This window comes from Medicago truncatula, chromosome 2 (assembly GCF_003473485.1).
Source record: "Medicago truncatula cultivar Jemalong A17 chromosome 2, MtrunA17r5.0-ANR, whole genome shotgun sequence".
Taxonomy (NCBI): Eukaryota; Viridiplantae; Streptophyta; class Magnoliopsida; order Fabales; family Fabaceae; genus Medicago; species Medicago truncatula.
In genome coordinates, this window is record NC_053043.1 from 3309638 (window position 1) to 3370585 (window position 60948).

Below are 60948 nucleotides of genomic sequence, written 5' to 3' on the forward strand. Positions count from 1 at the left end.
AAATTCATTAGAATGGTTTACATTTTCCTCTCCCCTTGGGGCAAGCTCCTCCTGTGCAAACTCTAAAGCTTCTTCTATTTTTCCATTCCGGATTAGTTCGATCAACCGCTGCTGTTGAAGATGGAAAAATAATTGGGGGTTTGTGTCTAGTATCTGTAGACAGTATTACACAATGAATGTTAATTTTATAGAACATGTGGATAAGACAAAGATCAATGAATGCTCTGATGAGTACAAAATGTTTTGTGACTTCTACATACATTAGGAATGGGGGGGGGGGGGGGGGGAGGGTGACAAGGACAAAAAGAGGGAGTTGTCACCAAAAAAACTAATGGAAAATGAGATCTCCACACAATTTTTCATTAAAAAAAACAAATCTTTTATGACACCAAATGGACCTATAAAAAAATTGAGAAAAAGTGAAAAAAATATAAGGGGTGGAAAACAACAACTTTGAAGCCCAGTGAAAAGAAAATAAATAGGACTAAAGAAGATAATCCAAATTTAATATCAGTACTTTTATGCAAGTTATATCCTCTTTTATCAAGATCCCACATCAACTGGAGTTATGGCCAGAGTACTTCATATGAAGCACAAGCAATCCTCGCCTTTTGAGTTAGCTTAAGATGCTAGGTTGAGTCTAACAAAGTCTAAGACAGCATCAAAGCCTACCCTAGTTGTTAATGAGCCATCCACATTTGTCCATACTCCAAAAGTCTAATATTGGGTTTGAAGGGGTGGGTTTAGTTCCCATATCCACTAGCTATATTACAAAAGCAGCTCTTGTGAGATAGCTGTTGGAATTGAGCTAGGTCTAGTCCAAATTCTAAGACCTCTATTGCTGATATTCTTATGATATCATCCTAATAAGCACACGATGTTAAGCAATTAAAGATAGTATAGTACGACAAACTTGAAAGGGTATGTTGAGATCCTGCATCAACTATAAATATGGCCAAATTAGTTCTCTTATCTTAAGCTACAACACTCGAGTCAGCTTTTGGGATTGAGTTATAGGTCTAACCCGAACTTTGAGACCTATGTTGTTGACATTTTTATGGTGCCCTCATAAGCATGTGAGTAAATCAAGCAAGGGTAGCAGGGCAGGAGAGAGCAAGGTAACTGTAAAAATTAGGAATCTTCAGATATTCCTTTAATTGTACAACTTCCTAGATTGATTGTTATTACTCCTAGAGCAAGGGAGTTGGTGCTTACAGTACTCATCAAGCATTCAATGCAATTATTGTAAAACCATATAAATACAAGGTGTGTGACCTCATTATAGACACAGAATTTACATATTTTGAGGAACTAAAATGCAATTATTGTAAAACCATATAAATATACAAGGTGTGTAATCTCATTATAGACACACATAGTTTACATATTTTTACAGTAACTAAATAAAAGAGGCGGTGTCATGTCCTATTTAAATTCTGCATCAATTTGACCATAGTCATGCATTATGTGCATTGCTCATTAAAAGTAAGAAAGAATAATATAGATAGAAAGTGGCACTTCGCAGTTATAATGAAATTGGGGGAAAAAGTGATATGAGAATGAATTCCTTGAAGCATCTGGAAGAATGAAATTCCTTCTCGTATAAAAAGGAATTGCAAGCTCACCTCGGGATTTAAGTCATTGACTTTCTCGATTGCATCTTCAACATTACCACTTTGTACTGCCTTCTTAACGGCCATCCGATCAGTTATTGTAGCAAGATCAATGTCAGCTGAAGATCATTAAGGGCAAGCATAGATTGATTTACAAAAAAGATTCCCCCCTCCCCCAAAAGAAGAATAATAATAATAATAAGAAAAAAGGATACGCTCAGTTCCAGACTCCTTGCGAAATTTCTCTGCAGCGTCAACAAAGCCCTCGGTAACAAGGAAATTCATTACCAATTTATTCATGTCTTCTTTCCTAATCTTGACATTGTTAAGCTTTTTTTCCCACTCTTCCCTTGTTATCACTTTCTTTGATGCCGCCTTTACACATGTATTTCAAAGATGAAAATCATTAGTTTACCATTACCATGAAACACATGGGAATCACTACATTTCCATCACCCATGATGCACAACATTGTCTACAACCAGTTCAAATATAGAAACACTTCTAAGAAAAAGACTATTTGACTCTTTATAAAACACACTTCCGTCTTATGCAAAATGACAGAAATTGATGCATCATTTTGTTTTGCTAAACGTTTACATGCAAGAAAACAATTCAATAACCTTCCATGTAAACTACAAATTCATATCTTCACTTTCCACAACATTTCTAAAAATCAAAACTCAAAATAAAACAAATCTGAACTCCTTTTCTAAACCTCTTTAAAATCACAACAAAACGGAATGTAAAAAGAAAACATCAGGACTCTTAACAACATCAATAACCAAGCCTTATCCCACAAAGTGGGATCCACTATATGGATCAAACGACGCCATAATGTTCTACCGTATATCATTTCTATATCCAACTCGTTAATCTCTAGATATTTCTTTATAGTTTCTCGTATAGTTTTTATGTCTTCCTCTATGATCTACTCTCTTTACTACATAATTTACAAGTCTTCTCTCTAAATGCCCAAACCACCTATAGTCAAGTTTCCACCATCTTTTCTGTGATAGGTGTTAGTTGCCCCGACACTCTCTAATATTGTCGCTGCTAATCCTATCTGGTCCACACATCCAACGCAACTTCCACCACCAGAATTCTTTAACAAGCACAAATTAAAGATCTTCGCAAAAACCCACATTAAAGATTTATACCTTACAACAATTAACAAAAAAAAAAATCGAAATCCACATATAAAATTCGGGGGAAATTAAGATAAACAGTAATGAGATAAAGTGAATATCAATCCACACATACCATTGCCTCAATTTGTGCTAGCTGACGAATAACAATCCAAAACAATGACATCAGTGAACACGCACAGACCTCATTGTAACCCTGAACGACGCACCAATCCTCAAGATTTGAATAATTCAATCAAAACTGCAAAAACAAAATCTCACATTCTTCGGATCAATAATTTGAAAATTGAAACCCTAATAATTAACGAAAGGGAAAAGTTCAGAAAGAAGAAGAGAGAATTCACCTCAAATTGGAGAATTCTAGAACTTCGATTTCAACTTCTTAAGTCGTAGTATGTACGGTTCTCTGAATTCCGAGAACTTGTTTGTTCGATCTTTTGCGATGATTGAGTTCGGATTCCGCTGTTTTTGTATGGGTCGGGTTTGTTTTTATAGGTTTTAACAGTAGAGCCTATTGCTATCCACACCCCCAGTATCACACATAATATCTCCCCTTCGATAAATTTAGCTCCAAAAAAAAAGTGCGAATATCTAAAACAGATGAACAACGTATAATATATAATTGTTTTGATGTATCAAGAGTAACATTAAAAAAAAATTAAAAATACAAAAAAGAAATTAAAATAAGTGACCTTCTAAACAAAATTTACCTTAGATCTTTATGTTTGTGGTGTCTCTCATGCAGTGTGAGAAGATGATGTAGATAACCTTTACAAAATCTATAATAAGGTTGACCTGGTAATTTTATGTGTTAATTAATTTCATTGACAATGTATGTGAATGTATATGACGTATTTGAATTGTTTTCTTTTAAAAAATGTGCATTAAACATGTTTGCTCTAAGAACAATGTGGTGCAAGCAGTTATTACATGATGCCTTGGAAAATAAAAATCTTGACATAACAACGATGAGTGAACTTTTACGACATTTTACTTTGTCAGGTCATTTTACATATATTAAGAAAAGTATATATAAATAAAATAGAGATAAAAAATATTTTTACTAGATACTATTATCAAAATATTTGTGTTTCGTCACCATAACAAATGAAAAGTAGAAAATACTAAATTAAGAGAGATGCAAGTGATATCAATTAAAGGGTATAACTTAAAAAAATAATTAATATTGTCTTGAAAATTTAAAAAGGTTCCTTATTTTGAAACAATTTATTTTTTATAAATAGATCACTTATTATGGAACGAAAACAATATGTGTGTGACATCAAAATACAACTTCAAGATTACATATTAAGGACCCATTTGTTATAGTTTTTAAAAATAATATTTATATTGTTTTATTTTTTCGCCTATAATTTTTTCAACAAATTGTTTTTTAAGGAAAGCTTTAAATGAGATTTTTTTCAGAAGCTTAAAATAAGAAGTTATTTTGAACAAGTGGTCATAAAAATTATTTTCGAGAGATATATTTTTTTTAAGAAAAATTTGTGACTTATAACAATTCAGCTCACCTCAATGAATTTGAGACATAATTTCTCAATGTAGGAACATCTTGATTACAAAGTCCGACTTTAGAGTGTTGTATATTACGAGGCAAACAAATGAAGTGACCCATAACATAGCTAGAACTTCTTTATCACAACCTAGCGCCCATAATTTTCATCATGTGCCAACTACTTTCTATTCCTTGATTATGAATGAAATGAACTAAGGTTATCCTTGTTAAAAAGAAAAATTCTAATAACGAATATTTAAGTCTGTGAATGTCAACATTACACCGCTTTTAATTTCTATTAAATGAGTTTGAAACAACTTATATTATTTTTTAGTAAGTTTTCTTAAAAATAATTTCTAGAAATACAAAAAAATAATCTTTTAAGAGTTAAATATGATATAGTGCCTAAAAAGGTTTTGTGAAAACCCTATGGAATAAAGGTATTAGGGAGACTTGTGTCAGAGCTATCAATGACATGTATGAGGTGGTCTCGACTAGTGTGAGGATACAAGGTAGAGACACCAAAGATTTTTTCATAATAATAGGATTGCACCAAGGTTCAACACCAGACCCTTATATTATCACCATAATTTTATATGTATGTGACAACAGGTTGAAGGAAGAACTAAAGAGAAGGTTGAAGACAACAGGTTAGAAATGAAAAGAGAATTAAGAATTATATTGTAATTTTACCAACGGGTTAGACCATGGTCGGTTTTAGGCAAGTGCAACAATGCCCTTAGCATAACTCAAACTTAGGCGACCTTAAATTATGGGTTAGTGCTCGTTTGTTATAAATTAAAAATATAGTCAAATATGTTTTCAACCCCTGTAAAATCACGAACATTTACATTTAGTCCTTGTTAAATTTTAATAGTAATTTCAATCATCTATAATATTGGAGTTAGTAAGAATATTTCTTATTTTAAAAACTCTTATTCCTCAAAACAAACTTGCCATTTTCTTTACCATCAAATTATCACCTTGTACAAATATCTGCTAATATAAATTTTAACATGTATAACCGACCCTAATTTTTTACTGAGAAAAACTTTGTCTTCCCTCTAAGTTTTTTTCCTCTTCCACTCGTCGAGGAGGGGTGATTTTAGGTCAATTTTTGACCTAGAATCACCCCTTTGCATCTTTTTTCCCCTTTATTTCAATCTAAATAAGTGATTTTCACATACATCAAGTTTTTCTTTCGTGTTTTTTCGTGATTTCGTCGTCTTAGTGCGACGTTGTGTTATTTGTCGTCTTGTGCGGCGTTGTTTGATTTAGCATCCTTTGTTGTGCGGTGTTCGTTTGGTTTGTATTGAAATATCAACTTCAGACAATCACAAATTCAATCAATGATTTGGGCGTTAACGTTGCAGATCCAGAAGCATGGGTATTCTGGTGATTTATATTTCATCATATTATTTGTAGTCATTTTGCCGTTGTATGCTATTAACTTGGGTGCTGTGAGTTTATTCGCAGATTCACCCTATACGTTTTTAGCGATATTGATCATGTTATTGTCTCTGATGTATTCTATCAATTTGAATGAATGAATATTCTTTATTTTTGTTATTTATTTTTTTTTAACATGTATACGAATTTTGTAACTCCCTTAAAAGAAGCGGTTACGTAACCGAAAGTTGGTTACTTTTTTTTTTTTAACAACAAATAATACTTGAATTTTTTTTAAGACATTGATATATACTCCCTCCATTTTTTTTATGTTCTTTTTAGAAAATTAACATCAAAACAACGATGTGTATTTTTGCACATTTTCTTCCTATTATACCCTCATTTTAATTCATCAATAAATTCCTACTTTTTGCACACATTTTATATTTTCAATCAATTTAATATGTTATCTTTCTCTCTTAACAAACAATTGTCAATTTTCTAAATATTGTGCACATCTTTTTGATTATTTTAAGTCAATATAAAAATTATTCCAACTTCACATTAATCAAAAGTTAAGAAAAAATTAACTTTCTTCCAACTCCTTTAATCAAAGTTAAGGCTTCAACTATGGCTTCAACCAATGCTAGAGTCACACTTGAAATTTTTAATAATTGTTACTTATCTTATTTTTAGAATTTAAACTCTTATTGGAACCATTGTTTGGAACAAAATTTGTTTAAATTTGAAGATAATGAGAAACAAACTTTAGTTTTTCAAATAGATAGCAATAATTAGTTTTATTGAAAAAATAAAAGTAATTGACAAATTCTATAATTGACAAATCTTACCCTGAAAATATCAAAAAGACAGTTAAATAGAAACGAAAAATTCACTATAAAGAGACGCTTAAAAAGGAACGAAAGGAGTATAAAACTGTGTTTAAACCGAAAATTCTATGTTTCTCGACATTTAAAATGTGCAAGATCATTTGCAAAATCTTCTTGAAAAAACAAAACATCACCGCAACTAATTAACATTTTTCCTATTTTTTCTCAGCAATTAGCAATTTTCTATTTTTTAAGGATGTAAGCTTCTGTCGACATTTATCATTAAAGTTGGTTGAGTGTGTTTACCATTCATCCAACCGATATCAGTTCTCATGATCTACAGTTTGGTGACATACATGTTTTCAAAAATGATATTCAATTTAACTTTCACGTGATTTGGTTGATTTGCATATGAGTCATTTGAAAAGAGTGCAACTCTAGATTTTTTTTTTTTCTTTTCGCAATAAGCAAACCTCTCAAGATCAACTTTTTGACCACATCAATCTCCATTATTGGCGGTGGTTAAAAACTTACAAATCTTGTTATTTTTACGATTTGCATTCTTGGTGGTCCGATCCGTCATTTTGGACGATTTATTATGTATACTGATACATTGTTTCCATACGTATTAGACACTTATTGTGCTTTATATGTTTTTATATTTTTATATTTTTTTCAAATAAAAATGTTTTTATATAATAATTATTGTGCTTTTGGCTTCTTAAAAAAATAAATTTCAATTAAATGATACCAACAAAATAGAAATTAAGTGAAAATCTAATAACAATTTCCTTAATTTAAACGTAATTTATTAATCACCAAATAAAAAATAATTCAAAATTCAATGTACAATAAAAGAGCACATCAATATAAAAAAAAAACCGTCAAATAAAATGTTAAAAAAAAAAAGAAGAAGAAAAAGATAGACTAGAAAATGAATGAGAAATGGAAAATTCGAAAATGACTCATGAGGAATCCAACTCCTAGTAACACACACAGTTATAGTAATAGCAGCCACTAAAACGACGTCGTATTGATTGATTTATTCATAACCGCGCGCTCACTATAACATGCGCACATCTCTTAACATGCGCACCCTCTTACGTATCCCAAACCCTATTTAAACCTAACTTGACACAATCCACGATTCAACTTTGTCTTCTTTTTTCCTTTCTCTCTCTAATAACTTTCTCTCTCTAAACAAAAAGTCGCAAATTCACATCACGAACCTTCTCAGAAACCTCCATTGATTCTTCACGAAATTGCCATAATCCATTTTCTTTCTCGCTTTGGTCTCTTCGGAGAATGCGATACAACGCGTTGTTACTTTTAGATTTCGTGAATCAGTTTCGTAGTTTTGGAAAAAGCGAATTAGGGTTTTGATTTCAATTCAACATGGCGGATGATGGATTTCAATTTTCGACACTGTTTGCTGATGATGATTCCGATGATGAAAAGCTTGCAATGGATATTGAATCGTTTCTCAGCGTTCTTGATGAAGATTGTGTTCCTTCAGAGGTAGGGTCACTGTGAATTACGATTGGGTTGTGGAATTCAACTATTCACGGTTTGATTGTACTTGCATGTATATTTTTTCTTTGATTCAGTAGGATTATTTGATTTGCAGTTTGTTTTTTGAAATTTTACTGTTAAATTGGTTTCCTTTTGCGTTTTGATTTGTAATTATTTTTCAAAGATTGGATTTTTACTATGATAAACAATGTTGTCAATTGCTGGTAGCGGGAAATAGTAGATTTTAAAAATTCGGCTATTCGCCGCTGTAGATGTCATAAACACCGATGATGAATGAAGGGAAAAGGGAAATTATTGGCCGATTCACGTAAATATCTATTTTATATTTTGTCTAAGGTTTTCATTATGAGTGTTACAACTTTGGAGATTTTAGGCACATTAATTTACGTATGTAGATACTGAATAAGTAGCTCTGAAGTGGTTTAAGCCCTGTTTGGATAAACAGCTTATAGCACAAACGCTTAGCGCTTATGTATAAACAAATTATTTTCAGCTTATAGCACAAGTGATTATCATGAAAAGTGCTTATGTATAAGCATACATAAGCTGTTTTTACAGCAAGGGATAAAATAAAGTTGAATTGGTTTTGTGTATGCTATAAGCTATTTTCAAGCTATATTGAAGATCTATAAGCTATTTTTAAGCTATCTTGAAGAACTTATGAAAACGAGCTGAAAAAGCTTATGAGAAATGTCATTAGCTGTTTTTTTTTTTTAAATTCTCCCCAACAGTCTCACAAAACTTACGTCAGTAGATAAGCTCAAATAAGCCAATCCAAACAAGCCCTTAGTTTAGTAGAAAAAATCCAGTGCAATTTTTTTACAAGGAAATTCAAGTCATGCTTTGTCCGAGATTCGAATCGTTGTTACTATAGTCAAACCAGTTTTGCTAAAATTGGAGGAACGTCCGGAGTTTTAGAATCCCTACCGTGAAAGCCAGCTTTGATATTTAAAAGATGAAAGATTCCTTGAATTGCTTCTGCTGGTTTGATATTTAAAAGATGAAAGATTCCTTGAATTGCTTCTGCTGGTTTGAATGTCTTCATCTTTACACTATATACATGAAGAAATTGTTACATTTTTCCTGTACCTTTGGTCTAGTTCCTTATTGTAACGTAGAAGGATAATTGATATTTATTTTACAATTTTATGTAGTGTCGTGTCACTCATTAATTTTGGTTAAATTTCGGATGTGCTGGGTAAGTAGTTAGTGTAGATTCTCATAGAGAAAAGAGCTCAATTTCTTGTATGGAGACCAGGAAGTCACTGCTTTATGTTACTTTATGCTCCTCTTTGAAAATATACCATTCCTGCTGTCTCTATTTAAATTTTTATTTGAACATCTCACCAATTTTAATAATTTTCTGGATATAATGCTGCAGAGTAGTCCCGAGGATTCTTCATTGAAAGACGTTTCACCTGGTGAATCTGGGATCCATGATGATTTTTTACTTCAAAATGGTATGTAAACTTCTGAGCCCTTTTTTGTGGTGTCATTGATTCTTGACCTTATAGGTTGTAACTGGTCCCTCTAAATTGAGGATTAGGAATTTCTTGAGTTTATTTTCTTTCTGAATTTTGTACGCGTAATACGTAGTTGTTAATATGTTAGAGCAGATTGTTATTGCCTAGGCTCTCAAGTGTGTTTGAATAAGCACTTTTTCCTAGACTAGACTTTAGTAGGTTCAGCCATAGGCTGTTAAAAATTATGGTAAGATGAATAATATTCTGAGACCCGGGGCTCAATTCATTTATCTGATTCTGCAGGGAATTCCTTGCTTGACTCCGAACATGAAAACCAGGGACCTTCATCACGGACCTGCTCTTCCCCAAATGTTTTTGCTGGTGGTTACAGGGACTCGTTCTCTGTTGCTGAAAGTGATGAAACTTGCTATGCAGAAAGGGCAGGAGTTTCTGAACATGAGATGCCTTCTTACAGTGTGGGCACAAGTTCGAACCCGAGTCTGTGGAAGGATGACGATTATAGCCAAATCAAGCATGTGGTAGATGATGTGGAATCTGAATGTATGCAAAATCTTTACTGGCTTATCATTAGATTTCCATCATTATTTCTTATCTTTGTCATATCTGAAGCTTGGGCAATAGTTTGATTAATTGTTCTGCTTGCAGATGCTTCACACAGCTCTATCATTGAGAATGTTGATGGAACTTTTGAAGATTATGGAACAGCTTTGAAAGACACAATTGGAGTTTCTAGGCAGCCAGAAAATGACTCCTGTACATCCTTTGAAATGCCATTTGTGGATGTTGACATACCTACACATTTTGGAAATTCAGCTGATTCTACTTTTTGTCAAGGTTCCAATGTTCCTAGTGATTTTAGTGGCTACTATTCATCTTTGAACTGTTACCAGGGTATAGATGTTAGACCTGTTGTTACCGGCAGTTCTGGTTATTTTCCTAATGGTGTTGGTTCTGAATTCTGGAAAAATGAAGAGCCGGTGAGGAATATGAAGGTTGAAAAAACGGAATTCTTAACTGATACTACTAATGTGATTGGTGGCATGGACTTGAGCACTATCGGTCGGATCCCATTTCACGACAGTCAATTTATGCCAGTAAATAATGAATATCCTTCATTTTTTCCTGGTAATGCTAAATTTGAAGACGGTGAATCAGTGCAACAATCATCTTGTGTTCCATATATTTCTAGTGAAGGCCAGTCATTTAATGTCAAAGCTGAAGGGGATGAAATGGTTATGCCTTACCAAAATACTTTTCACAATGACAATGCTGGTCTAGAGGTGAAACAATTACCTGGTATTTTCCCTACCACTGGATATCAGAATTACGATTTTTTCAAGGTGGAGGATAGTAATGCAATTGTAACAACGGAGGATGCCAATTATTACCAAGATCTTATTGGTGAAACTGCTAATAAATTTCCGGGAAACATGGGAAATTTGAATTTCAGATCCTTAGACAAATCTCTATCTATTGCCCGAGCATCAATTGCCAATGGGAATCAGTATAATTGTAGTATGAGTGAACTAGAGAGTAAACCAAGCGAATGTAAAAGTATTGATTCTCAACTTTCCAAAAGAAGTACCGAGGGATCCAATGATGAAGATGACTGTGATGTTTGCATTATTGAAGACATCAGTCACCCTGCACCTACAAGTCGATCTGCCGAATTCAATTCCCTTAATATGTCACAATCTTCTAGATTTGATTATACCCAACCTTATATGGCAGGAGGCACAAGACCAAAGGCACACGACGAGCAGTACATATTACGAGCTGCTTTGCAGGTTGGCACTTTTACTTCGGCAATTGCTAGAGTATTCTGTTTACATGCACACCTTATTCTGCTCCTATTTTTTTTAGTAATGATGTCAATTCATTTTTTGTTGTTATTGATAATTGTTATTGGACTGAGAGGAATATGAATTGATAGAATTTGGAGTATAATGCATGTATGATTTAAAATATTGTTATCTCATTTGCTTTGTGATATAAGTGTTTGTATGTCTTGTGTAGGATGTGCCTTTTTTGGGGTTGGGTGGGGTCGTAAAAAGAATTCGAATGTCTTGTTGTTTCCCCCCCTTTCTTGCCTAACTTAAAACTTATTAGTATGACTTAGCACAGTTTGTCTCACATGTTATAATATATTTTTTACCATGTTCTGTGTGTCTGAAACCTGAGAGAGAACTAACTTCTGTGGTTGATTGCAGGATATATCTCAGCCAAAGTCAGAAGTTACTCCACCCGATGGACTGCTGGCTGTTCCTCTTTTACGTCATCAGGTTACTTTACAAGCTCAATCTTTTAAATTTTTTCGTGTAGTCTTTTTTAAGAAGTTCTTACAATTTAATAGGTGCATTTAGTTTTCCCATACCCGTATAGCTGTTTTCAAATTAAAACAAACAGGAATGTGGATCTGATGGTCTGGATCTGGAATTTGCAAGTCAAACTGAAAATGGAACATTGTTTTATGATTTATTCATCTTGTTAATGATTGAATTGTATCAATGATTATTGCAGTGGCTTTTAAGGGTCTACTTCTTCCCTATCCTAACCTCAAAATCCTTATGGACAACTTTATAACTTCGCTCCCTCATTCTCTCTGCTTTTTATCATTTCCTGTAATCCAAGTAACCATATGAGCCTAGGAACCGATAGTTAGTGGTGTTCTGGTTTTTGTCTACAGTTCTACCTCTATAAAAAGTTTAGACGCCTTTGTTGATAAGAAAGTTGAAAGGTGGTGTTAGCTCAGATATCAATTCTAGTTTCATTAATTATTTGAGCTGTTAACAAATTGTTACTAAATTTTTTAAATTGATGTGTTTTTTCCTCAAGAAGGAATTGGATGTTGTTGCATCAAATATTTGCTTTCTTTTTCAAGTTATATATTGTTGGTTGATTGCAAAAAGACCCGTGTGAATCGGGTTTGGTGTGTTGCTGCGATCCTCCTAATTTTTCTTTTGATGTCGATGACTTGCTTACTCTGTATCTTTGGGTCGTCCTACTGATAGAAGTTATTGTGTCAGAAAATTGCCTTATCATGGATGGTTCAGAAGGAAACATCAAGTTTATACTGTTCCGGAGGAATTCTTGCAGATGATCAGGTCAGTGCTCTGTTGTCATTCCGCAGTGGTTATTGGTCGTCAACAACAAGTATGTGATTTCCTTGTGAATTACTTGATTGATTCAATAGCTTTTTTCTGCAGGGTCTTGGGAAAACAGTGTCAACTATTGCTTTAATACTCAAGGAAAGGCCTCCATTACTTAAGACGTGCAATAATGCACAAAAAAGTGTATTACAAACCATGGACTTGGATGATGACCCACTTCCTGAGAATGGTTTAGTGAAGAAGGAATCTACTGTGTGTCAAGATGCATCCGATAGAAATGCAACCACAAGTGCGAATTTGTCAGTGCATGCAAAGGGCAGGCCATCTGCGGGAACCCTTGTTGTTTGTCCAACTAGTGTTCTGCGACAGTGGGCTGACGAGCTGCATAATAAAGTAACCTGCAAAGCAAATCTCTCCGTGCTTGTGTACCATGGAAGCAGTCGAACCAAAGATCCTTATGAGCTTGCCAAGTATGATGTTGTTTTGACAACTTATTCAATTGTTAGCATGGAGGTACCTAAGCAGCCTCTGGTTGACAAAGATGATAAAGATGACAAAGAAAAAGGAATTTATGAAGATCATCCTGTGCCGAATAGGAAAAGAAAATGCCCTCCGAGTTCTAAAAGTGGCAAGAAGGCTTTGAACAGCATGATGCTTGAGGCTGCTGCACGTCCTCTTGCAAAAGTAGCCTGGTTTAGAGTTGTCTTGGATGAGGCCCAAAGTATAAAGAATCACAGAACTCAAGTTGCAAGGGCTTGTTGGGGTCTCCGAGCTAAGCGCAGATGGTGCTTGTCAGGGACTCCAATCCAGAATGCAATTGATGATCTCTACAGTTACTTTAGATTTCTAAGATATGATCCTTATGCCGTGTACACATCATTCTGTTCTACCATAAAGATTCCTATCAATAGAAATCCATCAAAAGGGTATAGAAAGCTACAAGCTGTCTTAAAGACGATCATGTTACGTCGGACAAAAGGTAAGACTTGCATGCAAGAATTTTAGATCACCGCATCAGTAAGTTAGTTATTATCTGTGTTTGTCCTCTCTCCGACAAAATAACCATTTTTATTGTGATATCTATTACTTCCTTAACTATACACATAGCCCCATCTATGTGATAGTTTAAATCCAGATCAGGTTTTGACGATATACATTTTTCTTTTCCTGCACCATTAGCAATTTATTATGCAAGAATTCATCCAATTGAATGACTGCCACTAGTATTAGATTGAAATTTGTTTGTGACCTTGCAAGTATGATCATTTGCTGTAGGTACACTTCTCGACGGGGAACCTATTATATCCTTGCCACCTAAATCTGTGGAGTTGAGAAAAGTGGAATTTTCACAGGAGGAACGTGATTTCTATTCCAAGCTGGAGGCTGATTCACGTGCACAGTTTCAGGTATGATCTAACCTTAGTTCTTTGAAAGGTTTGATACTCAAAATATTTGTTTATTTTCACAGCGAGAGGATGGCTGTTTGTAACTTATTTTCATTGAAACCCTTATTGATTGAGTTTCTGTTTCGGCATGCATGTTATAGGAATATGCTGATGCTGGTACTGTGAAGCAAAACTATGTGAACATTTTATTGATGCTTTTGCGCCTTAGACAAGCTTGCGACCACCCTCTGCTTGTCAAGCGTTACAATTCTACTACTCTCTGGAAATCTTCAGTTGAAACAGCAATGAAGCTTCCTCGGGAAAAACAGTTATTTCTTTTAAAATGTTTAGAGGCTTCCTTGGCCCTCTGTGGTATCTGCAATGTATGTTTCCCCATGCTTTTGTATTATAAATATATTTCGGTTGTTGTGACTGCTAGGGTACATGCATTAGACTCTGTGCGTGGGTACTTTTTATGCTGAGAAAAATGTAATTTTTAGAGTGAAAGGAGAAACAAAGATGATATGATTTGAGGTGGTGTTATTCCACTAGTTACTCAATTCAATACATAAGCTGATCTTATGTGTCTGTTTATTCTAATACCACAAATAACAACCCAAATATCTCAATTACTTGTATTCTTTTTCACTTTGCTTACAAAATAATTGTTGTCGTTATGTATTATTTTTTGGGTGGGTGGGAGTAATTGAAAAAAGTGGAAAAAACTTGGTGGATACTTGTTTTCTGTTTCTCTTTGCTTTTCAAGATAGATAGAAAGATGGATTTTTTTTCCTTTCAAAACCTCTTGTTTTAACACCCCTCCCCCCACCCACCCCGGTATTCTTTAACTAATACATCATCTTGATTGATCATATCTCTTGCCAAAGTGTATTGTGGTACATTGTCTTCTCTGCTTTAACATTCTTATCACATGGTTCTATGCAGGATGCTCCCGAAGAAGCTGTTGTTTCAGTCTGTGGTCATGTTTTCTGTAATCAGTGCATTTGTGAGCATCTAACTGGTGAGGACAATCAGTGCCCTGCTACAAACTGCAAAACTCGACTTAACATGTCTGCGGTGTTTCCCAAAGCCACACTGAACAGTTCTATATCTGATCCGGCTTGTGATCATTTACCTGGTTCTGAGGTTGAGGATTCTGAACCTTGTTCTCGGACTCAGCCATGTGATTCTTCAAAAATAAGGGCTGCACTTGAGGTGTTGCAGTCATTGTCTAAGCCACAATGCCATACTTCCCAAAGAAGTCATGTGCAGAGCACTTCTAGGGAAAGTTCTGATTGCAGCTCCACTTCTGCCAATAATGGAAAATCCATTAGTGATGTTCCAGAAAAGAAAGCCATGTTTATGGAGAAAAGCTCTAATGATTCAGTTGGTTCTCTTGGGGAGAAAGCTATAGTGTTTTCTCAGTGGACAGGGATGCTAGATTTACTTGAAGCATGTCTTAAGGATTCTTCAATTCAGTATAGAAGACTTGACGGAACAATGTCAGTCCTCGCTAGAGATAAAGCTGTTAAAGATTTTAACACACTCCCTGAGGTTTGTAAAGTCATCGATAATAATATCAATGACTGAAGTTCTTGCTTTTTCATGTCTAAGTTTTGTGAGTGAGCCAACCTCACCTAGAAAAGACCTTAGCTGTAGTATTAGTATGCGGAGTGAGATACTTAAAATGATAATATATGGTTCTTTTTGTGTCTTGAATAAGTATATATTTTGGTAAGCTGGATCTGTTGTCTTTCAGGTATCTGTTATGATAATGTCTTTGAAGGCTGCTAGTCTTGGTCTGAACATGGTGGCAGCCTGCCACGTTCTCATGCTAGATCTATGGTGGAATCCTACAACTGAAGATCAAGCCATAGACAGAGCACATCGAATTGGACAGACTCGTCCGGTTACAGTTTTGCGGTTAACTGTCAAAGATACAGTTGAAGACCGTATTTTAGCTCTGCAGGTATTTTTCTTGGTTCCATGCAAGCTGCTATTTTCATTTTGGTGACGAATATGTGGTTTATATTGTCGTAGTTTTATATAGGATGGTGCACACTTTCTGAATTTTTAAATTACCGATTAGCAGATATATGAATATTTTGATATGGTTGGTTTTTTAACTTTTACAATTTTGAGAAACAAGTTAAAAAGGTAATGTTTTTGGAAGGAAGTTTTAATGCCGAAGATCAGTGTTTGAATGTTTCTGTTTAACCTTGTTCTGGTTTCTTTTATTTTGTGGGCTATATTTGCTTTTTGACATATAATTACCAAAATGGGTTTTTAGTAGATGTGTGTTAAACTAAACCCTCTTTTTCATTTAGAATGAGTATTTAAATTTTATTAAATTTATAAATTAATATAACTATATAGTATTTAAATTCTTATTAAATTAATAAATTAAAATATTATTGTATTGAATTTGATTCATATTGATTTTTTAAAATATAATTTTCTTTTTAATTTATCTTCAGAATGCAGCATAGCAAAAAAAATAATGAAAAGTGCTGAGCAAAAAAAAAAATTAAAGTATATTCAAACATCTAAAGCAAAAAAAAAATATAATGTCAACTAAAAAAATTATGTTGCCGTATTATTCTAGATTTATAAAAAAAAAAAGTGCATTATTTTAGAGCATACATGAATAAATGTAGAAAAAAAAAAAGTTTCCTGTAAACTAAAAGGTACAAAATAGTATTTGTAGTTATTAATACTGTTCAAAAAGTACTAGCCAAATTACCAGATCACATAATCGATTCGCAAAAGCTACTATTACCTGCTTCAATGAAACGCAAGTTTGGAGTAAAAAATCACATCAAAAAATAGGTAGCCAAACATGCAGGTTTGGTTGTAAAATTGAGTCTAGCCCCTTAAACTCACGTTTGATGATTTCAAATGCCAAACCAAACATAGAATTGGTAATAATTTGTCTGTGGTAGTATGCATTTATGCATTACACTTGATTCTTGAATGGAGGCGTTCTAGTATATGCACTATTGATGGGGAGACACATACATTCTGCCTGATTATACAGTTATAAATGAATTTTTAGTATATGCACTCTATTGATGAGGATACACATACATTCATTGCAGTCTGGTGCAAAATTAACAATTTCTTTGAAGTAACGTTTTAATGTTCAAGATAACCCTTTTCCTATAAAATAGTTACCCAAAATTATATAATAGGTAAAAATAAGAATTCAACTATATTAATATGGAAATTCAGGTCTGAATTTTTAACCACCTATCAGGCAATTCGAGAAGCCTATTTCTCTTTAGTCCCAACTGATTTCTAGGCTGCCTTTCACTGATACACATATACTCTCCAACCACTATCACCAACTATGTTGTTAGTTAAGATACACTCTGTCTCTTGCGATTCTGATCGGGGTCACACCTTCTGGGCCTCCTCTTATACACCTTAGTAACCTTGGGCTTAAGGTCGGCGTCATTTATTCATATAACTTTGGACAAAAATGACAATGGTAATCATGAACAATTATAGAATTTGGCCAATTATACTTGTTTCATTGCAAACCATGTTAATTTTGCGCTGTTGCTCAATATATTCTCTAGTGTTTATCTTTCAATGATGCCTCCATGCCTCTTACGTATAACGTTGCATTTGGTTATTTTAGTTTCTGGTGCCTGCACATTTTTTGTTTTGTTTGCGTATTGCATGTACAATATGATGGTTGTTGACACTTGAAGTGATCTTTTATACATTTGCAGCAAAAGAAGAGAACAATGGTTGCATCTGCATTTGGAGAGGATGGAACTAGTGGCCGTCAAACTCGCCTTACAGTGGATGATTTAAAATACTTGTTCATGATGTGATTAGGCATACATAGAAATATAATTTTAATTTTTTTGAAATGGTAATTTTTTCCTTGGGAGCTGGCGTCATTGTAAGTTGCTTTTTTGGTGACAGCAGAAATAGTGAAATTTTCTAACATGGCCTCTTTGACAGTTGATAGAAGGATTGTTTTAATTGTGGTTATAGTTGGAGTGAGATGATTCATTCTTGATTTGGAATTTTGGTTTAGTCTTTGATATTTGTATAGGTTAGTGAGCAGTAGCACAGACATCAACATAGAAATTGTTGTTTTTATTGTAAATAATAATATATGAAATAGACGATATTTTTTTCCCTTTCTAGTTTTTGTATGCACCGTTAGATTATATGTTTATTACTATCAATTGCAACTTTGTGTCAGGTCTGAACTGATGGGCAGTGGTTTTGGTTTCGGCATTCTAAAGTGAGCTGTTTGTATTGAAGTGCAGTTGAAATGAATTCTTGTTTAGTATTTTTATTTTTTATTTTGTTAAAAATTTCTAATTGGTTGATGTAAATTGAAAGTGATATAATAGCTGTTTGAATTCTTCAGGGGATTATTCTTGTTCCAAACTCAATCTATATGCAACCGATCGACTTTGAGCTTAAATTTCATGCGGAAAGGATGACTTTAATGGCTTAGATTTTTAGGTACTTGTGAATTTTGATACCAATCTAGCTCACATATAAATAGTGCCAGCAGCATTGTTTAACAGGTAGTATTATTTTGGCAAAATTACAGTTTTAGTCTCTTAATTTAATTTTAGGTAACAGTTTGGTCCTTTATCTTTTTTTCATTTTAATTTGGTCCTTTTTGTTCATTTTCATATACATTTTTGAGCTTAAAATTCATGATTTTATTTTCTTATGATCTTTTAGTCTTCAAATTTATGATCGTCTATGTTTGCATAAGAATATTAGATTTGAAGCTTGAAAATGTATATGAAAATGGACAAAAAGGACCAAATTGAAATAAAAAAAAGATAAAAGACTAAATTGTTATTTGAAATTAAATTAAGTGACTAAAATTGTAATTTTGCATAATATCTTAATATCTTTCAACAGTCTTTTACCCGTTAAAATCCATAACAAATTCAAATGGGGTTTTAATAATAAGAGTATCTTTTTTGTAACAAAAAAAGAGTATCTTTTATCAACAGTCTAAGTGTTGCTGATTTGGTATTTGTTCAATCAAACTTCTAAAATATCAGAGTAGTAAATTCATAATTCACTTGGTTTAATGGCACATGTATATAACACACAAAGGACTTTCATGTCTGTCAGCTGGACTTTTAATTTTGTTGTAACCTAAGTCTGTTTTGGTCTATGTTGAAGCAGTAGTGTTGAAACAAAAAACGATGAAGCAAAAATGTTGGGACGGTAAAATGAGAATGAAATGTGATGAAATAAGAAACGTTTGTTACAGTACTGAGTAAGAGAAAAAACACGTCCAAGCACCATGAGGAAGAAGCGCACGTGAATGATGGAAAAGAGGGAGAGAATAGTCACATGCCTGGCACATGAGTCACTTAAGTGGTGTTTTAATCTCATTCATTGTTTTTAATCTAATGACTGGAAATTATTTTCACCATTCTCACATAAGTTAACCATTCTCGTGTAATATGCCCTATATATATATATATATGGCATATCAAGTGAGAGGACATTTTAAAATGAGAGATGAGAGAGTTAAATTAGAGCCATTGGATTAAATTGGATGGTGTAATTAAAAAATGACTTTAATGAACTCTCTTCTCACTCCCTCTCATTATACGGTTCCTCTCTCATTATACGGGTCCGTCTTTTTGCTAGTTTTGATAAAAGAAGTGCCGAGGCTGTAACTAAAAAAATCAATTTTAACCGTAATTTCCTACTTTGTATTGAGAATAATCTCAATCAAATATGGTCTGAATGGGTAAACAACATTTGATGAAAAGACTGAAATCCATGTTGGTCCAATTACCTTTTATTATTCCTTCCATTTCACAATATTAGTCGTTTAAGGTTTGTGCACGATTATTATAAAAATGATTAATTGTGTTGATTTCAATGGTAAAATTAGTAACATTTATTAATTGTAGTTAGTGGAGTAGTTAAGTTGGATGAAATTCAATAAGTAAGAGTGTAATAGTGGGAAAAAATAATAAATGCTGCATTGGTATTGTAAAGTGAGAATTATTTTGAGAAAAAGAAAAAATGCTAAAGAGACAATAATTATGAGACGAAGGGAGTATTTTTTAAGTGCTACGTCCCTTCAAATTATTATGATGGAAAAACACCATTTTTTTTTTTGTATGGATCGACAAATCTGCATGAGTACATTTTCTAAGAGCCACATGGTGAGAGACAAAACTCTCTAAATAGATGCACTTTTTTAAATGACAAAACTCTCTAAATAGATACACTTTTCTATGTCATCGTGAGATTAATTCAATTTATAAGAACAATGAATAATATATGTAAAATTCGAGGTTCAAACTTCGGTCACTATAAAAAAAAGATGCACATTTCTATGATTTTTATACAAATGAGAGCCGAAATCCGGAACTAGAAACATGAAATTAACTACTAAAGGAAGTGGAGAATTAAAATATGAAATACGAAATTTGGCAACATGTAATCTATAGTTCTAGACGGTTGACTTCTTTATACGTATGAGATATCTTGATATTTGATGCTATTTATCACAAGAAACGAGTATATTTGTTAATTTTTTTTGGAGAAAAACAATATATTGGGTTTACCAGAAATTAAAGCAGCAGTGGTCCCATGGTCTAGCGGTTAGGACATTGGACTCTGAATCCAGTAACCCGAGTTCAAGTCTCGGTGGGACCTTTTTTCTTTTTATGTAAATTTCATATTAAACATCCACAACAGAATCTAAGGTACCGTTTGGCCAAACTTTTTTTTTCGGTCTAAAAGCTACTTTAAAACAAAGTTAAAATAAAGCTCTTTAAAAAAAAGGTTAAAGCTGTTTGGTTTCTTTATTTTTTTTTTAGTTCTAAAGTTATTTTTGAGTTAAAAGCTGTTTCGCAAAATATTATACAAAACTTTGAATTTATTATTTTTTGGTGGTGTCTGGGGTTCGAACCCGGGACCTTGCATATATTTATGCATTGTCTATAAATAAAAAAACTTTGAATTCATTATGAATTAACATAATAAATAAAAAAATGTCTAAAATATTTTTTGAAGGGAAAAAATGTTTAAAATATAAAAGATATATTTTTACCAATACTATATTTACTCAATGACGTTTATTTTGTGTAACATGAATACAAATTTGTATCATCATATAAACGACTTGTTAAATATTTGAATAGGATAAATAATTTAAGGAGGCTCAAATAATAACATAAATAATATCAAAGTAGTTTGGAAAATTAAAAACAATAATAATTTTTTTTTAAAGACATAAATCATCACAAACTCAAATATTTCTACTCTCCATCAACGCAACTCCTATTTGATTTCTAACTTTATTCATGTAGCCTCCATCTTGCACTCTTCCTGGATTATATGAACTGATTTCTTCATTTATATTACTTTATTCGTCACGCTCAATCATATCTATAATATGTATATGTGTGTATATATAATGAGAATAATTGGTTTTTTCTTTTTCAATTATACTCTATAACAAATTTTGTTATAAGAATACCATATTTTTAGTGTTGGTCAAAAAGATAAGAATTTATATATATAATATTATATTTGTTACATTGCTGGTGTCATTGAAAAAGATATGTTTAGTTTTTTTAATAAGAAAAAGATATGCATAGTTTGTTACAATACAAATGTGTAAATTATATATAAGTATAATTTTTTTAGGCAACTACACCTGTACTTTTAATTAAAATCAAAATTTTATAAAAATAATTATACGCATTACACAACACTAACAAAAATTATACGCATTAGCATAACAAAAAAAAAAAAAAAAAACAGAAAGAGGAACATAAAGTATTACTCTAAACACTAATGTGTGTGTGTATTTCCGTGGTTGAAGAAAGGGAATAAAAATATTCGGTGTCATTCATTGATAGCGTGAATACAAATATTTGCGTGTTTGTGATGATCAAAAGATATTGAAATTAATATATAAGTGATAAAAAGATAATAAAATTCCTTAAAAAAATAGATAATAAACTTAAATGGAACCTCATTAAAAAATTAAATGGCCCGGTTAAAAAAATAAAAAAAAATAAAATGGATGAAAAAAGCGTATTGAAAAAATAAAACAAAAGGTTGCCGGCTGGAGTTGAAGAGAGGTGCTTGTGAAATAAATTGGGGAGAAATAATTTTTTGAAGTAGCATTCAACAACTTTTGGTTAAAGCTCATTCCATTCAATTTTATGCATTCTAAAAAAAGTACTCTTTTTCGAAGGTACTTTATTGATATTGTGTTTGGCCTAACTTCTCCTTAAAAACGTAGAAAAGCTGAAAAAAAGCCGGGCCAAACGGTACCTAAGTCTCCTATAAATGTCAGTAATATTGTTTTCAGTTATATAAAAACGGGTTGATGTCAGTAATCTATTCGATGATGCTAGGGCAATTAATCGTGATCAATTACAAGACCTATGTATGTTCTTTCATATAATGTCATGATGTTTTATCTTACTAAGAAATACTAGCGTGAAGACCAAGTTTTATCTGGTCAATGCAGATTCTTGTCTCACGTATGTGCTTTAACTAATAACAGTGTTTCAAGCACCAACTCACGGCCTCAACAAAGAGACGTTATTGATTTTAATTAATTTGCTGTTTGTACATTTTTGTTGTTGATATATAGAAATCAACATGCTAAATTGAACTAGCCTTCATATTCTACTCTTTTCTTCCTCTTTCTATGTTCTTTTGCTTACCACACAAAGCATTAGTTGTCGATGCATCAACAAGCTATCAGCTACCTTCATTAACGTCAATAGTTCTCTCCACCGAACAAGGTTGGATTCTGATAATATTAGAATTTCAAACAAGAAAATTGTATAGTGAACAACCCAAAAAAGAGTAAACAAACTATTCATTGATATTTTTTGTATGATAATTGATAAATGCAATATAGGACCATTATAGTGTTAGGGAATCTAGAAAGCTTCCGAAGCATCTTCACTTGAACCCAACGATCTTTCTCTTAAAAATATAATAACATGATCACTCATGCTCCTCATAAAATCAAACCAAAACTCTAATATCATTTGTTGGAGAGTTGAAGGAAGCGTCAAAATCATCTCAATACTATAGAGTATAATAGTTATCCCCCACCCCACCCCCCTTTTTCTATCCATTTGGCTGCAAGGTGAATTATAAGTCTCTTGTATGTAAATTGTGGCCAACTTGGTGCATGGTGCACCCTTTCTTCTTTATACCCTTTAATTATTATTGATTTGCCAATGATTGACTCTTGTGTATTATCTATTCCCTCCGTCTCTTAATGTAGGCACTTATTGCCTTTTTCATATTTTTTAAAAAAAATTGTCGGTGTAATTAATGTGTCTGTTTTGTATATTAATATTATTAAATTGTCCTTTGTTTATATGTGTATAAAATTTAACTTTTCATATTTCAAGATAACGTAGTAGTATTAATTAGGGGTATGTTTAGAAAAAAATAATAATAAATACATCTAGTAATTTGAAAATAGATTTACATTTAATGGACAAAAATAAAGTCAAACGGATGCTTACCGCTTAAATATATGAACAAAGAGAGTAAATCTAAATCCAATCTCATTAAAAGTGCGCATTATCTTTAACATTACTACGGTCATTGCATTGCTGTTTATCAGTAATTAAATCGTTGAACTTTGTGAAACATATTTTGAAAATTAGAAAGACGCAAAGGAGCTGATGCCTATCACCAAATCTAAATGTACACTAACTTGATGACCCTAACTCAGTGTTTTGTGTCTAGTTGCCATGTGAAGACGTGTCCAATACCCAAAAGATGGAACATGATACATTTTAATTTATCCCCAATATTTTTTTAGAGGAATTTATCTAAAACATTTAATAAACTATAATTGTAATTTGATATTATATAATAATTTAATTTTCTAAAATAGCATGTTAAATATGAAAAGAGATTTAATCTCATTTGTCTACTTATTAGACTCTCACATTAAGAGTGGAGAAGTGGTGAATCAATATTGCATTTCACCGTCCATGGAACTATCAACGAAACTGCATTTACAAGACAATTCATTAGTCTATTTTAAACATAGATAAAATTACTTATTCACATTTGTTAATATAAATTAAGCTAAAAAGTCATACCAGACTTTCAAAAGACTTGACTCATGTTTAAGATATAATTGCATACAAACTATATTTCAAACTTAAACCTTAAATTTTTTAACATGTCAGACTTGAGCCTTTCAAAACATAACTCGGTTCATCTTATTTCCGCCCGTAATCTTAACCAAAACTTTTAAAACACTAAATATAGAAGTCCTCTCATTTATATATAGCTCAAACTCCACTTATTATCCAATTATGCAACGAGAGATTTGTAACTGAGCATTTAACACACCAACAAATGTTATAGTAAGCTTACTAAGAGAAGTACAAAATAAGTATGTATAACATCTTTATTTTTTAATTAATTACTATTATTATTTTCTGACTATCAAACTGAAAGAACCACTTTCGAAAAATTGAAAAGAAAGAAACTAATTACCCAGTAGGAATATTAATCTATTATTCAACTTAATAAAGTTGGAATCCATGTCATTATTCAACAACCAACTTGATAGCTTCTTCCATTCCTTAAGGTTCCCCTTCTTCAAGTCATAACGCAAAAGGTTCGCCACAAAACTAGCTCAACCTTTCTACTATGTGATGATGATATTCTTGAAAATAGCTGGCTTTTCATTACATATTTATGAGTGAAACGACCATTTTGGAATATATACCTAATTGCAAATTTCCTACATGATGATATGTTCATCAACTAGCATGATAATGGTCGTTGGTCAATATGTACAAAGATATACTATACTTCAACATGTGCTGTGACTTTATATGGTCTTTTCGATTTGACCATGCACATAATTAAATACTTGGCAACCCAATTTTTTTTTTAAGGACCAACCTAGAAAATTGACAAGATAACTTTCAATAAAAAACTTTAATTCAATTTTTAGAGCCGTCCATTTGAAACATAGTGTAGTCTCTTAAAAAAGTTAGATCTTCTACCGCTGATTTTAGAATTAGTTTTTAACGAATTATCTAAAAAGTCTAAGTTGGAAAAATACGCGTAGTGATATTTATGTGGGCCGTAGGTATAGTTGTTTCTAAAATTTAGGTTAAATTGGACATTTAGTCCCTTATTTATAGTATTTATGTGATTAAATATTTCTTTAGCCTTAAGGGACCAAATACTATAAGTCCTCTCTACTGCAAAAATACTATTTTTATTTTGTTTTTACTCTAAAGAAAGATTTTATCACATTTTTTGAAAGAGTATTTGGAGAATGATAAATTAATTTTTGTCCCTCAAAAAAGATAAATTAATTTTTGTGATGAATATATTTTTAATTTTTAAAATATTATAACAACATATATTTAATTGAAAAAATTTCGAATAAACTTTTCAAAATACTCATCCAAAATAATTTTTAAGTTCTCTAAAATTAAGAGAATTTTCTATTAGTATAAAGAAGGGTTAATAGTGTTTTTCACCCCTGTAATATATGATATTTCTGGTTTTCGCCCCTATAAAATTTTCGGTTTAATTTGCACCATCGTAAAATTTTTATTTTCTGGAAAACACCCCTAATAGCCCATTTTCAGAATTTTTTTTCACTAAATTTTGGTTTTTGAATGGGTATCCAATGGGTAGGGTACTACAGTGCCCGTCCCCATACCCGCATTTATAAAAAATACCCGTACCCATGCCCGTACCCTCGTGGGCAACAACTTTAGTCCCTTTCCCCATACTCTATGGGTACCTAAGTGTCTATACCCGCACCCATTACCCACACTTTAACTATGAAAAAAAAAAAAAAACATTACAAATGAAATAAAACTATGATCCCAATTTTTTAAAATTAACTCATAAAATAATAACATCCAAAATATCCCTAAAAAATTATGCACCGGCATGATGGAGTTGTTATTGTATTAAGCAGTTGTTTGGTTTAAGTTTAGGTTTAGGCTTAAATAGCTAAATAAATTAATTAATTATACATAAAAAATAAATAAATAATTTATGATATTATATAAATATGTATATGCGGGGTTGCGGGTCTGAGCAGTATAATACCCTTACCCGTGCCCATACCCATTTAATTTTGTGGGTATTACCCGTACCCGTGCCCAGACCCATAAAAACGGGATTTTACCCTACCCATTGTGGATATTTTTTGCGGGTACCCATTAGGTCTGGGTTCAATTGCCATCCCTACGTTTAGGGCAATCTATCGTCCAATGCATTACTAGTGGCTCCTAATTAAAGCATGTGTTTGAACAATTTAACTCTATGGTATCAATAAAAGGAAGAAAAAAATATGTTACACATTCAGTGCTACTATTCTACATGTAAGTTTGTGCTGTTTATCGATCATATATAATGCATGTCATGAGAAGGAAAAAAAATGTCAAGAATTAAATTTTGTAGCTAATTTTTTTTATTGAATAAATGTGTTTCAACGGTTGATGATTGTGTAATATTGGATTAGTTTGTGATTTTTTATGCGTCCATTTTGCAATTTTTTCATGGTATTGGAGATGTGTCCAAACCAGTTTCTACATAAAGCATGACAGTTTGTTTTTGTTTCTACGTTTGCTCTGTTTCTTGTGCTCTGTTCTATTTACTTGGTTGGTTTGTTTGAGTGTTTAGAATATTTTTTGGCACCAATTTCATTGGACCAACAACTAACAGTAATAAGAAGAGTTTTTTTTTTTTTGTCAAATAGCTTAGTGGTTAGAGAAATTCACCTTAAAGATGAATAAGTGGGGTGTCCGGGGTTCGAACTCCGACCTCTGCACATATTGTGCATTATCCCTTACTAAATGAGTTAAGCACATGGGGACAGTAATAAGAAGAGTTTAATTTGTATATATTTAATTATATGTAAAAACTTTTAAATTATCAATAAATTACAACTGATCAAATAAATGACTTGAAAAATATGATGTGACGATTATAATTGATTGACAATGTAGAACATCTTTATAGTGGTTATTTTTAGTCAAATAATCTATTCGTTATAAATCATTCTTTTAAGATGAATAAGTGGAGAATTAAAAGTTCGAACTTCAACCTTACATATATAATGCGATGACCCTAACAAATTGAGGTACAGTGTATACACATACATCTAATTAGGCACATTTTTATCAAATTGCTCTTAAATATTAATCAAAAACTAATCTCATAAGACAATTAGCATCAAATGAAGGGATCCTTAAGTTAATGAAAGATAACTCTAATGTCACAAACGTTTATCTACATGACATAGAAAAACACAAGGGATCTGGATATCTTTTGATGTACTTTGATGACATAAATAATCAAATAACTTTTTATAAAAATTATTTTTAAAAGATGTCATTTTGAGAAAATATGTGATTTTTACTATATAAAATCTCGAATAATGAATATTTAAGTTAGTGAATGTCAAAATCTCTTTTTTAAATCATATCAAATGGATTTGAAATAACTTTTACTATTTTTGAGTAAATTTTTTTAAAAAATCTATTTTTCTAAAATGTAAAACAAACTGGCCCTATATTAATTCTAATGATTATTTATGTAGTTAAGCTATTTAAGATAATGATTCTAATGATTATTTATGTATAAATTATTGATTTTTATGAAAAATGACATTTAAAGTTAAGTTATTTAAACGAATTTTTCTTTAAAACTTTCTTTGTTAAAATAATTATAACAAAAACATATTACACTACAAAAATCTTTTTTAAAAAAAGCTATAACAAACAGGTGTATTAAACAAGGTAAAGTAGTGCTATGATTCTAAATGATAATTTCTCCTTCTTACAATACAAGTCATTTTGACTAGGTTGAATTAGTTCTCAGCATATTCTGTAGTCAAATAATAAAGTATAGAATTTTGAGGAAATCATTTGATGGGGGGATTGGGTGCACTGCACCCTCAGTTTTAGAGGATCATGCATGATAGTGATATTACAAATAACATACCATAAACAAATTTGCATCTGATGTTTTCTCCCTTTATTGTCTTATTATTATAAGTTTCATTTCACACCTTTGAATATGTGTCCCACTAAAATGGAAAGCTTAATGTTTAAGAGAGAAAAAAATCAGATACAAGTTTAAAATGTTTTGGACCGTTGCATCTTGTATCGAAGAACTAGAGCCTATATATAACCTTTGTCTCTCTATTCCTTTACAATTCTTTCGGCATGTAAATTTTCAACGAACATCAACAATTGTAACGGATAATCTTAATCCAACCATAATTTTATTCATGTGTAACCAACCACACATATAATTATCCCAATTGGAGGTTCCACTCATTCTTGTTAATTCCATGTTCCAGGCATGAATATGACTTCTCTAGAAACTACCTAAATGAGAGACATCATATCACATAAAGCAAGTCAAGAAGAGATAAAGATGTTGCCAGGTAGGACTCTCTAATCCTATCTGCTTTTTCATTAATTTTTACCCTATGATGGACCATTAAATAGTAGTCCTAGATTAGTATAAATAGGTATGTAGTATTTCTCTTTGTCCATCAAGTAAAACTTTGGATAATATGACAAGTTTCTACACATTGGCTTTGATAGTGTTGTTTTTACATGTGAATCCTATTGTTTCTTCTAAAGATAGGAAATTAAGCTATGGTGATAATGATGATCTTGTGACTAACTTACCTGGCCAGCCTCCTGTTTATTTCCAGCACTATGCTGGATATGTCACAGTTAATGAAACCAATGGAAGAGCATTGTTTTACTGGTTTTTTGAGGCCATTACTAAGCCTGAAGACAAACCATTGGTTTTATGGCTTAATGGAGGTAAGGTCATGCTTTGGTATGAATGTAAATAACAAATTTGTGAACAAAAAGTTTATTGAACTCATTTTACTTTAATTTTTTTTCTTAATTGGTGGGGAAGAGTGTGATGTTATTTTGTATGTTTACAACCTATTTGAGAAATGTTAAAATAGCAAATTCGGCTCTAAAGAAGACAGATAAATAAACACATATGAATACAAAGTTCGGTCAATTGTGCTAACGTCTCCGAAAACTAGCAGGTCCTGTATGATACACATAATAAAATATATTATTTGTCTAGGTGACAATGTTCTTTTTTGTTACTTACAGGTCCTGGATGCTCATCTGTTGGATATGGAGCAACACAAGAGATTGGTCCATTTTTAGTGGACACTGATGGCAAGGGTCTCAAATTTAACAACTTCTCATGGAACAAAGGTATGAGGATTGAGGACCACAAACATAACATACATTAGTATACTTTGTGGCACAATCCATCTTACTGTTTTTCATGGAAATGTAAAAAAATTTCCCTACATAGAATTGTTAATTGATGCTTAGTATTTTTTTTTTTTTTTTTTTTATAAATGTGAAATGTAATATCATGCAGAAGCAAACATGTTATTCTTGGAATCTCCTGTTGGAGTTGGATTTTCTTATTCAAATACAACCAGTGAATATGCACAACTAGGAGATGACTTCGCAGGTTCTAAATTGATAATATCTGTTTTTTTCACTATGATCATCAAATGTTACAAAATAAGTCTATAGTTATTTTTAATTGTGTTCTCTTGACTATTTGAAACAGCTAATGATGCTTACACATTTCTGCACAATTGGTTTCTCAAGTATCCATCATATAGAACAAGAGCATTTTACATAGCCGGAGAGAGCTATGCAGGTATTGGAATCAAAGTTAGGGTGTCTGGTATTTTAAACTCCGAGTATCGCATTTGCTTCTTGATGATAAAATAGATCTTAAAACATGTTGTGCAGGAAAGTATGTACCAGAGCTTGCTGAACTCATCATTGATAGAAACAATGACCCTTCCCTTCATATTGATCTCAAGGGCATTTTGGTATGTTCCTACAAGATTTAAAATCTAGCTTAAAGTTCTAGATAAAAATCAAAGTATAAAGAATCTTAGTTTAATATAAATATGAGTGAGCACAAAATAATAATGGTTTTATTTTTTTGGGCAGCTGGGAAACCCTGAAACTTCTTATGCTGAAGATTGGTTAGGAATGGTCGATTATGCTTGGAGTCATGCAGTGATATCTGATGAAACCTATAAAACAATCAGAAGAAGTTGTGACTTTAACTGTAGTGATCCATGGAAAAATGAAGAATGTACTCATGGTGTGGATGAAGTGCTTAAACAGTACAATGAAATTGATATTTACAGCCTCTATACCTCAGTCTGCTTTGCTAGTACAGCGCGATCTAACGATCAATCGATGAAAATGGTGATGAAGCACTCATCTTTAATGGTGAGTAATCAAAACAATATCAGTGGAAGTGTGCTTTGAAATTGAGAAACTTCAAACAATAATATGTTACTTTTTGGCCAAGTAAACTTATAAACAATTTGTTTTGAATTCTCTTTGACAAAACTCGTAAATATTTCATGAGGGGGACGCGTGAAATTTCACACAATGTCATTTGAAAAAGACTCTTTTAGAGTGATAGATTGAAAATTATTAAACCAATTTAGAATTGTGAAATTCCGCCACGTGAGGAAACTTTTTTTAGAATGATATATACACACACGTGTGCGCGTGTGTATGTATATGTCGTTTCACTATATGTTTTCAATTGTGTATATAAATTGAGCTAACACTTCTTTGTGGATTTGGTTGACTAGATACCAAGGATCATGGGTGGTTATGATCCATGTTTGGATGACTATGCTAAAGCTTTTTACAACAAACCAGATGTTCAGAAAGCCCTTCATGCCAGTGATGGTCATAGTCTAAGGAATTGGAGTATTTGCAAGTATATATTGTCCTATTTTTCACTTTTTTGTACTAATATCTACATGATTTTGATTACCCTTAATCTAAATTGACATTTTATCTGTTAATTAAAAACAGCAACGACATATTTACCGGATGGAAACAAACAAAACAATCTGTTATCCCAATTTACAAGAAGCTTATTTCAGCCGGACTTAGAATTTGGCTTTACAGGTAACCAATTATAAATGTGCGCGAGCATCGTAAATTTCTGAATTTTCATCTTCAAAAACAAATTAGTATTGTTAATAAAGAGGATATTTAAAAAATAATAATAAATTTATCTAGTAATTCAAAATGAGTGCCAAAGCTAATAATATTGTTCAATTTGAACTTTTTCTATAGATTTAATTAAGGACCTTATAAACCATATTTTTTTCTTCATGATTTTTATTTCTTCAAACTTGATTGTTCAGTGGAGACACTGATGGTAGAGTGCCAGTGCTATCAACCAGATACAGCTTAAGCATTCTTGATTTGCCTATTACCAAACAATGGAGTCCTTGGTACCATGAAAAAGAGGTAAAAAAAAAATCATGAATTATTTTTTTATTTATAATAAATCATGAATTAAAAAATTATGAATTTACATTAAAAGATCATATTCCTAAGTATGACATATAGATGATGCATTTGGTATGATGATTCATTTAATTTTTTTGTTTTTTTTTTTTGTGTTGGAATAGGTAAGTGGATGGTATCAAGAATATGAAGGACTTACGTTTGCTACATTTAGAGGAGCTGGTCATGCAGTGCCCTGTTTTAAACCAAGCAATTCACTTAAATTCTTCACCACCTTTCTTCTTGGAGAATCACCACCTTCAACTAGATAAAATAAAAGAATGTGATTTTTATTTTTAAAAAATAATATGTGATTTTGGCTGTTAAGTTTTGCAATTACGTGGTAGTACTATCTTATCATAATGTTAAGCTAGCATATACAAATATATCATATGATATATGATGATATAAATAAAAGAGTATCACTATTTCAAATTGATTAAATGCAAAATCTAATTTTATTTTATCTTCTAATGGAATCTACACCCGTATGTTTTTTTTCTTCTTTCTTTCTTTCTTTCTTTTTTCTTCGTATAGATTCCCTTTATTAAAATAATTCTATTAGAGATGTGTTGATATTCAAACATTAGTTTATCACATTGTAAGAGGCTTACCTCTTATACTAAATGCACCCCTATGAGTACTTGAGGATATTTTCGGTTATAGTTGTAGAAATTTGCTGCTTTTTGCTTCTAATTTGGGTTTGAGGTGTTTGTATTGTAGTTAGCCATGTTTATAATTTTATATATTTATCCAGCTATGAATTTTGTATTTGTATCTATCAATTAAACAATTTACTTCCAAATATAAACAAATAAGGTAGTTGAAAAGTTGATGCATATAGACTAAATTTTTAACCACAACTGTTTGCTTTTCAACTACTCTATTTGATTATATTTCATTATGAAGGAAGTATGTTTGTGGAAAACTTTTATTCTAACTCAATATCGACTTTTTTGAAAGAAAATTAAAAGGTCAAAGATTTTTAAAGATGTTTTTTTTTTTTTTTTTTTATGAAAAAAGTTGATTTTTGAATTATGCAATTCAAACAAATGTGTTGAATTGAGTTGTTCATGAACTTTAAATGAGTTTAAATTGAGCTAATAAAAATTTGTATCGAACTTAAGTTGAGTTTCAAGCTCAACCGATTATTATTGAGTTGAGCTCATCAACCGTACATACACTTAATATAGGTACGAAATCTATTATTGCTCTTTATTTATATACATATCTATGGATCATGCTAACTTATAAGAACATATGTTACAAAATCCACAAATGATAATTATGTCTTGAAAATCTTAGCTTTGCTAACTTGTGAACTAAGAACATATGTTACAAAATCCAAAATTTTAGTTTTGCTAACTTATGAACTAAGAATATATGTTACAAAATCCACAAATGATAATTATGTCTTGAAAATCCTAGTTTTAAACTCTGAAAAATAGAATACACAGTTTTTAATATGAAATGTCTATCGTTACACCAACAAATGGTATGCTAGTATTTATCATTTATGAGTCATGCTAACCGGTGCCCTTGTGACACTGGTTAAGGATACCAAAAAAAGAAGTTGTTACTAAAAAAGGAATTTTTTTTGACTTTTTATGGATTAATTATACAATTTTCAATGCAATTACTATTACATATAATTTTCTTTTTTAGTGTCCTTAACCAATGTCCGAGGTCACTAGTTAACATTTTTCTTTATTCATGTACAATTTTCAATATGAAATGCGTATTTTAGAACTTTTCTTAAAGCATCTTCAATTGTGCTCTTGTCAAGAAGAAGCTTAAGTGGCTATCCTTAACCAATGTCCGAGGTCACTAGTTAACATTTTCCTTTATTCATGTACAATTTTCAATATGAAATGCGTATTTTTAAAACTTTTCTTAAAGCATCTTCAATTGTGCTCTTATCAAGAAGAAACTTAAGTGGCTTTTCTGCGTAAATATCACATATTCACTTCATTTTTAATTTTAATGTTTAATAAACACTCATTCTATGCAACCCAACAACTTTTAAAAAACCATTCAATTTTCAACATTGAATTCATGCATTAATTTTTCATTTGAAATATGATGAAAAAAGTTATGGATCTATGGATCAATGATGAAAAAGTTGAATAAAGAATGCGACGAGAGTTACAATGCTTGTATAAGTCTTGTATCTCAATAGTAATCTCTCTTATTTCTTCTTCCATGGGAGTAGCTAATAAAGGCTCTGTTTGGCAAGACCAAAAAGATAGCTTATATCTTATAGTGGATAGCTTATAAGCTCATTTGATAAAAAAAATTCCGTTTGATAACATTTTTTTTTACAATAAATTTATAACTTATTTTTCAGACGTTATTTCAAATAATATTTGAGCTTATAGCTTATCATCTTTTATTTCATTTTCACCCTTATCACTTTAACTAAAATCCATTTTTACTCCTTTTAATAAATAACTGCGTTTAAGAAAACATGTTACTTTTAATTAAAGTTCGGATTTCACTTGAACTATTTTTTTTTGTTACAAAATATATGTTGATGTTTACAAAAAATAAATGTTACGTTTTCCTTTATAAAAAAAAATAAATGTTACGTTTACCCAAAAAAATAGTACGTTACGTTTTAAAAAAAAATGTTGTCACAAATCAACTTTTTTTTAAAGGTTTTGTTTAATTTTTTTATAAAGTCTAAAAACGGAAATAAAATAAATTTTAAATAAAACATTAGTCAATTTATAAATTTAAAAATAATATATGAAAGGCATAGCTTCTTCAAAAAAATAAATATATGAAAGGCATATTAAATTAATACATTTAAACTATTATATTTTAAGTTCCTATATACAAGCCTCCTTTGTATTTTTCACATTTCTTAAGAAAAGATGTTGCTGCAATCAATGTGTATATTTTGCATGTTAATATTAGCAAATTGTCATTTGTTTATACGTGTATTAAATTTTTTATTTTTTATTTTTTTTTATATTTGAAGACAAGTTAATAATATTAATTAAGAGATATATTTAGAAAAAAATAAATAAATACATCTAGTAATTTAAAAAAGTGTTTATATATATATATATATATATATATATATATATATATATATATATATACGCGGAAGATGCTCTTTGTAAAACCTTGAATGTGTGTAACCACCACTATTAATGATAATTAATTTTCCTATTTGGCGGTGAGGAGAAGATTTGAATTAATGATAATTAATTTTCCTATTTGGCGGTGAGGAGAAGATTTGACTGTGAACTCAATGTAGGAAAAATGTAAATTAAGTCAGTATCTGATTTTCATAAAAGTTTATCTAAATAAAATAGAAAACATAACGAATCTGGATATATCTAATTAATGTTCTTTGAAGGATCGAATACACATTAGAACATTTATAAGTATATATATAGGCAATGTAGTTCACTTTGTCTATTACTCAAGTTCCATAAACAAGTAAAAGAAATCTAAAACTTTGTTATTGCATTGTGTGCATTCCGTATATATGGATCATAACATGCCATGTTTCTACACATTGGCTTTGATAGTATTGTTTTTATGTATGAATACTATTGTTTCTTCTAGAGATAAGAAATTGCTTGGTGGAAGAAATTTGAGCATTGGTGATAAGGGTGATCTTGTGACTAACTTACCAGGCCAGCCTCAAGCAGATTTCAAACACTATGCTGGTTATGTCATTGTCAATGAAACCAATGGAAGATCACTCTTTTATTGGTTTTTTGAGGCCGTGACAAAACCTGAGGAGAAACCATTGCTTTTATGGCTTAATGGAGGTAAAGTGATTTTGCTTTGTGAAAATATACATATTACTTTCTTAAATGCATGCATTTGGCTATTTTTTTTCGTTGATTCATGATTTTAATCCTCAAATTTTAAATCTTAAATTATAGTCTTAAAAATTTCAAAATATTTTTCACAATTGAACTTTTGGACTTTCCCTAAAAAAAAAAAAATTTGGACTTTTTTTCTTCATATATGTTCAATAAAATGATGCATCAATGCATGTTTCAGGGAAAACGAATTTTTTGGGGTTTTACTTTTTGTTTGTTTTATTTCGTAGGTTTTAAATTTTAAATAACACTTTATTTCATTCTAGGTCAACACGATGCATCGTTATTTTAAAAGACAAGTTTTGTTTGGTCAACCATAGAGATGTCTTGTTTTGACTCTATATGTATTGGATCTTTGACAGTTTTGGCCCCCAAAGTGGAAAGATAGGGGGTCGACAAAAGTGGCATTGGGGGCCAAAAATGCCAAAGATCCAATACACAGGGGGTTGTTTTGTATTTTAATTAGTTAAGGGGCCAAAATCGTAATTTTTGAAAAGATAGGGGGCCAAAAGTGCAATTAAGCCTTATATAAAATATCATTGGATTAAAAAATATATAATAATAATAATGATGATGATGATGATGATAATAGTAATATTATTACATTTACATTTATGTATTGTCACATCGGCCTCCGACTTGCCATCTCATAATTCAAATTGACACTTTAGAAGAAAAAAAAAACCCAAATTTAATGGTGAGGAAAATTTCAATAATTAAAAAAATTGAGATTGTATTTTTAGATTTAAAATGATGAGACTAATATGTAAATAAAAGTGTTATTTGAACCTTAAGGTCTACCTTTATTTGGCTTTGCTCTGTTTACTTTCCTCTATAGGGAGTGCTAAATAGCTTGACATGTTGATGGACGAAGATAGACAACTCAAAAATCAAGCCAATAGAAAAAAAAAATAAGGCGGAGAGAAAACAATGGTATAAAACAACAAACAATCATCCAACGGTTTTAAATATGTCGTGCTATGAGTCATGCACTTATTTTGTCGTGTCAACTATCATTAACCTTACTCTATTTATTGTCTACGAGAGAGATATACACATGTGATAGCTTTATGAGATTCATTTTATCACCAAACTATATGTCTTTTTTTCTCATGAATACAAAATGAAGGTAAACCAAAATTCGCCTTTAAGCCTATTTAAAATTGTTAATATTTGGAATGTCTTTTGAATCAAATTAATTTTGTCGTATAATTTCGAAGGGATCAAATCAATTTATTCAATGAAACTATTTGACAAAGATTTATGTGATGAGAATTTTAAAATTAAAAGAGAATTTTAAACATAGTTTAAAAACAAGTTAACAATTTCCTACAATTGCAAAGAATAAATTTGGTGATTCACTCAAAAATCAATTAACAACTATGTTGATTTCATTTATTTGATCAAGTTTTTTTTTTCTTTCTTTTATTTCTCTGATATACGTTCTCTACTAATAAGGTAACAATGTGCTTTTTTGTTACAGGTCCTGGATGCTCATCTGTTGGATATGGAGCAACACAAGAGATTGGCCCATTTTTAGTGGACACTGATGGCAAAGGACTTAAATTTAATAACTTCTCATGGAATAGAGGTAAATATAATATTGGTTTAATTTTACTTTTAATTTATCTATTTTATCAAACTCACTAGAATAGTCAGTCATTCTATTTTAAAATCGATCATTTTTTGTCACTCCATTGTTACTTTTGTTAATACTTAGAATTTTATATATGTTTGTATGTGGAATGTGACAATGCAGAAGCCAACCTGTTATTCCTTGAATCTCCTGTTGGAGTTGGATTTTCCTACTCAAATACAACCAGTGAATACAAACAATTGGGAGATGATTTCACAGGTATTTTACTTAATCTAAAATCTTTCATGCATATTAAAATGTTACATTTTCCCTAAAATATATGCTACATTTTCTATTTTTCCTTGCTGATACAAAATACTCACATAAATTTATGAAACAGCTAATGATACTTACACTTTCCTACATAAGTGGTTCCTCAAGTTTCCTTCATATAGAACAAGGGCATTGTACATAGGAGGAGAGAGCTATGGAGGTATTGAAATCACCATCAGAATAATCATCTAACATGTAATTTTAAGTCCTTTGAATTGATCATGAAGCATGATTTTCAGGACATTTTGTACCACAATTGGCTGAAGTTATCCTTGATAGGAATAAAGACCCTTCCCTACATATTGATCTCAAGGGAATTTTGGTATGGTCATAAATATTTTCTTTTATGAATAAGAATCAAACTCGTACTCAGGGTTTACAATATTTACACACAATGCGCACCGATCACTTGGGCTAAATCAGGTGGTGGTAGTACTGCGCACCGACCACTTGGGCTAGATCAGGTGGTGGTAGTACGGTGCGCAATGTGTGTAAATATTGTAAACCCTAAGTACGAGTATCTAACTTTTAAGTGTTAAATAAAGGTCAGAGTGCAAATATAACCTTAAAATATAAAAATTGTAATTATATTTTGGGGCAGGTGGGAAACCCTGAAACTTCTTATGCTGAGGATTGGTGGGGTATGATTGATTATGCTTGGAGCCATGCAGTGATATCTGATGAAACTCACAAATTACTTAAAACAAATTGTGAATTTAAAAGCAGTGAAGATATATTGAGTAAGGATGATGTATGTAATAAAGGATTAGATGAAATGTTCAAGCAGTACAATGAAATTGATATCTACAGTCTCTACACCCCTACTTGCTTAGCCAACAAGGGGATTTCAAAACCAATGCAAAAGGTTATGAAGCGTTCATCAAACAAAGACATGGTGAGATTAGAAAATTTTATTTTTATCAGAGTCTCTCTTTAAGTGTTTTTAGGCTTAAAAACTTGTAACACTACCTTGTGCATTTGTTAAACTAGATACCAAAGGTAATGGGTGGTTATGATCCATGTCTAGATGACTATGCTAAAATATTTTATAACAGACCAGATGTTCAGAAGGCTCTCCATGCCAGTGATGGTCACAATCTCAAGAATTGGAGTATTTGCAAGTAAATATTTTGACTTTCCTAACACTTATTTGTTTGTTTATGATGTTAATTAGAAGTGGTATAATAGAATGTTGGATCCGACTTCTCTAAAGTGAACACTTTGAGCACACTTGTTTTAGAGTGTAACAAATCACTTTAGAGGAACCAAATCTTAGAGCATGTGGTTTTCATTTGTCTATATTAATGGTTAATGAAAAACAGTGATGACATATTTCACGACTGGGCACAATCAAAGCGTTCTATTATTCCAATTTACAAGAAGCTTATTCCAACAGGACTTAGAATTTGGCTTTACAGGTAATTAATTAATTCATTCATTCAATCAAATAGTACTATTCAAGACCATGCATGCATGTGGTGCCTGTGACATTTTCTCATATATTTTTGTTCATCTTTTTTATCATTGAATGGTTCAGTGGAGACACAGATGGTAGAGTGCCAGTATTGTCAACAAGATACAGCATAAATCTTCTTGGTTTGCCAATCACCAAGCCATGGAGTCCATGGTACAATGAAAAGCAGGTAATTAAGATATCATAAATTCAATAGGTTTTCTGAGAACAAATCAAATTTTGGCATTGTTATTCATATTTTTAATGAACTTTTGTGTTATTTAACTAACAGGTTAGTGGGTGGTATCAAGAATATAAAGGGCTTACATTTGCTACATTTCGAGGAGCTGGCCATGATGTGCCTACTTTTAAACCAAGCAATTCACTTGTATTTTTTTCCTCATTTCTTGCGGGACAATCACTACCTTCTATAAGATGAAAATCAAGATTCTACTTTTGGGATGAGAAAAAAATGATCTTAAAAATGTGAATTTTTTTTTTTTGCCTAAGTTTCTACCGATATAGGGAAGTAATTCTAAATTCTTTTGATATGAAATCAAGTACGTGTTTATATACAGGCGATTGGTCAATTTTTTTAAAAGCTGGATTTATTTATCAAGTGACTCTTGAATCTTGATGTATAGCTAATATTATACTACATGTTTTGGAACATTATTTTCTTACACATCCACCATATCAATAACAATCCTACTATTTCACAACCTATAGACAAACATAATCCATAAACATTTGAATCCCAAACGTTAACCTCTTATCACAATACATAAACAAAGAAAGAGAATTGAAGAGAGGACAAAAAAAACTACAAAGCAAAAGATAAAGAAGGCGAGTTTAATAGTAGTAAGTATCTTATCTTGTATAATGTTTACAATTAAATCTACGTAGAAACATATTTCCACATTTATCTTATATCATTCCCTCTTCTTTTATTTGACTTAAATTATGTATCCAAGCCGGACTTTGGGTGTCACGAACCTCATTCCGGTGAAATTTATCCTACTATTATGTTTGAATGGGAAATTTACATTAAGATTTGCTACAATATGTTTCTTCTTTGGGAATGCTTGAGATGAAAGACACTTCGTAGTTCTATTCAAAGGAAGATATATTGCTTTGTTTATATCCTCCACCAATTCTGTATTGGAGTCAAATCTGTTTTTGGAGTTGAAAAACATCTGAAAAACTTTCAAGCATGACAGATGAAGTTGTTTGCTAGGCTTAGGCAAATCACATAATCCATCAGTTAGAACAAGTTCAAGAAACTCTTTCTTCTTTTTCTCGACCATTTTTCTCACAAAAGCAATTGAATCTTCAATATCAAATTCAGGGTTGTCTATCAAGTTGACCAAAACAGAATTCAATTTCCCTTCTTCCTTTTCCTTCTGCAGAACCACATACCAAGTTAAAATAATATGAGCAAGTGAAAATGGAGCACCAATACTACAATTAACTAATTTACCTGATAACTCTCCACGTCGTTTAATAAACGGCAAATGACCATTAGTAGTTTTGTTATGTTTTCATATGGTGTTAGCCTCAGTTTCTTGGTTGGTAAGCTTGGTTTCAGAAAACATGAGGATGAAAGTACCATGATATGTGACCCAATTGAAGTCATGCCTGTTTTTAAGTAAGCATCAATGGATGGTTTGTGTCCATTTCTACTCCAGGTTGCCTCTATGAACCATGAAAGGAAAACTTCATACCACTTCACAAAATGAAACACAATTTACAATGTTATTGCTTTGCTATAATGTTTTTCATTAAAATATTTTGAAAACTATATAGATAGAGATAGTTAGATAACTTTGGTAATTCATACTAGATCTTTTAAGCTGCCAGAGATATCATCATATGTTCCTTCTTGTTGGAGATATTTTATAGTAGCTTCACTCACAAGATCATCAAGTGCATCAAATATTACTTTGCTGTGGCTGCTTAGGCCTATGGCATCCCATCTATTATTTCAAAAAGAATGAGCTTACATGAAAGAGATTTAACATTTTGAAGAACCACATCTTGAGTTTTTAGACTATTTAATTTGTGTGTTTGACTAAACAACTTAATTAAGTAATTTTCATTATTTCTATTATCAAAGAGAAAGTGTGGTTAAACTATTTTTTGTTCTAAGTTGTTTTTATAAATTATTGCGAGAAACTAATTGAAATAAGTTGAAAATAATTTATGAATATGTTAGTTATTTTCGTAAACACATATATATCATAAAAAAATCTAATAAGATGGAAACAAATTACTCGAAACACAATTTATGAATGTGTACGTGCAAAAGAGAGATATAGAAAACAGGCACGTATCACCGAAATTTCAAATGAATGCGTGTTCAATGCATGCCATGTGTCAACACCAATGTGACAATGATACATCATACATGTGATTATATTTACTTTGATTTTTCAAATTATTAGTGGAGTTGACCTGTTCGGTGTATCATGTATGTGTTCGTGTTTTATAGAAAGAAATGCCGTACCTTTGAATAGCATCTGTGAGAATTTCTAGTTCATTGAGAGACCCGATTTCGTCGAAGAAATCATCTGCAACTGTGATTATAATTGCACTTTTAGCTACAAGCATCCGTATGTAAGAGTCATGAGGTAGGGTTGTGACAGCAGCAACAGCAAAGTAACAATAAGTGGTTTTTTCTCTTCCAAACCCCATATTACTAATGCCGCATTTTTCAGCCCACCTACATAATCCACCAAGAGTCAAATAGGTATTTTCAAGTTTCGAAAATAGTAACTTAATTTCTTAATATGGTAAAAAAAAAATATATTGGAAATTGTATCATACCTATTTAGTTCCTTCAGCTCATTTTTGTACATCAATTGCTTAAACTCAAAGTTTAGGGTTGCAAGTTGTAGCAACTCATCCTTATAAAGACATGATACCCTACAAATAAAGATTTGGCTTACCCTTGTTAATAAAAAAAATGAAATGTAGTATAGTTGAAGGAACTTTGAGTATGCACTATGCACGGATTTGAATTGCATTCATTCAAAATCGCATGCATTCATGTAATTGGTACATAAGTGACCTTGAATCAAAATTGAACAGTTTAGATATCACATTCTTTCAATAGAAACGTGAATGTATTGGATACGTGAATTGTTTGTATTGTTTGATTTTGGTAGCCATCAATGTGTTGGATACGTGAATATTGCCTGCATATATGCAATTAAAAATTTAAAATTCATATATGCACCATGTGTATACCTATTATATGACATCTTTCCTTTCCATAGAGCATTGACTTCTCTTTCTTCTATCCACATTCTGTGTTCTAAATGATCCATGCGAGCAAACCATGGAAAACTTAACTCGTGCTCTATCTGAAATGCAAATCATGAAAATCTTTAAATTAAACTTTTATTTCTCGATATATCATTGCTAAAGGCATAGATTATGAAGGAATAATAAATCTTCTATTAAAAATATTATAAATGATGTTATCTTTTAATTGGCAAAAAGAAAAAAGATTTTATTAACTGGGAATACAAGTAATCTTAATCATTCTACAAACATTATCTCCTTAAAACATATAAGTCTTCACAACTTTAGCGAAAATTTAGGATAACTATGAAGTCTAATTAAGTAAATGTAATATGAAATTTTTTATGAAAAAGTTACAATACCAGAGGGTGAAAAACTTATATTGACAACCCTTTTTCGTTTATTTGTTGAGAACCCTAAAAGTGTGTTTGGATGGGGGAATGTTTTGAGGGAATTCAACTACTTTAAGGTAAATTCTATTGTTTGAATTCACCTCAAAGTACGTTGAATTCCCTCAAAACATTTCCCCATCCAAACACGCTCTAAGGTTTCCTGATGTTTTGATTTTTTTTTTCTCTTTTCGTTAATTATTATGTATTAACCTAATAATAATAGTAAAAGTTTCTTAAATGAGATGTTAGAAAAGGGAAATGCTAAGTTTCATGGAGCCATCATGATAGGGTCGAGTAACTTAGCACCACTACAAGCATGTTTTCAACCAAATCGAGGATTTAAATTAAAGAAACTGTTTTTCTATTTAACCCAACACATGCACTTCATGAGAATTCGCTCTATATCTTGGCAAATTCTATGGTACACTTAAAACATTTCAATGTACTGTTGCACCAAATCTTTAAGTTAATAATTAAAAATTATTTGTATTTTTTATCATTTATAATTATAATAACTAAATCTATTTATCATGACTCGTTAGAAAAAGTGTCTATTGAATTAGAGAGTCACGATAAATTTTAAAAAATTACATGAAAAACACAACTAAACTTATTAATTCGGGGCTAAAAATAAAATACAATTAAACCATAGTTGAAAAACATAGAATAGATTCAACTAAAAAAAAATCAGGGGACTGGCCCAAGTCGTTGGTCAATCCAAAAAACCAAATAGTCTAGCCGATATAATGTTGGTCAGAATAAAATATAAAAAAATGGGGTAAGAAAACGATTTTTTTTTTCTTTGCAAAAAAAGTTTTTTCTTTCTTTCTCTTTCCATACATTTATCATCAATTAAGATTCGAACTTTATTGGTTGTAAGAAAACGATTTAAAGTTTTGATTTTGTCAAAAGAAAAACATAATAATGAATAAGAAAATATAATTAATATTTGTTATACAGACAAAAATATGTACATCTGCAAAGATGATGTATAATTGACTATATATTTTTTTTCTTTTCTGGTGAAAATATATAGTTGACTACTTTAACCTATCATTATTTCCTTAAAAAAAACCTATCATAATTATTTTTTATATTATAAAATATATAGTTAGTTATTTATTTACTCTAATATCTATATATAATTTACCTATTTAATTTCATAATCTTTCAGGAATATGGTTTGAATCCTCATAAATTGGGTCAACCTTGATTCGTTAGCTTAATATATTTTCTTATGCGTTTTATTTGATATTATAAAGTTTACAAAAAATGGTCCATAAAAGCATTAAATCATTAAATTTTAAATCGAATTATATAAAAGTTTTTTTTTGAAAGAAAATTATATAAAAGTTATATGCAAAGATATTAACAAAAACATAATTAAAAAGTTAATAAAAAGTTCGCAATAAAATTATTGGCATCATGTGTTACATGAACATGCATCACACATGCACGAAATTTAGTTTAGAAAATTTGACCTGTCGTAGTTCTAAGCATCCTTTTCTTGTTGAAACGATCTTCTCAAGTAGCTTCCTAGAAAAAGTTCTAGCTTCCTCAAGTTCATATTCTCCACTGAACATTAGGTTTGAGGCTCTAAACACGTGAAGCATTGCACTTGTGAATTGCTTATAATCTTTCTCAATTTCAGCTCGAATTTCATCATCATTTAGAAACCAACAAAACCGTACTGCATGTACATCAATTTTTTTCTAGTAAGCTACTAAACTATTATTGTATAAACTTTTTCAATGGCAACAATATCACCATAATAATAAATAATAGCACCAATAAAATTAAGATCATACATGGTGATACTTTAAATCCATGTGTCCTAAGGAGCTCAAATGCCAGACTATCTTTCTGAAGCTGCAAAGCATTCATATTTGAATTTTGCTCCTTATTATATTTCCTACAATTAATTCAATACAATCAATAAACAGCTGCAATTTTATTATTTACAGATGTAATTTGATATCAAACTTTTTTAGAGGTAATTTTATTTCAAACTACTAAGTTTATTTATTATGTACCTGTGCTTTTGAAATAAAATAAAAACAACAGGAAATAAATTGAGTATACAAAGTTAAACCATTATGTGATGATTAAAATTTATTTTAGATGCACACATAAAAACGAGTTAAAAAATGCAATGTGAAGATATCCAAGTTTGAGTGAAATAGTTTTAAATATTTAAATTTAAGAGTTAAAGTAAATATTGACAGACACTCTTCAATTTTTGTACCCTCATTTGACTCATGTGTAGCAAATCATACAACAACAACCAAGCCTAATCCCATTAAATGGGGTCGGCTAAGATAAAAAGAGGTGCAACACAAGGACTTCCTAGGAGGTCACCCATCCTAGTACTACTCTCGTCCAAGCACGCTTAACTGCGGAGTTCTGATGGGATCCGGTGCATTAGCGCTGGTATGACCGCACCTTGTGTGTCATGTCGAGTTATGTGGGGTTGGGTTGGATGGATGTCCCAAAAAGGGATCCAAGGTGGATTCTTATTATTTTTAGTAAAATAATGAATTTTATATAATTAAAAAGGCAAATGTTAACTTAAGCCCTCAAGGGCATATGTTAAGAAATTCCTTATAGAAATATATTAATCAAAAGTCGTGCATTTGATTTTTTAGAGTTTCGTATTTGATGTAGCACAATTTGTTTCTACGATAGGAATGGTAGTAGATGCACATCTACTTGAATCTGAGATTTTTTAGCTTCACAAATTCACAACAAGGTGGATGGTAAACACATGTCTATCACTGCAAAAGCTAGACCAAACACAATAGTAGTTTAATTTTTAACTTCTAGGCAATTTTGGTTTCAGATTCAAATCTAACGATTTTTCAATCCACAACATCATGCAAAAGGTATAAAAGATCTAAACCTGACAATAAACTACAAAATTGTGCGTTAGCATTCTAATTTCAAACCTTAGTTTAACTATTCTACAGGTACATCCACTGAAAAATCGTTTGATATGTAAACAAGTCGATATAGTTAGATTTGCACATATCTAATGATTGTTCAGCCGGTGTACCAAATGCAGCTGTTGTTATAGATGATCCAATTGCACTTGCTATTTGGCCCTAATTAAATTTCATTTGTATAGAATAGATTCTCATGTTGACATGGGTTTTACCTATAAACTTGTGCCAAAAATACTTCAATCTCTCCCACAAAGTACTCTCCCAATCCAAACTTCTGTAGTTGGTTAGCAATGCAGAGTTTAATATGATCTTCGTCCATTGGATATGCTTGTGGAACTGCAGGATATAGAAAGTATCAATTAACCAACAAGAAGAATACCTACTTTTGAACATTTTGATTTACATCTTAATAAGATATATATATATATATATATAATATGCTTTTATATATGAAAACCTGCTTTTGGGCATCTTTGTGCCAAGGATTGTAAATAGTCGAGGCATTCTTGAGTTCCATAAGCCATGAATGCTTTTGCAGTGGCAGAGGGAGATTGGAACAATGAACCATCTGCACTCAAATTCTTACATATATCTTTTTCATTAACATATGATGGAGGCAAAGCTTCAAGGTATGACATTAATGGAGGGTACCAATCAAAATCCCCAACAACTTCCTCCCTACACATGCAATGAAATTGTTTTATGTAATGCATTAAATAAATGTAAGTATACTTTCCCTCAAAAAAATAAAATAAAGTATAAGTATATATACTTGTTAAGAAAACTTTTCCGACGGTTAGCAATGTAGGACATGGTGTCCCTTGATGACTTTGTGAAGAGCACATCTAAACCCATGATTTCATCAGCAAGTTCAATCATAGCAGGAAGAACAATAGCTAACCAACGAGGGCAATCGTCTTTCACTTCATTCAGCAGCTTATCAGCATTTGCATGTATAAATGAACGTCCTACAAATTCAATAAATCATAACCATGTTAATAAAAAAAAGTGAGCTTAGCTCAGTTGGTATAAATATTGCATATTATATGAGTGTGTCGAAATATTTTTTATTTAGGGTTCTGACCATAAAAGACTTTCTTTATGCCTAAACACTGTATATTTATTTTTGTTGCCATACAAATACGTCGAAACTTCTTGTATTAGAAAAACATTGAACTCACCTTTATCTACCATTGATTTGCCAGTGTTCCACTTTATGAGTGCAACCATTGAAACAATTGTTGGTGGAAGGCATTCAATTGTGTCACTCTCTCCCCAATACCCTTGAGGTTTCTGATTGTTGAGCAACCAATCTAAATAATTATTGAACATAGGTTGTGAAGGATATTTTGAATGAGGTATCATTGCTAACCATGCAGTATCGTAAGTAGAAGGGAATACAAAATTATAGAGATCAAAATTCGATGAGAATATATTTTTCTTTATCTTTCGAACCCTACGCTCAATGCATGATAAGGGAAGTTCCATAGGAAATATTTAAGCAAGGTTGGATATACAAAAATAAAGTTTTGCTTGCTAATCTTTAATTATTATGACATGTATTTATAATGTTTGTTTGCATGAGTTTTTTCGTCTGTGTGTTGTACGTTGGCATTGGTCAATCAATATTATACAGCAGAAAGTGTTCACACATAATATGTATGATTGGTTTATACTGTGGCCCCGCAAATATAATTTGAATTTGATGAGTCCAACACATAATTAGTCCTTTTTGCTTTATTTGTTTTGCTCAATTTATTGTCCGAGAAAATAGACAAGACATAATGATAGATTAGTGAAGTTCATTTTAACAAGTGAACTATGAACCCTTTTCATATTATAGACTCTCCTCTCAAATTATATATAAAAAAAAATTGTGTAAATTCCAAGCAATATTTTATATAAAATTTATGATATGAATTAAAATTATAAATATAGATATATGTGAATTTCAAATATAATTAACTTAGCAAACTATATTTATCATTTTCAATGAAAACAATTATATAACAAATATAATACAAAAATTATATTTTTTTAATAACACTGTCTCATGTCTATTTCATTATGGTCTAATGTGTATTTATATAATGATGTTGTTTTGGGCCTCAATTATCTTAGATATCAAATATCTTTAACTTGGTCCTCAATTATCTCTAAATAATATACAATATACTAATAATTTATACAATATTCTAATAAAGATAATTTATCATCTATAGGATTTAGAAAGTTAACTAAATTGTTCATTCAAATGAGAGAGCTATATCTAAGGCTTGACATGGCTTAAAAAATGAGTTTTTCTTACCTAATTATTGATGATTTGAAGGTGTTTGTTGATATGATTACTAACAATTATTATTTATATTTGGCTTAAAGTGGTGGATATAAAAAAAAAAATCCATCAATTTTTTTTTTTGAAAGCTGGTGGATATCAAATTTTATATAACTTTTATCTAACAAACTCCAATGAAAATTTAGTTCTGAACATAAGTATTTCCCGACGGTCTTTAATCAAAGAACTAAAACAGAATTCGTAATAAAAAATCTGCGTATATACCTTGTAATTTTTTTTTTGGAAGAAACATACCTTGTACTATTTTTTTTTTTTTTAAAGAACCTTGTACTATGTTGTTTCTTGTCAAATCAATTTTTAATAATTCCGTGCAAAAAAAATATAATAATTTCGTGGACAAAATAGAATTTGCCTTCGAAATGAAATTGGTCGTCGTATTGGGATCAAGGATTGAGAGATATCGTCGTCCGAATTAAATTAGAAATTGAATATGTAACCACAAATATCTCTTTCCTTAAAGAAAACGCACACAATGTTTCTTGCGTTTCTATGAAAATTTCGACAACAAAGTGGGGTAAAGTTTTTTTCTTTTTTCTTTTTAAGGAAAAGTGGGTTATAGTTAATAGGCCCAATAGCCCGTGGCGGAGCCACGTTGTACTCAGGGGATGCACATGCATACCCTCAACTCTTGCAATCTATACCAATTTTTTAATGTTTTGTTATTTTGAACCTCCTCAAAATTAACTCTTGCACCTTATTATTGACTATTGCACCAACTCTGTTTCTTCTCTTAAATTAAATCTACATAAAAACTATAAAGTCTAACTCAACATAGATTTTATATGATGGTAGCATATTACAAGGATGGAATACTTAAAAATTTACATAAAATGGCTTTATAAGGAATGGAACCCATTGCGGCGAGGCATATAATCACAAACTTGGCAGCGGAGCCAAAATCATGCAAATTAATATATAATTTGTAGATTATTTAGTTTTTCTTTTTTCAGTTCTAAAGGATCAAAATTGATTTTTTTTAAGGTGTATAATTGATTCTGACATTTTTTGTTGTTGTTGAGTAGAAATGATCTTGTCTTCATAATTGATTTTACTTGAAGTTGGGAATTGCAGCTTTTGATTCTATAATTGATTTTCACACACAAATTTATGTTTCAACTTACTTTTACATAAAATTGTCAAAACATAAATTATTTTTGTGACAATTATTTTTAACCAAAATTAATTCTACGGATTCAATTCTAGCTATCAATTACTTTTAACCAAATTTTTTGTGACACTATTATAACTTGCTAAAACACTCCCACATAAAAACTAGTGGATGTATTCTAGCAAATCTCATATATATATATATATATATATATATAGACACAAACACACTATAGGAATGACGGACACCAGTGTGTTCGTCAATCCCTTTTTCTATCGCGCTTAATTATATAGATATCAATAAGATTAAAATAGTTTTTTTAGTGTGTTCGTCATTTTCTATTGAATTGTACAAAATAGAAGATATCGTTTATATTTTAGCAGGGTTGGTTCCTACAATATTTTAAATAATAATATAAAAAGGATAAAATAGTTTAAATGAACGGTAAAAATGAAATTTTTTTTCTTTTACATATAGGTATAAGATAATTATAATTATTTATTAAAATTCAAAAGTTCGAACCCCCTAACCTAGGGTCCTGGCAACGCCACTGCCAATAGCCCCAACAATTTTTAAGGTTATCAACAAGAAAATTGCTCTTTCAATTTAAAATTTGCTCTCCCGTAGAGACGCTTTGATCAATTCTGCAGTTAATTGTCGCTCTATCACTAGTGGTAGTTAACTTTCGTTTTTGTAAGTTAGGTAGACAGTGGAAATTGATATGTATAGACACCTATAACTTAGAACCACAATACCATAACTAACGCAACATATGAAACTCGAATACTCCAAAACGAAGACGTATTCGTATCAGATATCGATACTCTGCATATACTCACAAATACGTACCCATAGAGTGTCAAAGTTAATTATTTTAATTTAAACTATATATTTTATCGGATATTTATAAAAAAAAAAAAACTCGACAGATACACTTATACTTATAAGATATTTCACAAAGACGTATCTTGAAAAAAAAAAATGAAGAGTCAAAAAGTGAGACTATGTTGTGAAAATTTAATGGAAATGTATATGATTCAATTTAAGATATGAATCATTATAATTGTTTTTCGATTAACCAGTTAAAAATTATGTTTTTGGTAGATGAAAGTAACGAGGGAGAAGAGATTCGATCAATCAACATTAAACAAACTTTGTTTTGAGTTCTTTTATTCATACATTTGTTGATATCCTAACATATGAATGAAAATTGGATATGATTTATACGAAAACTTCACAATTTTATTTTGATCATGTGTTATTTTTTGTAAATTGGGACTTTTATGATTATATAGTATTGAAAAGTAATCAATGCTTTTTTTTTTTTCCAAGTATTTTACATGCATATAAATTTTAGCATAAATATTTTCTTTACATATCTTAGTTGTATCATATCCTGAATTTTAATATTTTCGCGTATCCACATACCCGTATCGTACCGTACCCGCACTCGTACTACATATTCGGGCTTCATACAATAAATTCGACAACAGTCACTCATAAGTAACATAATTACATAATCATTCATAACTCAATAACATTACATCAGTTTGACATTACATTAACAATACGTGGATGATTGAAATTCAACAAAAGTGGAGAATTACAAGTTTTTGACAATATATTGCACAACAATACATAAAGAAACTTAAAAATGCATAAAATGACATTAAATCTCTGCTGACAATTTGGATAGTCACAGTTTGAGCGAACACAAAGACATAAATGTGTTAGAATGAGTCACATAAATGAACCCAACTATCTCAAACAATAACATCCTGTACATGTTGGTTTTATAGGTGGAGTCCATGATCAAAACAGTCGAAAAATTGTTAAACAATTTAACATCCTTTTTCCTTGTATTAGCAAAAAGATTTTTTTTTTGTTTAAAGAACAAAAAGAATATCCTATTATGCTATATATGGACTATGGTCAAGGGTACGTATTTTTTTTCCAATCCATAAAGTTGAAGTCTATGTAGACTTGATATGTGTCCATATTTATACAAGGGTAGGACTATTACTAGGAAAGATGTAGGTATCTTCCAAGCAGTTGGTTGGTAATGCCCTGCCAGCATACTCCCCACACCACACGGCTTGTTAATCAGGGCTGGATGACTTGACTTTGGGTTAGTAATAGTATGATGAGAAATTATCGCACATATCTGTTTTAAATGACTACATATTACATGCGACAAAATTTATAGAAGAAGCACAAATTCCATTTGCAAGCAAGAAGTTGATGTCAGGTATGATCCATTTTAAAGTTTTTATTTTTATTTTTATTTTTTATAGATTCTATGAATATTTCAAAATATAGTTGATTGAAATAAATTGACTATAAGCACAATATTTTCAGAATTTTCTTATAGAAAATATTGAATTCTCTTTGTTTCTCTTTTTATACAAACAAACCTAACTTCAATGCAGAATAAATTCATGCAATTGAAGTTCAAACTCACATAATTGACCTAATTAATCTCATTTCTTTCAATTAAAGTTCATTTAAAGTAAACTACAGATCTCTAATTTCATAGGTCATCATAACTCAACTAAGCATTTAGTACAATAATTTCATTTTTAATGAAGTCTTGTCCGGGTCAAGATCCTCTCCATTTATAAATTTTTCCATTTGTTGTAATTTGGAGAGAGATAGACACAAAAAATAAGTGGTGGGTCCCACCATCATTAATTATTTTTTACTTTTTATGTGTCTTTATCTCTCTAAATAGAACAAATGGAGAAATTTATAAATGAAAAGGATATTGACTCCGTCTTGTCCGTAGGCTCATAATAAATATGACAAACCACTTCATATTCTAACTCAATAACCAATTTCTCAATTGTGTGAATAATTTTAAACTCAATATGATCAATTAAAAAAAAGCATTAAGTATGAAAGAAATTGCTCAATCAACAAAAATACAACTAGTATTAAGAAATGGACATCATAGATGTTTTTGATTTCCTAAAAAATACGGGATTGGACAACACAATTTTTTAATTGTAGCGTGTTTGATTTAAAAACGGTTCGTAGGATCACTTGACAAAATGAGGGATAAGAGACTAATTATAAAATCGTACATGACAACTTTTTGTCTCAATCTACCTAAGATATCAAAATAACCTTTTATTTTCTACACAAAATATGTTATCTCTCCTTGATCTCTTTCATTTTTCACGAATTTATTGTGAAAAGTAAAAGAAAAACCAAAAAGCGTGCATTGCCTAATAGATAGGATAAAGGAAAGGTCTTTAAAACCTTAGGTATAGGTTCAAATTCCATTGGAAGCAAATTAATTTGGCAAAAAAAAAAAACCATTTTCAAGTTTTTTTTTTTTTTAAAGAACCATTTCCAAGTATATTAAAATCATAATAATATGTTAAACCCTATGTGTAAGATGTGCTTCAGTGGATGCACTCCAACGCAACATCAATCGTCTAATGCTTCCTTCAAAAAAAAAAATCAATCGTCTAATGCTTGTGTTGTATTAATTTTTCTACCCTTTTGTATTTTTTTTTTTCTTTGAAAAATAGGTAATTTAAAAAAAATCTCAAGAATGGTAGATATGGATTAGAAGTCAATTTGATTCAATTTGAATATCCAGAAGTTGTATACAATTTAAGTGTTGCACGTGGTTCATGTTATATTATTAAGTCACAAAATCTCATCAGATTATCAGAATGAATTACTCATTGTCCTCCTAACACATACAATCAAATAATAAACAAATTAAGTTATTTTGATCAAAGTTGTCTCTCAACTCAGTCAAATCACCAAAACAAAATTCATTTACGACTTATTAATCTCCTACTTTGGATCTTGTACATCATAGAAGACGTTTAAATATGGCTATGTCCAGGTGCAACAATGAAGACCAGAACACATTTGCGTGAATGGTCATCTTCTAAGTTCTTCTGGCTCTAAATTGGATTTTAACAGCTAATTTACTTATTATAATGATGATGTTGATTGGATTAAATACTAAGTTTCTGAAAATAAATTAAATAATCATATATACTCTTTTCTTCTTGGCATGCATGTCAGGAACATGACCTGTAATTGTGTACACAATTATTATTTCTCAAGTTAGAATCCTCTCGTTGTTGAAGCATGCGTGCTGTCCCATTTCATCGTAATATTTTCTACACACTCCACATGCATTGTTTGACCAATATGTGTATATTACAATCGATCTTGTCATAATACAAATATAATGTGAACATATTATCGCAATTCGCAATAATAATGTATTTAATCGCTACTAAATTCAATTATAAACATTAAGCCGCAAGACCTATAGTGTTGTTGAAAGTTCTGAGACTCAAGGCTGAAAGAGTGCGACATATCGCACCAATTTTATAAAAACATGGCTTGTTTTGTAGGTGTGTTGGATTCACAAAACAACGGGTAATAAGTGGCGGAGCCACTCATAGGTTAAGGTGGGTCACGGCCAGGGTCGGATGCATGTGTAGGCTATGTGGGGCTAAAGCCCCACATGCATTTTCCTATTTTTTTTTAATAATAGATATAACATAATAGGTCAGTAAATGAGTAAACTATATCTTTTACGGTGTTTTTCATGTTTGAATTTTGCTAATTGCAGTTTTTTATGTGAACAAATTATTGAGGATGAATGAGTTTTATACAAATGATTTTATAGATGTGTCGGTAGTGGCGTTATGCCATCAACTTATGAATTATATTATAAATGTTTGATCTGACCGAAAATTTGTTAAGTTGAAAGGGCTTTCATATCTTTGTGCAAAACCTGTGGAAACAAATAAATGCAACACATTTGCTATGATTTATAAACTTTTGAAGTTGACTTTGCTATTGTTGGTAGCAACTGCAAGTGTTGAATGTGTTTTTCAGCTATAAAAGTTGTGAAGAGTAAACTATGTAACAAAATGGATGATAGTGCTAAATCACCGTCTTGTAACTTATATAGAAAGAGATGTTTTTTAACAATTAGCAATGATGTCATTTTATCTCATTTTCAACAAATGGATAGGAGACGAGATTTAAATCACTCATGTGCCCGTCTTTCTGTTCTTTTTATTATGTTAAAGTTTGAAAATTATGAACGTTGTTTTTTTTATGAAATTTTGATTAAAACTAAAACTATAAATGTTTGTTTCTTTCAAATTATAACAAACAAAATTAATCATGATTATCTTATTTTAATGACATCAATAATATAACAAAAAAAATAATAATCTAAATTATTTTTATTAATGGCACTAACAACAATTTTATCATAGAAAAGTAGTTTAAGGGTATAATTGGAATGATGAAAAAGTAAGTTTAAATATACTCATGTAGTTTGTTATACTATTTTAATGATAAAGGGAAAAAAACAAAAAAAAAATATATTCATAACGTGTTTGTTACATTTGTTTTAATATTTAAATTTATTCTTCTCTATTTGTTACATGTGTTATTTCTATTGAAAATTGAGCGTATTTTTAGAAAGAAAAATCCAACACAAAAGTGCTTAAAGGGATAGTTTTCTTTGTATATAGTATAGATAATATAACAAAAAAAATATAATCTAAATTCTTTTTTTTAATGACACCAACAACAATTATTATAGAAAAAGTTGTTTAAGGGTATAATTGGAACGATGAAAAAGTAAGTATAAATATACTCATCTAGTTTGTTACACTTTTTAAATGATTATGGTAAAAAAAGACAAAAAAAAATATATTCTTATCGTGTTTGTTACATTTGTTTTAATATTTAAATTTATTCTTTTTTTTTTTTGAAAGAAAATTTATTCTTATCTATTTGTTACATGTGTTATTTGTATTGAAAATTAAGGGTATTTTTGGAAAGAAAAATCCAACTCAAAAGTGTTTTTCTTTTGTTGAAGAAACTCAAAAGTGCTGAAAGAGGTAGTTTTCTTTATATATAGGTCAAATGCATCTAAATGTTCTTTAAAATTTTCATTTTTTCCAAAGTCGTCCTTTAAGTTTCAAAAGTCCCAAACAAGTCCTTTTAGTTTTTGAATCGTTTTAAAAATTAAAATGACTTGTTTGGAACTTTTGAAACTTAAAGACTTGTTTGGGACTTTTGAAACTTAAAGACGACTTTGGGAAAAACTAGAAACTTAAAGACCTTTAGATGCATTTGACGTTTAGAAGTATAGATAATGTTGACTTTTTTTTATAGGGTGGGGAATTTTTTTACAGAATGACAATATGCCAATTTTTTTTATGTGAATGAAAAACGAAAGCAATTTTATAGAGAAACAGTTAAATTATGATGATTATTTGGCGAACTCAATGATACCCATGAAATTTGTCTGCGAGACTCGCTATCTAACAATTAGTAAATTCTTAATGTCTAAAAAAAATAGTAAATTCTTAAGTTATTATCAACTAACCAAAGAATATACCTTAATATTTTTAGTAAGGAATTTTTTATATTGAGTTGTGATATTTGTACAATTATTTTTTGATAAGTTTTGGAACTCTATTTTCTTATTGGAACAACCTTCGTATTCTTATTGCTTAATAAATAGAAAAAAAGAAGAGAGAGGGGGTAAAAACATGACGAGAGTATGATAAAGAGTTGTCTAAAAATTCTCACAAAATGGTTGTATAAATATCATTTTTCTTTTTGGTTTACATCACTCACACCAACCATTTATGTTAGACTGAAGTGTAGTTGAATTATAATCATTTTTAACCTGTATTCTCTCATGATTAATTTATTGTGTTGAGGGGGAGTGATTGTCTAAAATTTTGAGTAAATTTAGTCTTCATTCAAACCACAAAAACTTATTCAGCAAGAAATGTTCAGTTGTTTATTATGTTTTGAATTGTATCATGATATTGGATCTCAGAGCAGATCAATGTGACACAAAGTTGCAGTAACTCTCTTAAGGGAGAAAATCTGTACCTTCTTTCATATACAATAGGTTGAACAAAATCTTGTCACAAGATTCATTTTAGCTTGCCAACACATTTTCAACAACTATGTTAGAAACCTAAATCAAATTCCATGGAAGCACCGGACCTAACCAAAAAAATGATGCCTAGAAAACATGACAAAATGAGCTACCACTATTAAACCGGAAGATGGTAAGTTCAACGGCTACTGAATTGCTTAACTAATTCTTCAACCAAATCAGCTTTATTAAGCTTATAGTAACCTTTTATTTTGTGCTTCTTTGCCATGGACTTCAACACGACCAATGTCTCTTTCATTAAGGTTTGTGATCTCTCATTATGGTAATCCACCAACGAAAGCTCCTTGCCATTATATTGGCTTGCATTATCCGTCGGAACCCTATCTGAATTTGTTATGCCACCTTCATAAAGAACAATAGCATTATCATCAATTACGATCGTACCAGCAGGACGACTTTTCAGTGTCCGCTGCCTCTTGGTTGATCCGTAGTCACTGTCATAAAGAACAACATCATTACCATCAATTTCATCCTGGCCCGGTTGCATCGCCCTCCAAGTAATTTTACTGTTCGTCGGCTCGTTTAAGACTGTATAAGCAGTCCATGTTTCCGGTTTACGCTGCCTCTTGGTTGATACATTCATAGACGTACTTGGAATAACTGATGTGGGACTGTTAAGTGGTTCTCTAGCAAGACATGCCTCAAATTCAGGTTTCTTCTTTTCCCGAGCTTTCAACTTTGAAGGGAAATGTTCAAAGGACTTGCTGAAGTTAACATCAAATTCTGATTCTGTATCAGAAAAACAAAAATTTAGAGGATAAACAGTTTGTAGGGGTACCAAATCTTCATCCGGAGCAGCATTGTATTCTTCCCCGTAGGCTCTTCTTGCAGTTTTTGGAACAAAATCATGCAGGTTATTAGCTAAATCAGAATTTTCACTTTCTTCTTGTTGGCCAATACCAAATCTGGAATGAGAATACATATTCATCCCTTCGATATTTGCAAGTCTATAATCATCTGAGCAGACATTTTCTTCCTACACAATTTAACAAAATACTTTCATTAATATCAAAGTAGAAAATTATAACTTCAACATCCAAGTGCTTTTAAATTGATTAAAAGAGGAAAACAGTTTCTTGCACCTTGGGCAAAACCAGATTCAAGCTTTGATCACACGTATCTGTAGTAGCGAATTGGCTTTGCCTGACATCTTCGTCTAATGTATCAGATAATACCATCTTCTCAGAGCGGTAAGGTACATAGCCAACAACCCCCGCATCAGGACTTCTCACCAGAGATATTGCTAGAAATTCCTTCATTAAAAAAAATATCTAATCAGGTCCAATGGCTGAGACAAGTTTAACAAAAGGTTACAAGGCACATTATGCAAAAAGTAAACCTTTAGTAAGCTAAGAAGATAAATCCTCTCTAGTCTCTTTAGTAACCTAAAAAGTAAACCTTTTGTAAATGGCAAGTTTACACCCAAATCTTTAATTGGACATACTCAAGCTTCATTTTAAATGCTATTACTAGTAACAAATCTCCACTACATGCTTATACAAATTTATCATATTCAATGCATGAATCATGGCTTTTGATGGACAAGAGAAGCAAAATTTATTGTAGAATTATCATGTTAAAAGCAATTGTGTACAAAGCTAGTAAACATGTTTTGAAATCATTATGTAAACACATCAAATAAGCATATACATATTAAACAGACCTAATATGCCAGACAACAGAGGTAATAACGATTAATGTAGTAAATCAGTTATTTCATGCGGACAAAGAAAAGGTCATTTAAGTTTTAAATTAATACAATAAGAGAGGCAGGAATAGCAAATAAATGCTTCTTGAACTAAGATAAAGTACTGAGCTTTCTCAACCTCGGGTTTTTCGGGATCATCCGATCCCTTTACATGAAGCTCAAAAAGAAGTTCTGAGCTTTGAGAGTTTTCTGAAGTTTTAAAATCTTCACCTCCTCCCTCCCTTATGATACCATTGTCTGGTGCATGTTCAGTAACATTCAGGATGTTCTCATCTAGATGCTGCTTCAAATTGAAGAAAAACACAGTTAAGTTTGATACCAAGTGTGAAGAAGATTAATATTTGTGTACAAGAAGAAACAACAATATCATCTAAAGCACTGAACTTCATGTAAAGCCAAACCTTGCCATGTGAATCTTGCCGATGATCTTCAAGTAAAGCCTTCATTATTTCATGAAGTGTCTCAGCAGGTTTACTATGCAATAGGACCTGCATCGCTACATAATCGGTATGATCACTCTTTAAAGTGGTGACCGCAGCGTCAAGTTGGTCGATTCTTTTGGTCAAAGCACTACAACAAATTTCAGGCCAGTTTTCATGCTCAATACAGGCCAAATCATTCTCAAGGCACAAGAGATCATTTTCGAGTTTCTCAATTTCAACATCTGCCTTGGTGTTCAAAATTCTCAAAACTTGAACACATGATTCCACATTCAAGGCATGTTCTTCAATCTCATCTGCAAAACTCAACAGAAAGCTACAGTAAATTATCAACATAGACGGTTGAATTTGTCTCCTCGAATTAGTCAGTCCTATGGTTCGGATACCGAAATCTCAACTAACAAACAAAAAAATACCAAGTACCAACATAGAGACACCTAAAAAGGGCCAAACAAAATAGAGGGAGAGAAAGTATAAGAATAAATACCATATCCACAGTGAAAGTAATCATAGTGGCACTCAAGACTCAGAGTAGTTACCATCATAGGAAACTAACACCAGCAAAGTACATGCAAAAAGATATAAACTCATTTATCATATAAGTATAACACCAAAACTGATATAGATAATTAATAACCAAAGATGAGGTAAAATAAGAAACCTTGATCAAAAGATGAACTCCATAGATTAAAAGCCATGTATGAAATGCAAGTAACTATTTCCTGAAACACAAAACAGTAACAACATAACAAAACACATCACGAATTTATCTAATACTATTATTAATCCAAAGAAGCATCAACAATAGAAATGCAACAGAGAACAAAAAGGAATAAATAAATAAATAAATAATGTGATCAATGGAGAAAGTACAAGTGAAACCAAACCAACATCTTGTTCTTGTTCTTCTTCAATGAGATTACTGCTTCCAATTCCAAAAACCACAAATGCATTCAATGATTCACACAAACAACAATTAAAATAGTGCATACCAACACCACTTGTATCCATAAATTAAATAATTAATGAAACATTTAACAATGGAAGTCACATCCGTAACCATAATTTAATATATGCGGTTTGTTCAAACTTTTCAAATCATGTTTCCTACACTATTCACTAGGGGTGCATTTCATCATATCTGATTGGACAGGACAACTTTATTCACCTGTGTTAGATATTGTAAACTGTTTTGGGACGGGATAATTTGGGGCTTAAGTACAAGAAGTAAACCACATGACAACTTTTTATTCTAAAAATTGTTTAAAATATTAAAATAATTTTTAATCCATCAAACATCATACAAGATTAAAAATTATTCGATATCATAAAAGCTAGAAATATAATTTAAAGGAATGTAATTTTTTACCTTGAAACAAACACATCATTTGTGTTATCTCAATATTGTAATTTTTTCAATATATTATTTTAATAGACAATTACCCCTTTAAAATTGTAAGTTTCGTCAATTACCTCATGAAATTAACAAAACTTTAATTACTCATCTGAAATTGCACAACGTTAATCAATTTACCCCCTTCGTCAAATTTTTCTGTTAGTGAACATGACGTTTTGCAAATACCCCTTGAAGTTTTGCACTTATATGCAAAATGCCCCGCAAACTTGAAAATTTATATTTTTGGTATGTTTGGGCATATACAGAGGTGAGAAAGTTGGAACTGCTCCTTGTTCCTTGATGTTCTCTCTCTGAGTTTCCCCTGTTTTTCTCTCCCTAAAGTGACATCTCCATCCTCTGATAATAATATGATAATGAGGGAAATGAGCTTGTATACATATGCTGAAAAAGTAACATTTCGCCTGGCGAAGTTTGGCTCGCCATGGCGACTTGAGCTTTCTTTCCCATTGGGTTTCTGCCACGTCACTTTGATCAGATAAAACCACCTTTTTTCACCTGGCAGAATTTCTGCTCGCCATGGCGAAGTACTCTTGTCCTGTTTTTCCAACTCTCTGGAACTGCTCGCCATTTGGCTTGCCTTTGTCTCGCCTGGCAGGATTTCTGCTCGCCATGGCGATGTAGCTTTTGCCCACTTTTGTTCTTTTTGGTCATTGCTTGATGTTTTGGCACTCAATTCCTGCACAAATGGGTAAAGTAAGATGAATAAAGCGTAATAGGTCGATAATCACTTTTCTCTCGACTTTTCCCTGAATAACTTGTGAAACAAGTAACAAATGTGCTGGAAATAATCATTTGAAATACTACTTTCTGGCACTTATCAAGGACAAAGTTCTGCCATCACTGGAACCTATGCAGGCCAGTTTATCATGCAGACTATTTCATTATATCACTAAACACTATAAAAGTGTCACTTTTGGAGAAAAGTTTTGTTCTTATTTAACTGTCACTTTCAAAGTTCAATGCAACATTAAATGTTGTTTTACCAATATTATCCTTAGTTATTTATTGCGGAGAGAGAAATATATGAAATGAGATATTAAATCAATAAGGTCATTATAGTAAAAGTATAGCTTATTGCATCAAAAGTAGTATCAATTATTGATTGTCTTGGTTTGTGTAAAATGTCAAAATGCGACAATTAAAAAGGAACGGAGGTAGTAACAAACAACATAAGCCACAACAATAACAAAAAAACTTAGAAGTTTTTGTATAAGGTTTTACTAAACTTGAGTTTATGTTTGGCATAAGGTTTAAAAAAATATAAATTTTTATATTTGAAGGGCATTTTGCACATTAGTGCAAAATTTCAGGGGGGTATGTGCAAAACTTCATGTTCACTAGCAGAAAAATTTGACGGAAGAGGTAAATTGATTAACGTTGTACAATTTCAGGGGGTAATTGAAGTTTTGTTAATTTCAGGAAGGTAATTGACGAAACTTACAATTTCAGGAGGTAATTGCCTATTTACTCCACAATTTTTATAATAAAGTTTTTATTTTGAATTTATTAACAAATGCCTTAAATGCACTTTTCAGCATTTCACAGTAAAATTTGACATTGACCATGAATTTAACAAAAAAATTGTTAAGGAGAATGATAACTATTTAGTTATTTACATAGAAATAAAAAAGACTAATTTAATCTAGGGTTAATAGGTCTTTATCCCCTGTAATATAAGTCATTTTCGGTTTT

The 60948-nt window shown here is 31.1% G+C and overlaps 6 protein-coding genes and 2 non-coding genes across 11 annotated transcripts in view; 4 read left to right on the forward strand and 4 right to left on the reverse strand.

The window, feature by feature from the left end:
* Nucleotides 1–3262, reverse strand: part of LOC11430368 (protein GID8 homolog) — a 5300-nt gene extending 2038 nt beyond the window's left edge. Inside the window, exons 1-5 of the mRNA XM_024777398.2 lie at nucleotides 3106–3262; nucleotides 2877–3002; nucleotides 1829–1988; nucleotides 1626–1732; nucleotides 22–153 (exon numbers count right to left, since the gene is read on the reverse strand). Coding sequence (XP_024633166.1) covers nucleotides 22–153; nucleotides 1626–1732; nucleotides 1829–1988; nucleotides 2877–2927 — 450 coding nt within the window. The 5' untranslated portion in view covers nucleotides 2928–3002; nucleotides 3106–3262. The remainder of the gene's footprint in view (nucleotides 1–21; nucleotides 154–1625; nucleotides 1733–1828; nucleotides 1989–2876; nucleotides 3003–3105) is intronic.
* A 4375-nt stretch (nucleotides 3263–7637) lies between these two features.
* On the forward strand, nucleotides 7638–18168 carry LOC11428547 (helicase-like transcription factor CHR28). Of its 2 annotated transcripts, none has more exons than XM_003593450.4 (12): nucleotides 7638–8011; nucleotides 9408–9486; nucleotides 9793–10050; nucleotides 10156–11297; nucleotides 11721–11792; nucleotides 12537–12614; nucleotides 12717–13599; nucleotides 13896–14026; nucleotides 14167–14388; nucleotides 14951–15559; nucleotides 15765–15974; nucleotides 17743–18168. In XM_003593450.4, the coding sequence occupies exons 1-12, from the start codon at nucleotides 7889–7891 to the stop codon at nucleotides 17845–17847; spliced, it is 3912 nt and encodes a 1303-aa protein (XP_003593498.2). In that variant the 5' UTR covers nucleotides 7638–7888; the 3' UTR covers nucleotides 17848–18168. The 2 variants fall into 2 exon arrangements, with proteins under 2 accessions (XP_003593498.2, XP_039686179.1); XM_039830245.1 differs by having other exon boundaries at nucleotides 9413–9486.
* Nucleotides 18169–20608: 2440 nt separating this feature from the next.
* TRNAQ-CUG (transfer RNA glutamine (anticodon CUG)) lies at nucleotides 20609–20680 on the forward strand. Its single transcript has one exon. It is a non-coding gene; the product is annotated as a tRNA-Gln (tRNA).
* Nucleotides 20681–28578: 7898 nt separating this feature from the next.
* LOC11433100 (serine carboxypeptidase-like 31) lies at nucleotides 28579–31870 on the forward strand. The gene is made up of 10 exons (XM_003593452.3): nucleotides 28579–28848; nucleotides 29158–29265; nucleotides 29438–29533; nucleotides 29636–29728; nucleotides 29824–29906; nucleotides 30031–30318; nucleotides 30693–30823; nucleotides 30922–31017; nucleotides 31260–31365; nucleotides 31530–31870. The coding sequence occupies exons 1-10, from the start codon at nucleotides 28590–28592 to the stop codon at nucleotides 31674–31676; spliced, it is 1407 nt and encodes a 468-aa protein (XP_003593500.1). The 5' UTR covers nucleotides 28579–28589; the 3' UTR covers nucleotides 31677–31870.
* Nucleotides 31871–34522: 2652 nt separating this feature from the next.
* Nucleotides 34523–39186, forward strand: LOC11425154 (serine carboxypeptidase-like 32). Its single transcript, XM_003593453.3, has 10 exons — nucleotides 34523–35192; nucleotides 36733–36840; nucleotides 37009–37104; nucleotides 37226–37318; nucleotides 37398–37480; nucleotides 37760–38053; nucleotides 38149–38279; nucleotides 38481–38576; nucleotides 38696–38801; nucleotides 38904–39186. Exons 1-10 carry the CDS (start codon nucleotides 34904–34906, stop codon nucleotides 39048–39050), a joined length of 1443 nt encoding a protein of 480 aa, XP_003593501.2. The 5' UTR covers nucleotides 34523–34903; the 3' UTR covers nucleotides 39051–39186.
* A 355-nt stretch (nucleotides 39187–39541) lies between these two features.
* LOC11421616 ((E,E)-geranyllinalool synthase) lies at nucleotides 39542–46793 on the reverse strand. Its single transcript, XM_003593454.3, has 12 exons — nucleotides 46433–46793; nucleotides 46024–46219; nucleotides 45709–45929; nucleotides 45464–45587; nucleotides 44118–44221; nucleotides 43791–43999; nucleotides 41861–41976; nucleotides 41438–41536; nucleotides 41118–41333; nucleotides 40452–40587; nucleotides 40092–40337; nucleotides 39542–40014 (listed from the first exon to the last, which is right to left on the reverse strand). Exons 1-12 carry the CDS (start codon nucleotides 46737–46739, stop codon nucleotides 39568–39570), a joined length of 2421 nt encoding a protein of 806 aa, XP_003593502.1. The 5' UTR covers nucleotides 46740–46793; the 3' UTR covers nucleotides 39542–39567.
* On the reverse strand, nucleotides 44635–44753 carry LOC112419662 (5S ribosomal RNA). The gene has a single exon (XR_003009786.1). It is a non-coding gene; the product is annotated as a 5S ribosomal RNA (ribosomal RNA).
* Nucleotides 46794–55613: 8820 nt separating the features above from the next.
* Nucleotides 55614–59002, reverse strand: LOC11421617 (uncharacterized). 3 transcript variants are annotated; one of them, XM_039830247.1, is made up of 7 exons: nucleotides 58501–59002; nucleotides 58327–58390; nucleotides 57801–58135; nucleotides 57518–57679; nucleotides 56774–56944; nucleotides 56151–56667; nucleotides 55614–56033 (listed from the first exon to the last, which is right to left on the reverse strand). In XM_039830247.1, exons 2-7 carry the CDS (start codon nucleotides 58382–58384, stop codon nucleotides 55810–55812), a joined length of 1467 nt encoding a protein of 488 aa, XP_039686181.1. In that variant the 5' UTR covers nucleotides 58385–58390; nucleotides 58501–59002; the 3' UTR covers nucleotides 55614–55809. The 3 variants fall into 3 exon arrangements, with proteins under 3 accessions (XP_039686181.1, XP_003593504.3, XP_039686180.1); XM_003593456.4 differs by having other exon boundaries at nucleotides 55614–56667; nucleotides 58501–58561; nucleotides 58731–59000; XM_039830246.1 differs by having other exon boundaries at nucleotides 55614–56667; nucleotides 58501–59000.
* Nucleotides 59003–60948: the final 1946 nt, after the last annotated feature.

Bases quoted from the DNA above. Each gene is read 5' to 3' on its own strand.
- LOC11428547 (XM_003593450.4), top strand. From the start codon at position 7,889: ATGGCGGATGATGGATTTCAATTTTCGACACTGTTTGCTGATGATGAT. The intron at 10,051-10,155 runs GTATGCAAAATC...TTCTGCTTGCAG, and splicing joins AGATGATGTGGAATCTGAAT to ATGCTTCACACAGCTCTATC. The intron at 14,027-14,166 runs GTATGATCTAAC...TGCATGTTATAG, and splicing joins ATTCACGTGCACAGTTTCAG to GAATATGCTGATGCTGGTAC.
- LOC11433100 (XM_003593452.3), top strand. From the start codon at position 28,590: ATGACAAGTTTCTACACATTGGCTTTGATAGTGTTGTTTTTACATGTG. The intron at 28,849-29,157 runs GTAAGGTCATGC...TGTTACTTACAG, and splicing joins GGTTTTATGGCTTAATGGAG to GTCCTGGATGCTCATCTGTT. The intron at 30,824-30,921 runs GTATATATTGTC...AATTAAAAACAG, and splicing joins AGGAATTGGAGTATTTGCAA to CAACGACATATTTACCGGAT.
- LOC11425154 (XM_003593453.3), top strand. From the start codon at position 34,904: ATGGATCATAACATGCCATGTTTCTACACATTGGCTTTGATAGTATTG. The intron at 37,319-37,397 runs GTATTGAAATCA...CATGATTTTCAG, and splicing joins AGGAGGAGAGAGCTATGGAG to GACATTTTGTACCACAATTG. The intron at 38,577-38,695 runs GTAATTAATTAA...TGAATGGTTCAG, and splicing joins CTTAGAATTTGGCTTTACAG to TGGAGACACAGATGGTAGAG.
- LOC11421616 (XM_003593454.3), bottom strand. From the start codon at position 46,739: ATGGAACTTCCCTTATCATGCATTGAGCGTAGGGTTCGAAAGATAAAG. The intron at 44,000-44,117 runs GTATGATCTTAA...ATGTACATGCAG, and splicing joins TGGATTTAAAGTATCACCAT to TACGGTTTTGTTGGTTTCTA. The intron at 41,334-41,437 runs GTATGATACAAT...TGGATTATGTAG, and splicing joins GAGCTGAAGGAACTAAATAG to GTGGGCTGAAAAATGCGGCA.
- LOC11421617 (XM_003593456.4), bottom strand. From the start codon at position 58,384: ATGATGGTAACTACTCTGAGTCTTGAGTGCCACTATGATTACTTTCAC. The intron at 57,680-57,800 runs GTTTGGCTTTAC...AATTTGAAGCAG, and splicing joins GGCAAGATTCACATGGCAAG to CATCTAGATGAGAACATCCT. The intron at 56,945-57,517 runs GTTGAGAAAGCT...TTTTTAATGAAG, and splicing joins ATGATCCCGAAAAACCCGAG to GAATTTCTAGCAATATCTCT.